The sequence below is a fragment of the Colius striatus genome, chromosome 4 (assembly GCF_028858725.1).
Source record: "Colius striatus isolate bColStr4 chromosome 4, bColStr4.1.hap1, whole genome shotgun sequence".
Lineage (NCBI taxonomy): Eukaryota > Metazoa > Chordata > Aves > Coliiformes > Coliidae > Colius > Colius striatus.
The window spans coordinates 6,578,144-6,650,018 of record NC_084762.1 but is presented as its reverse complement, the minus strand read 5'-3'; the positions used below and the strand labels follow the sequence as shown (position 1 = coordinate 6,650,018).

At 43.9% G+C, this 71,875-nt stretch overlaps 1 protein-coding gene and 1 long non-coding RNA gene across 2 annotated transcripts; one reads left to right on the top strand and one right to left on the bottom strand.

Annotated features, from left to right (window-relative positions):
• Window positions 1–13,216: 13,216 nt before the first annotated feature.
• LOC133625333 (uncharacterized) lies at window positions 13,217–48,445 on the bottom strand. The gene is made up of 4 exons (XR_009818653.1): window positions 48,383–48,445; window positions 42,366–42,469; window positions 15,035–15,141; window positions 13,217–13,291 (listed from the first exon to the last, which is right to left on the bottom strand). It is a non-coding gene; the product is annotated as an uncharacterized LOC133625333 (long non-coding RNA).
• Window positions 23,078–36,653, top strand: CD83 (CD83 molecule). The gene is made up of 5 exons (XM_010210023.2): window positions 23,078–23,167; window positions 23,291–23,421; window positions 32,716–32,932; window positions 33,046–33,149; window positions 34,895–36,653. Exons 1-5 carry the CDS (start codon window positions 23,125–23,127, stop codon window positions 35,051–35,053), a joined length of 654 nt encoding a protein of 217 aa, XP_010208325.2. The 5' UTR covers window positions 23,078–23,124; the 3' UTR covers window positions 35,054–36,653.
• Window positions 48,446–71,875: the final 23,430 nt, after the last annotated feature.

Genomic DNA, 71,875 nt, shown 5'->3' with positions numbered 1-71,875 from the left:
GACACGTGTGTCTTTCTCAGCAGGAAGGGGTTTTTCCAATAACTCTCTGTACTGAAGGACTTCATCGTGGAACATTGAACAAGTGTTAGCACTCACGTGGAGCAGAACAGCTCTTGATGGTGTCCCCTCTCTTTTGCCATTTGTCCTTATTCCAAACACCATTCATCCCACCAAACACTTACTTCAATGGACTACTTGTTCCCTGTAAGCAGAGCAAAGGATCCTTAGCACAGCACTGAAATGCTAAATACAGAATGCTTCAACTTAACACATCATATTCCTAAAAAAGAGTGGGGTAAGCTGTGTTAAGGTTGAAGTATTTAACACTAATATTAATCATCATTACTATTATGATTACTAGGATTTTGGTTTTCCATAGAACAAAAAAGATAAAGTAGGCAATTTCTACCCAGAGGAGTTTACCTTAGAATTAAGTGGTTTTTTTTTCCTGAGGACCTGGCATGTCCTTAGTTATACATTTGGGTAATGGCAAGCCCAGTGGGGCCTAATTTAATTCCAGCTCTTAGATATGTGTAATATAAATTTTAAATAATCTAATAATTTTAATAAGAATTCTGTCAGGAGACAATGCAAACCTTTTTTTTTCCCCCTGCATCTATAAGATAGCAGTCCCTTTGGAAATTAGAGACTTTGGAGCCTGGAAAATGATTTGAAATGATAATTGAAGGAAGCAGTAAAACATGAATATGCTAAAACAGGGGATGAACTCCAAGGTTCTGGCTTTGTAAAAGGAAAATGTGCTTTCCCCACGGCTGTTTCCTCAGACATCAACACTTCTTTGTTTTCTTTTTCTTTTTTCTTTCCCCTTAGGCAAAAAAGTGTATTTTAAACCTTTGCTTGAGATTTCTGGATGTCCTTCAGAGACCAAGCTACAGCAGTACAAAAGAGTTTGGAGTGCCAAGGGGACACAGGCCTTCCCCAGCTCTGCCATCTGCTTCTCACAGGTGACTCTCACTGCCTAGAGCCACTGCAGCAGCAGCAGTGACTTTTTAGGGGTGAGAGACATGAAAAGCTTGTTGGGGGGAAGAAGGCTTGAAGAGAGAGCACTGTAGTTACCAGAACCATGGCATCTGGGAGTGGAAAATGCTTGCCTTCCCAGTCTTTCTATACCTTTTTTTTTAGCCACCTTGGGGATATATTGGCATAAAGAAAATCAATTGTGTATAAATATATTCAGACTTGCAGCTGATCATTTAACAAAACAACTATCAGAGATTTATAAAGGCTCCTATTCAAACTTGTGGTGGGAGAGACAGTACTTTTGAGCACAGAAAACTGTTGGAAAGAAAACATTACTTCTATCTGGTTGACTTTCAACATGGCCAGGCTCATGCCTGCCCTTTATTGTGTAGTGCTGTGCTGAGTTACTGAAAACAAAACACTGAAGCAGCCTGCTGAGAAACAGGCAATAGATGAGTTGGAGTGTGGTGTTATACCAATATGGACAGGCTTGACTGTGTTTGTACCCTCTGTGTGGGGCCACATAAATATATCTCAAGTGTATACACTTATAGGGCTCCTTTGACTACATGGCACCCCAAGGAAACACATGTGTTAAAAGGGTATGCCAAAAATATTATTGATCTGGAAAGGGGTAGAATGATCACAGGATCACACAGAATGTTAAGGGCTGGAAGGGACCTTGAAAGCTCATCCAGTCCAACCCCTCTGGGCAGGAGCACCTAGAGCAGGTCACACAGGAACTCATCCAAGTGGGTTTGGAATGTCTCCAGAGAAGGAGACTCCACAGCCCATCTGGGCAGCCCCTTCCAGTGCTCCCTCACCTCAACAGGGAAGAAGGTTTTCCTTGTGTTTCTTTGGAACCTCTTATGTTCCAGCTTGTACCCATTGCCCCTTGTCCTGTCATTGGCCATCACTGAGAACAGCCTGGCTCCATCCTCCTGATATCCAGCCTTTATGTCTTTGTAAACATTAATGAGGTCACCCCTCAGTCTCCTCTTTTCCAAGCTCAAGAGCTCCAGCTCCCTCAGCCTTTCATCATAGGAGAGATCCTCCACTCCCTGAATCGTCTGGGTAGCCCTGATGCTACAGAATGCATTCCATTATTTAATTTCCCCTTACTGTAGAAGACCTCAGAGATAGTAAAGAGAAGCCTAACCTAAGTAGCTGAATAAACACCACAGCAGTCAGCCAGGAAAGCCTAGCTCTGGATGGCATCTTTTGTGTTATTCACACAACCTACTGGGATCTTAATTGAGTATAACTGCTCAGAAAAAAAGGATCCTGGCATTACTGTGGAGAGCTCAGTGGACAGCACTGCTGAACAAAATGTTAGTGAGAACAACAAAAAATCAGACTGGAAACACTGTAATTCCCACAGATTGGCTATCTGCTCCATCTTGACTACTTTGTTCAACTGCAAAATAGAGATAGCAAATCCAGAGAACATCTGGAGACAGGCAATGCAAATGATTAGAAGCTGAGAGAGAAAATTTTCTCTCTGGAGAAATTGAAAAGATTAGACATGTTTAGGGATGGCATGAGGAAAGGACAAGATAAAGCTTTACAAAAAACTAATGAGTGGCACAAAGAAGATAAATTCTGCACTTGTAGTCACCTCTTTTAATAATTTAAGAGCAAGACTTAATGCAGTGGAATTAAAAAGGTACAAATTTGAAAGTGATGAAAAGAAATATTAGCTATTAAAGTGAGAGTATTCACTGTTACATGAGATAAAATTTAAAGAAAGGATTAGATTGCATAAAACATATGTTAAGAGATAGACACTTTCCCATTTCAGTGCATAAGCCTGTCATTAAGCCAGAGGGATGGGGAAGGGAGCATTAACAAAAACTCCTCTTTGGGCAAATCATTGAGTTTCTTGAAACTTATGAAGCATCTATTGCTGGTGATTAGAGGGAGGAGAGATGACAGCAGATTATATTGGTTCTCATCTGATATGCAGATTCACTTTCTCATCCTGGGGAGGCTTAACATCCCACCACCACAGTCATTCATTTGTGTCTGAGTGAACATTGTCTCTGTTTGCACAGCACTGAGTGATTCTCCTGCCACAGATCACCGAGGACATTGCTGGGAAATTGCAAACTCTACATTTAAAACTCATTTGCAAATCTGACCTTTAGGGATTTGGGTATCTAAAGACACATCCATATGACAGGTGTAGCCCTGCATTTGTATGGTCCATGCTTGAGGCAGTACTGTGCTGCCATTCAGTGAGGTCTTGAGAGTCGGGCAGAGGGGAATCTCATGAGGTTCAACAAGAGTAAATGCAGAGTCCTGCACATGGGGAGGAACAAACCCATGCACCAGTACAGGCTGGGGATTGACCTGCTGGAGAGCAGCTCCAAGAAACACACCTGAGAGTTCTGGTGGGCAGCAATTAACCCTGAGCCAGCAATGTGCCCTCATGGGCAAGAAGGCCAATGGGCATCCTGGGATGCATCAAGAAGAGTGTGGGCAGCAGGTCAAGGGAGGTTCTTCTCCCCCTCTACTCTGCTCTGGTGAGGCCTCATCTGGAGTATGAGTATGGTTCAGGGCTCCCCAGTTCAAGAGGGACAGGGAACTGCTAGAGAGAGTCCAGTGCAGGGCCACCAAGATGATCTGGGGACTAGAGCATCTTCCTTATGAGGAAAGGCTGTGGGAACTGGGAAGAAGGGAAGGCTGAGTAGAGACCTTATCAACACTTGTAGATACTTAAAAGGGTGGATATCAAGAGGATGGAACCAGTCTTATTTCTGTAGTGCCCAGTGACAGGACAAGGGGTAACAGGCACAAGTTGGAACACAAAAAGTTCCACTTAAACACAAGGAGAAACTTGTTTGGTGCTGAGGTGAGGGAGCCCTGGCCCAGGCTGCCCAGGGAGAGTGTGGAGGCTCCTTCTTGGGAGGTTTCCAAAGCCACCTGGACATGTTCCTGTGCCTCCTGATTGAGGGGAACCTGCTTTAGCAGAGGCTTGGGCTGGATGAGCTCTGGAGGTCCCTTCCAACCCCCAACACTCTGGGATTCTGTCACTCTGCCAAGCACCATCTGATTCCAGTCCAAAAAATCTCTCAACTACCACAGCTAGTAACCTGTTGTGTGGTTCATACTTAACCCAGCTCAGGGTAGACTTTCTTCTTTCTTTAAATAGATGCAAAGTCACTAGGTGAAAGCCCACAGAAGCCAGGTACTTTGGAAACAGAACATTGACATTGTTTTAATATGTTACAATCCCCAGTTCATGAGTCACTTTTGAAATTTTCACCTCAAGACTTGCATTCATTAGTCATACAAAACTCCAAAATCATTGTGAGACTTTTTTTCCCCCATAACCCATTAGTTTTACCCATTTTATATAGATTTTTTTTCTAAGGCAGGAGCTCAGTACAACAACATAATAAATGTACCTGGCAAAACAAATTAGGGACTTCGTACATCTTGGGAAAGATACTAATGTGGCAAGACCACACATATCCCAAGATGTTCAGCCAACTGAAAACTACTTATACTTCACACAGCATTACTTATAAAATTGAATCATGCTTAAATGTGATGGCAAATTACGATGCCAGTACTGCAGAGCACTACTACACCTATTACGTTACTCTCTTACGAGCCACATCATCCAAACAAGTCCTCAGGCTCAAGCTATCTGTTCAGTACACAGGAACCACAGTTTACCCATCCTGTTTGTGCTTTAAACCAGCCTGAGATTGCTCAATCAGATCGACCAACTTGTGCTACATTATAACAGATTCAAAACGTGCTCCTCTTTCCTTGCCTCACATTAAAAAACCCAATTACTGTCTCACAGCTGGAGTCTGTGCAGCAATTTGGTACCAGCAATGGCTGTTTCCCTTTGCGTTCCCCATCCACGTCAGGAAACATGATGGCACAGCTCAAGCAACTGCAGGAAAGCATAACAATTGCATTTTAGTAGCCAATTGCCATCAAAACTATCTCATGGGGTTTTTTTCCCTGTTTCTCTTTGGGGTTTTTTTTTGAGCCAGGGTGAATTTCTGTAGAAATGTTGATGGACCATTAGACCTCCCACCCCTGCCCTGATCAGCAATAAGGAAGACAGTACCAATGTAATAGGAGCTCACCTTCTTCTGGGATGTGATTCCATATGTGTCAGTGGCATGAAATTGGTGGAATTCACATGATGTGTTAATGTCTCAGTTTTATTGAGGTGTACTAGTTCCTGGAGGTATCCTGTGTGGTACAAAGAAGTTGGTAGGGTGATAATAACCTGTGAAAGAATGTGAGAAGCCCTAATGCTTATAACCTCTCTAGTCGCAGTTTGCTGCTGCTTCAAGTTTAACAAAATGAAACCAAGAAAACCAAACCCTGCAGCTTTTTAGGTTTAAAAGATTAAACCCAAGCAGCCAAACACAACATAGATTTTTTCAGTCAACTTCCTCTTTACTTCGAATTTGCTATTTCCTTGTTCTTTGGTTAACTGCACATAAAGAAACTAATGATGCATAATAGTAAGAAGGCCACTGCAGGCAAAATAGTGTTGAATAAATGTTCCTGCATCACTAAGATCTGTAAGCCCCAGCAGTAATTTCAATATCTGAATCAATGATTTGTCATTAATTGGTCATATTGTTCTAAAATCAGTTTTGCATATAACAAATTTAACTCTTATGTTAAATGCAGCTTGCCTATGGAAAAAGAAATAGCCTTACATTGTCTTGCTGGAGTCAGCTGGAGAAACAAAGTGGCAAGTGAAGACACATCAAAATGTTTGAAGAGGCAGTAACTCCAGGATTTGAAATGAAACTGAGGATGAGGGAAGAGTTTCAGAAAAGCAGTTTTTACTTAGGAAAAAAATACAGTTTTGAAATATTAATCAATGAAAGATGTCAACTGGCACAGGCTGCATTTAATTTGGAGTCTTCCTTTACTCCACTTTTCACCATTTCCAGATTTACTTGATAAGCACAAAACATAAAGTCTGGTTTTATTTGTATAATCAAAGTCTGCCAAGGATGGTGTAGGTCTCTGCAGCTTGTGGAGAGAGTAGAGATCAGCTACAGAGAGGCTTTACTTTTCAAGCAGTCTATAAGAATTAGGGTTGTATTTAGAAACATAAATCACAGAAGCATAAAATCATTTTAGGTTGGAAAAGGTCTCTGAGATCATCCAGTCCAACTATCAACTCAGCAATGCCACATCCACCACTAAACCATGTCCCTCAGTGCCACATTTACACATGTCACAGTGAAGACTTGTAACATGGAAGGACATCCAGAGCAGGTGTTCCAAGCCATGTTATGATAACTATACATGATGATACTCCATCAAGAGTCTCCTCAACCTCTGCAGGAGACAGGCTGAGAAAGCCCTCAAGGTCCATCCAGAATGTGTCTTCAGTGCTGGTGTATTCAGCTCTCACTACAGCTCTCAGGGTGGTATACATGCCTCTGAGTAAGGGTCCTAAGACCTTGATACTAAGTGTAGGTATCTTGGAATGCAACTGAAAATACCCACCATGATTAGCAGCGTTAGTTTTACAGATATGCCTTTTTAACAAAAGGAAAACAATGTATTTTATAACTGAAAGGAAAAAAACCTTACAAGAACTAGAGTTACACAAAGCACCTTGACACCAAGTACCTTAAGATGTTGATGAAGGTTGTTTTTGTCTCCTTTTTAGGGCACTCCCACCCCCAGTAGGTTCATATATGCCTAGTAGGAATAAATTCTGATTAATTTACACACATTTATTCTCAATATTAGTCTACTAGGTTTATTCCACACTTTGGCAAGAAAGGAAGAAACCTCTTTCAGGTGATACATTTTTAGATTCTGAAGGACAGTTCCTCTCTTTGAAAGCAGCTTAGAGTTTGGAAATACTGGAGAGAGTTCCAGAAGAGATGAATTGACACTGTGCAGTGAATGGGTCAATTACACAAAACAACTGATTCCATCCCAGGGTTTCACAGCTTTGTCACTTTGACAGAGTAGTAAAGAAGTTTATCCTGCAGATGCCATCAGACACTTCTGCCTTGCTACAAACACGATGTCATCACACTTGAAAGACTTTCTGTGATCACTATTAGTATATAAGTACACATACACTGACAGTTCTTTGCTGCAAAAGGTGATCAAAATCAGTATGTCTTTCCTCTGCTTTCTCCCTGTGATCACATCAATAACAGATTTAAATGCTTCAAGGGGCAGAAAGATGTCACAGATCCAAATTTGGGATCCTACAGAGTGTTTTTATCACTTAAAGAAACACCATCACAAAAGTGATTTAGTGATTTGATGGCAAGGTTGACCATTTTTTACTACATAAGGGAAACACAGAAAGGAAGAATGAGTTAGAATTGATTTAGAAGAATGTACACAGAGATTAGAGATGCAAATATGTAAGGGAGACTCTCCTGTTGAGTCACAAGGTGTAGAGTGGACCACCTTGCTCTCTAAACTCCTTCTCAGTGAGGAGTCTAAATGCGACTGGGTCCAGTCTCAGTCCCAGACTTGGCCAACAGTTTGTATCTAAAGGACTGTATGTGCACATCTCATCCTTGATATCATTTAGCTAAGATTTTCAAGTTTCAGCATGCTTATCCCTGATTCCCTTACCAAGGATCTGAAGGGGTAAGGGGTCTCTCTCTCTCCCATGTTAGCTGACTCTGAGGTTCCAACCCTAGTTTTCCCAAAGCAGTGTCTCAGGCACTGAAGTTCATAATAGTACAGCAGCAGGAACAGCTTGTGCTGGGTGCATCCTAGAAGGAATGGAGAAGGAGGAAAAAAGTGAGGGAGAGGAAAGAAAAGGAACATAATCAAATAAATCCCTGCATAATTATATCCTTACAGAACATTCACCCACCTCTCACATGATGGTTTGGTTCAACAGCAATATTTGGTGAGGCTGCACCTCGAGTGCTGTGTTCAGTTCTGGGCTCCTCACTACAGGAAGGACATTGAGGTGCTGGAGTGTGTCCAGAGACAGTCACCACAGTTGCCTGTCTAATGGGGAGTGGCTGAGGGACCTGGGGTTATTTAGCCTAGAGAAGAAGAGGCTGAGAGATGGTCACTCTCTACAGCTCCCTGAAAGGGGGTTCTAGTGAGGTGAGGGTCAATCTCCCGAGTAACGAACAACAGGACGAGAAGAAACGGGCTCAAGTCATACCAGGGGAGGTTTAGATTGGACATTAGGAAGAACTTTGTCACTGAGAGGGTTATTAAGCATTGGAATGGGCTGCCCAAGGAGGAGTCACCATCCCTGAAGATATTGAAAAGACACATAGATGAAGTACTGAGGGACATGGTTTAGTTTAGTGGCGGGCTTGACAGTGTGAGGTTAGTGGTTGGACTTGATGATCTTAAAGGTCTTTTCCAACCTTAATGATTCAGTGATTCTATGATTTGGATCTGGGGTCTTTGTATTCCTTATAGGCTCTTTCTCTGTGTCCAGACAGGCTGTCATCTTGTTCAGTTGCAGCTACTGTTGGTAGCTGTAGCCTCCTTATCCTCTGGTTTGGGTTAGCTCTGTAGGCTGCGTTTTGCTCAAGTAGGTACACTTTCAGTCAATCTCTGTGAAAGTTTACAGCCTGTGGCCTGAGGCTTCAGCAAATCCAGCTACTCATGCTAACTAAGCAAAGCTAAGCACACTAAATTGCACAACACAGAGTTAACAGTAAAACTGGCTTTCCAGGACAACAAAAAACACTGCAGTTTAACACACTTATTTTTTATGTATATTGTGTATTTGCTTATCTGCTTCTGAGCCCAGGAAGCTGCCTATGTAGTAAAGAGGGAATGAAATAATGCATTACAAATCTCTTGGCAGATAAGACAGTGTTTTACACAGAAGATGTGGCAAGCATTTTGTAGGTATGTGTGTGGCTGGTTTTATGACGAGGTGGTGAAGTGGCATTTCGAGAGCAGCGCTGGCGAATGCTACAGAACTGCAATTGTACATCCCCATCTGTGCACTTTTGTGGGCATCATTACAAATGAGGATGATACAGGCACTTCCTGAGATTGCCCAGCCAAGCAGGATAACCAAAAGAGAATACTTTTCTAATCTTCCTCTGCACACCTGCTGTATTATGCCTACAAAATGAAACGTGCAGCATATTATTCAAAGTACGTGTTGAAAACCAGGTCCTCTGTTACAATGAAAACTGTCAGGATCTGAAACGTTTCTAGCAATGTGCAGCTGGTGCAATTGGCTGGAAAATATTCTAGAAGCAGTACTGAAAATGCTGTAATTTTTTTGCATCTAAGCATCATTAAACAGCCTTCCTCTGACTAGCCCCTGGTAAGGGCTACACAGTGTGTTGTTGCCACCTAGAGTCAGTTCACCAAAATGCCTGGTTTTTGTCCTCAACTCAAAGGAATTCTCCAAGATACCTGGCACTGTGGTTTTCCACTACAAAAAAAATATACAAAGGTGCAATTGGGTTGCCCAGTTCAAGAGAGACAAGGTCAGAGGAGGGCTGCCAAGACAATGAGGGAAATGGAGCATCTCTGTGATGAGGAAAGACTGTGGGACCGGGGACTGTTTAGCCCAGAGAAGAGAAGGCTGAGAAGGAACCTTATCAATATCTAGAAATACTTTAAGAATGGATGTCAAGAGGATGGGGCCAGTCTTTTTTTTTGTGGTGCTCAGTGACAAGACAAGGGGTAACAGGCACAAGCTGGAACACAAAAAAATCCACTGGAACATAAGGAGTAATTCCTCTGGTGTTGAGGTGAGGGAGCCCTGGCCCAGGCTGCCCAGGGAGGTGTGGAGGCTCCTTCTTGGGAGGTTTTCAAACCCACCTGGACATGTTGCTGTGCCCCCTGATCAAGGGGAACCTGCTTTAGCAGGGGCTTGGGCTGAATGAGCTCTAGAGCCCCCTTAAAAACCTCCATGATTCTGGGATTACATGATTTTGATTCTGTGCTTTCCAACAAGTTAACTACCTCTACATGAATCCCTGGAGAATGCAAGGCAGCCTGAGGCCTTACTTCCATTAAGGTCTGCAGAGGGACAACTTGCACCCATCACTGACCTTAATCTTTGGTGGTTGAAGCTCTGGCCTCCTTAATTATGGAGCAGCAAGTGCATGTGGCACTGGAACAAGGCCAAGTGTGGGGCTGCTGGGATGCTTTGCTGGTGGATAGTCTGGATCTAGGATCCCCACCCCATCTCTCCTTCTATTTCTTCAAACTACACAGCTCACACATTGCTGCTTTTGGTGACAGAGATACAGCACACAGGGCCAGGAAGGAAATGAATGTGGAAATGAAAACTGTTGGAAACAAAAATCCCAGTGAAGATTCAACAACCAGCACAGATTCAGAACTTTCCTTTTGTATATGTGGAGTATCCACTTCTACACTGGACAATAAAACAGTTGCAAATGAAACAAAATCAATGTATCCACTTCTGTGTTTTTTCACATTTTATACCAACAGTGACTGAAGAGCAGAAGCTGAACAGAATTTAGACTAAGATCCCAATATTGTTTTCACTGTTCTCTCTTGTATATACCCTTCATAAAAGATTTAGAAACTGTTTTTACTCAAGAGGGGAATGCTAGAGCAACTAGAACTAGTGAAATCTTCAAAAAGGAAGGAAGGAAGGAAGGAAGGAAGGAAGGAAGGAAGGAAGGAAGGAAGGAAGGAAGGAAGGAAGGAAGGAAGGAAGGAAGGAAGGAAGGAAGGAAGGAAGGAAGGAAGGAAGGAAGGAAGGAAGGAAGGGAGAAAGAAAGGGAGAAAGAAAGAAACGGAGAAAGAAAGGGAGAAAGAAAGAGAGAAAGAAAGGGAGAAAGGAAGGAAGAGAGAAAGGAAGGGAGAAAGGAAGGGAGAAAGGAAGGAAGGAAGGAAGGAAGGAAGGAAGGGAGGAAGGAAGGGAGGAAGGAAGGGAGGAAGGAAGGGAGGAAGGAAGGAAGGAAGGAAGGAAGGAAGGAAGGAAGGAAGGAAGGAAGGAAGGGAGGAAGGAAGGGAGGAAGGAAGGGAGGAAGGAAGGGAGGAAGGAAGGGAGAAAGGAAGGGAGGAAGGAAGGGAGGAAGGAAGGAAGGGAGGAAGGAAGGGAGGAAGGAAGGGAGGAAGGAAGGGAGGAAGGGAGGGAGGAAGGGAGGGAGGAAGGGAGGGAGGAAGGGAGGGAGGAAGGGAGGGAGGAAGGGAGGAAGGAAGGGAGGAAGGAAGGGAGGAAGGAAGGGAGGAAGGAAGGGAGGAAGGAAGGAAGGAAGGAAGGAAGGAAGGAAGGAAGGAAGGAAGGAAGGAAGGAAGGAAGGAAGGAAGGAAGGAAGGAAGGGAGAAAGAAAGAAAGGAAGGGAGAAAGAAAGAAAGGAAGGGAGAAAGAAAGAAAGGAAGAAAGGAAGAAAGAAAGAAAGAAAGAAAGAAAGAAAGAAAGAAAGAAAGAAAGAAAGATTGATTTCTCAGTAATATTAATTCTAAGGTGCAATGATTCCTAAAGCAGAGAATGAAGCAGAGCAGAGGAAATGAGAGATACTTTGGCTCTTTTCATGGACTGCCTAGTCTGTCTCTACCAAAGAGCCCCAAACTTGAGCTCTTGTAAGCTCTAACTGCATGACCAGACTTTTCACAAGGATAATTCCTTGATTCCAAATTTTAGAAAGTTAAAATATCAGGACAGATAACTAAGGAGGGTGAAATGGTGTTTGAAAAGTTGGGAAGTCGTCTCAGGAGAAATCCCAATCTGTGGGGAAAAATATTACAGATCTATGCTTTAAAACTGCAGATGAAAGGAGAAAACCAAGGGCTTCTGAAAAATGCCAGGTCCATCGATTTCTTCAGGCTGAATATGCTTTCAGAGCAGATTTGGAATCCTGCTAGAATAGATTTCCCTCTAGGATCACTTGGTTTTTGACATTTATCATTCAGAGCCACCAAGAAAAATTTACAATACATCCATCCCACTTCCACTGGCAGGAGGAAACGTCTCAGTCTCCATGGCATATGTGGCTTTGTGCTGAAATGTTTGTGGCATTTTCAAATTCATCTAATTCTGCTTTTCTATCTTTTTGCTGAGGGAAGTTGCCATTTTGGTTGGCCACTTTAGATAGATAGGAAACAAATGCATTGTTCTCTCCTGGAAACATGGCATGGCTTCTTTGTGACTTGTTATTCCCCACCTTCATTTAAGACAACCACTCAAACTGACCAGCTAACAGTTGCTCTGTCTTTGGATGAGTATTACTTCCTCCATTCACCTCCCAAAAACATGTCCAGTCCAAAAATGAACAAACTAGAGTTTTAGCTTAAAATACAGTTTACAGAATAATCTGTAAGGAGACATCATCCTGGACAAAAGACACATCCACTGCTTGTTTTGGGTGGCCTTGACATTTTGAACGCTCGTGCAAAATTGATTGCACTTCTGCTTTTGAAATACACAGACTAAACTGTATCACCCAGACTGATTCAGAGCCTGAGGGAGCACAGTGAGCTTTTCAGTAATTCCTTCTAGCCATACATGGTGACAGACCACAGCTTTTATTTCACCATCCCTGTTTTTACTACTCTGCTTAGGTCCAACGTGGAGATTTTTCCCTGACAGAATTGGCACAACTCTCTGAGGTAACCAAGCTTCCCATGGGAAAAACAGAGTGCAGTCAATGGCAGTGAGATCAGTTAAATGAGATGCTTTACATTAAGAGAATGGTGGCCCAAAGACAGACAAGACTGCAATTGAAAGGGAGCTTAAGTCTTAGGAGAAATAGACTTCTCAGAAAGGCACAACTGTTTAGGTAGGGGAAAGTGCTCAACTTGTAAATCTGCAGTAGAAGTTGCCAGACCAGTTTGTCAGAAGACCTGGACTTTTCCAAACTAAGTAATACTGTAGGTAGAAACTCAGCTGCTATCCACTGCAGGCCACTAAAGCTAACATTTGCAAGACATTTCAACACTTTACAAGAGATTTTAACAATACATTAAAATAACTTCATTACAGTCTACCTTATATGCCCTCTGTACCAAAACTGGGAAACCATGGAATAGTTTGTTGCTGGCTGGCTTGCTGAGAAAGACTGACCTTTGGCTCAGGTGTGCTCTCTAGAGTGTGTTTAACCTGACTTATAGGAAGCATTTAAGCAGAATCTGTTCTTATCCAAAAATATGTGAACAAGTAACCCAAAGCTTAAATCAATATCAAATGCAGATCTCATAGTCCTAAGGAGAAATTACTCACAAGTGTTTATATCTAAAGCTTGAACTTCCCTGAGAAACAAATACTCACATAAAGCAATTAGGGTTTTTACCTTTTGAGAAGCTCAATGTCAGTAAAAGCAGCAACCTCTGCTCCTTCAAGTCTCAAGGCAGGTGAAGAGAAAGGCTAACATGGGAAGTGGACACAGTGAGAGGGGGGGTTAATTTATGAAGTGCTGTAGAGCAGAAAGATGACAACTGTATCTTTGAAAGAACTGGAATTAGATATGCAAAGCAAACTTTTTAGTCTCTGAAGAGTATTTATGCAAGTCCTGGCTGTACAATCACACTTTCCCAGAGAAAACCATCAAGGTGTGAAGTCTGAGCTATGGCTACTTTTTTCTGAGCTCTTTCAGCTTCTCAATCTATTAGTGAGGCAGCCTTCAGTAGAAATTAAACATCACCCTCATACTAGTAGCTGTCTGCTGGATCTTAATGTGATTTAAGCATCTGTGTTGCTGTAAACCTGAATGCTTTCTTAATACAATAATGCTTTGTGTCTATCTCTGTCAACATCCATACAAGCATCTAGCTATTCCTAATAACTTTGGAATCCATTAGGCAATTTCAGATAAGTTTCAGAGGGAGAGTGGTCTCAAAAATATGAAATTCAAACTAGTTTTGTGGAAATAAATGGCTAAGGAGGGGGAAAAAAATGATGCATTAATGGTCTCCGTGGAAGTGAAGAGATAGAAGCTCATCCTTTATTAAATTGTTGATTATTTAACTGATCAGGATCCCATTAATCATGATTCTTGTGGGATTACTTGGCATTTATTAGCAGCTCTTCCTAGGACATGCAGGGATCAGAGCTAAACCAAATCTCCAGGAGCAGGGCAAAGCTGGCACCAGGCATAAGGGTGGCAACTTTTTGGCTCTGCACTGGTAACTTGCCCTGTGGTTATCAGAGCATGTGCCCAAGGTCCCAATAATGAAGTTTGCTTGGATTAAGCTTAGTTTAGCAACTCATTTGGTGGAGCAGGTTTTTTTGCTGTAGTTCCTTAGTATAAGCAGAGATGATCAAAAGTATTGGTCTTGGCCAATGACATCGGTACTTGTCTGGTTAGACCTTGATGGCTCACCAGGTTTCTGACCTCATAAGGTTACATATTCAAATAAACCTGATAGGGATCAAGGAGATCCCTTGGCCACCAACAGTTCACATCCTAGTAAACTGAATTAGCAACAGTCACCTGAGTTTATGTCAATATGTCAGTCTGTTGCCTATGGTGTGGACACATTGGCTATTTCTGACAAGTCGGTGATGGGGCAGTAACCTGTGGCAAAGTGTGGGCAACTTGGACCAGTAGCTTCTTCTAGTCAACTCAGTGTGAACTCTCAGCTTGAGAGTCAAGGCCCTCATGGCATAGGTTAGTTTAGTATCTTCACATATTTGTTACTCCTTCCTCTTTTAAAAGGCCACCAAGTTGTCTCTGCCCCCTCTGACATTAAGTTCCATTACACTTAGAACAACTATATTTGTCACAGCTCTAGCTAAAACTTTCTATTTTTCATTTCTCCATTTCTCACTGCTCGTCCTCCCACCACGTCACCTGTTTCCTCAGCCTCCCCCTCAAGAAACAGTGGTTCCCCTTTCCATCTCCTGTGTGCATCAGCATGGTTACTAAAGGTTTTGCTGATGATAGCTCCTGTGCAGAGCTTTGGGCTGAAGGAATGAGGGAGTCTGTAGCAGCTGAGGTCTGGGAGAGTCTGGTATCTTATTTCAAAGAAAGTGGTTCACAGGGACTTTGTGGGAACCCAGATGACAGAGTTGCCTGGTCTACTTGTCCTGGTCCCTCATCCCCAGGCAGGCTGGGCTCCATCTGAGGCTACCTCTCATGAAGCTGCTGTTCTAGTGGTAATTACATACCTGGTGCTTCACAGTCCTTTTTGGGTGTTGCTGCTTTCCATTTTGCCTCCTGAGTTTCGTCTTCCATGACAATGGAGCTCTCAGGCAGTAGATCTTTGCTTTGAAAGCTAAAAAAGAAAGGACCAACTGTCACTATACAGAAGAACTGTAACCAAAAAGACTGAACATACTTCAACTCCAACAGTGCTTTTAATATAAGGCCTCTTGTTTCCAAGTCATCATTTCTAACTCCTGTAAGATGCCTCCACTCAGGGCAATTGAACTAAAATATTCATAAAATGTCCTTCTAACCTAAAAAGAGGAAGACTCAAATCACACCCAAGGCAATGCAATGTAACAGTACATAATTATCAACAGCTATTTATTTCAGCATCCCTTACAGTGTGCTTTTTGTTCTCACTTTCCCCTGTCAGGACGCAAGTGGCAAGGAGTAAGAGAGAAAACAAAGTCCCACAACAGGTCTAAATGGGTGGATGTGCCTGGAGCTGGGGATAGAGCCCATCAGACCCCTCTCAATCATAAGCAACCTAAACCAGCAGCTGGCTATTTACACAGCAAGTGGACAAAGAGTCTTCAGTTCACTCTACTGAGCACTACAAATCATTATCTACCCAGCTCATAGATAACAATGATGTGTATTCAGTACAATTAGCCCAATCTCCTAGACCTTGAAGCCGTGACACTTGAAGTGAAAGATTTCAGGTTAAGAGACAGATGCACTGAGAGTCTCTTGAGGATCATCACTGAGCAGTCCTGCCTCCAGTCCCCATGCTGCTGAAGCAGGCAAAGGCTGTGGCTAGAAGTCTTATCCTGGAGAGGGGACAGAAACAACCTCACAGCTTGAGGACACACATGCTTTTGTACTGAGATTACTCTTCAGATCCCAGTTTTTAGGAAGATACAGTGGTAGAGTGACACCTATGCTTTATTAGGCTTATATTCCACGTGGTCTTGTGATACTAGAAAGGAGTGTGTGGTGTGGAATGTCTGGGCAGGCTTTTGGTGAAGGCTTGAGAGAGCCTTTGGACACAGTGTATGGAGCAGTGACTGTGGGGCCCAGGTAGTCATCTCCATCTTGTCCCACTCCTTCCACCACTGATTTCCCTTCTAAAGTAGTGATGGCAGAGGCACCAGGTTGGCTTGGACAGGCCAGTGGTGAGTCTGACTCAGAGACAGGGGAAGTTCTGAGAACTGCTTACGGGGCCACCACTGCAGCCCCCCCTCTCACTGCTACCAAGGAAAAACCAGCTCCACACAAACCTAACACAACAGTAGAGAGAGATAGAGAGAAAGAAAAAGCTTCTTCAAATATGGTAAAAGTCTAAGAAACAAGATGGGGAAACAAAACTGATTTCAAACAGGGATGATCTCCTACTATGTGTATGAGAAACTTAATGGGAAGAAAGCAATTGAACGGGTGCTCCAGAAGCAGGGTACAAAGTATATAGAAAGACAGAGGAGGCAGCAGCAGTAGAGAAGTGGTAACATGTTAGAGAAAGCTTCCTGACAAATCAAAGTAACAAGCTAATTATGTTTACAAGCAGCTCAAAATCAATACAGCCTGACATCCCTGGCTTAAATCAGAAATATGTCATCTCAGGGTTAGATCAAATGTCTGTATCTATTACATGTTGAGGGAGGTCAGAGTTGCTGACAGGGCAAGAAATGCAGGTGTAACAGGAGATACCAACTTCCCACCTGCATATTGGGCAGATATTGGGTGAATGATGCTGCAGAGAAACAAAATAGCGTTGCTGCATGCAAGATCCTACCAAAAAAGAACAAACTTTTAGTCCTGAGCAACAGGCAGAACCTGGGTCAAATTGCCCCTGCTCAACATTCTTGCCTAGGGAGCAAAAGCCAAAAAACCACCCCAGCTACAATAGAATTACGCAGGAACAAGGAACCTTGTTAAGTAGCAACTAAAATGGATGCCTGAAGGCTAAAACGTTTGTGTGGTGAGTATTTAAACATAACATGTAGGAGTACATTTGTTCTAAGCCTCTGTGTATGGACAAAGACTTTAGAAAGACCAAAAGGAAAGCTGACATGGCTAACAGCAGGAAAAAAGGAATTTATTAGAAGCAGAAGACTTTCTTGAGAAAATAGAAGTTGTGTCCAAGAATGAAAACCAGAAAGGATCATAAACTCTGGCAAGTTAAATGAAAACCACAACAAGGTCAGCCATATAGAATCCCAGCAACCATTTCCAAAGACATAAAGGTCCATCAGTAACAGCTCTGAAAGAAATTAAGGCACTGTGGGACAAGAGAAAAAGTCTTCATGTGCATAAGCTATTAAAAGAGGATAAATGGCCTGCCTTCACATTTGAGGGAGGTCTCCAGTGGTATTTGAGGGGGTTTTGTTCCTGGGCTCCTGCTGTTTAACCTATTTATAAATGAATTGGAAAAAAGGGCATATGGTGAGAAGACAATCTGATGAAGGCACAAAGTTGTTATACATTGTAGGGGAGAGTTGCCTTAATTCTTTTCAGGCTAGACAAGTATTCTGTGTCACTATATGCCTGCACTGGTCCAATACTCTTTGAAAGAGCTGGGGAATGCCAAATGATCATGAGGGACAAGGAAGGAGAGAAGAGAGGGAGATCAAGGTCAAAGGGTTGGGAACATACAGACAGGGAACCAGAGGGAGATATAAAGCACATCATCCTGAGGAGCCAGTGGCCAGTGCTCACCGGTGTCATGCTGGAAGACCTGAAAGGAAAAGGGAATGGATATAGGCCACACAGTCACCAGGACTCTGTCACCAGGCTTCCTCTTTCTGCTGCTGGGGATAGTGGGGGAAGTTGATCAGGAAGTCCCATGACTCAGTGAGACCTCAGATGGGGAAGGTATTAAAAAAACCCCACTCACAACAAGAGGTCTTGGAGGCACCAGGAGAGGGGCCCCAGCTCGGTACAGTCGGTCTGTGTGCATGGTCAAGTCCCCAGATGGCACCCAATGGTCAGGGCACCCCATGAGTCCTGCTGTTAGCACAGGCTGCTCCCAAGGGGAATTCCAGACTTACATTTCTGGTGGGATCAGTAAGGAGTACAAGGAGTACTGAGATCCTTCATTCTCTTCCAGTCCCACAGAGTGCATGTCTAGGGAGGATGTACAGACAGAGAAAACAGAGAGAAGCACCAGGAGGACTAATTCCACAGCATGATTTGGGGCAGACCAGCTTAACATTAGATCTCTAATAAAACAGTGCCTGGCCAGGAGTGGTAAGGACATGCAAGGTCTAAGAAGGAGCTCTGGAAGGCTGGGACTATGTGGGGACTACTGTTGCAGGATTTGGTAGAGACAGCAGGAATAAACTGCTCCTTACCCTCTGGACAAGGCAATATGGATGACCTTACATAGAAGGCGAGAAATGGAGAGTCCACTAAAATCCACACAGTGTGGCCCAAGACATCCCCAGTCCTGGCAATGCACCATTTATCTTGCTGGTGACAAAAGAGAGACCAGGGACCTGTGAAAAACGAGACCTCAGTGTGCACCTCCAGTGGACAGTACAGTTTGAGTGCAGCACCTTGGTCTGCTTTGCTACCCAATAGCCCACTGCCTGCTGTTCTCTGTGGTCCCTACTCCCCTGTCATGAAATATAGGACAATGGGCTCAAGTTGTGCCAGGAGAGGTTTAGATTGGAGATTTGGAAGAACTGTTTCCCTGAGAGGGTTGTCAGACACTGTCCCAGGCTGCCCAGGGAGGTGGTGGAGTCCCCATCCCTGCAGATATTTAAAAGACTCATAGATGAGGTGCTGAGGGACATGGTTCAGTGGGTTTGGCAGTGTGAGGGGAGAGGTTGGACCTGATCTTAAAGATCTTTTCCAACCAAAATAATTCTATGATTCTATGCTGGAGTAATGGTGCTTCAGTACAGCCTTAATCCACTTCTAACAGTATCATATATAGACCTCAGTTCTCGCTTAAATGCAATTCCTAAAGTCCCAGGACAACAGTTTCTAGAGAGTTCTGAGAGTTCTCCATTTTAGGTCTGTATTTTGGGTCACATTTCAATCTCTACATGAGTATGCTTAATCACTGCTTTGACAAATAGGGCTGGCACATCTTAACCATCTCCCTTGAAAGTCCAGGCGTCCCAGAGGAGTGGCCATTTGTGTTGTTCATTTGGTGTGATTTATGGTGCTGGCAGCAGAAGACAGCCTGTAGCACAAAAGTTCCCCACCACCCAGCAGGTCACAGTTCCAGGGGTTTGGTTTTTCCCTGGATTGCCACTCTTTAAACAACTGCAAATGCAGATCCTGACCCAACACCTGCCATGAAGGAGCAGAGAACTTTGTGCTTCAACTTTTGTAACTCCAGCTTGTGAGTAACCTGTGTGCCTCTCATTAGCTGCAGCCTGGAAAATCTCAGTTGCTTTTAATTGCTGGTATGGTGAGTGTCAAGATCCAAGCATGACAGGAAAGTAAATGCTGTGACTGCAGCTCTGCTGAGCCCCTCAAAATGCCCTACTGCTCTGCATCGGTGGCTGTGGGGTCTTCTGCCACTGTGCCTTCAACTGACAGTGCCACATTACACACAGCATGTTAGTTAAAAAAACGTTTGCCTACTAAAACAGAAAACAAAAGCCTTCCTGGTTTTGTCAGTTGAACTGAAGCAGACAGCTTTTACAACTGCACTGGAGATTAATAATTATAAACATAGGTAAACAACCTCCCCTCCCCAGAGGCTTCACAATAGATGTGAGGCACATGGATGGACCTTATTCCAAGTGGGAACATAAATACTGTGGAACAACATTTGATAAGCATATCCCAATAAAGCAAAGTCTGTGCCTTGGCACAAATACTAAATGCTGTTTTGACATCTCTGTCTTAACCTTTGATTCTTCATTGTGGAGAGTGTACTTCTAGTAGGGACCTAAAGTTTAAGGGTTTTATTTAAACTCTCTGCTTCCTGATGAATGCTGGCACTCAGGGACAAATACATTAAATAAGAAGGAATCTTACATAGCTTTTGCAGCCACACATTGCAATAAAAACCCCCACAGAAGTCCACCAGCTGAGTATCTGAAGGAGCCAATACCTACCTGGCTCAAGGAAAAAAGATACAAATGGCATTCTGAAGGCTCTGTCAACACTGAGAAAACCCACATGGTCTGGAGTTTCTAACCTTATCCCTTGAATCCATCCCACATCCGTGTGCTTTTAGCCTCATTTCCCACAGAGAACGAATTTCTGTGATCATGCCATCTGGCTGTCTATCAGCCAGTATGTTCTGAACCTGCTTTCTATCAAACTGACAGAGGGATTGGGGCTCAAAGAGAATTAAGTGCCTGTGAAATTCATGAAAATCAGCAGCTGGGTCCAAGCCAGAGATCCAAAGGAGAGCCCTTGCTAAGGGAAAGGTAGGCTGAGTGCAGCCACTTTGCACACTGCTTGCTGGTATCAGTCATCACAGATGTGGCTCTGGACTCACCAGAGCAGATGGTGCTTCTTGTTCAGTAAGACTGAGGGTTTATGTTTGGTGTAGTGAGTGGTACAGGCCAGGGAAGGAGAGGAAGAGGCAATAGGACACACCTGTAAGAAAGCAACTCTCACTAGGTCCACAGAACGATGTGTTTGAACAATAAACTTCCACTTATTCACATACCCACGCAGCTCCTGCGGTTCCTTAGTGCCCTGCAAAGATGTGGATCTTTTTCTCACAGAGAAGGCTGACAGGCAATTCTCCTTGCTCCCACAGCCAAACCTGTCTGCCTGAGCTCCCATTGCTTCTACTGCACAGTCCTGGAGTGAAACTCAAAAGAGCTTCCAGGGCTCTGGCGTGAAAAAGCTTTCTCTTTGAAACCATATAAAGGGGACTCAAAGTTAAAACAGAGAGACAGTTTAAAGTTCACCTCAAGAAAAAAAATCCCAACCTGGGAAAGTTTAGAAGGAACATGATTTCTCCTCCCTCACCAAAGGGAGTTTCAGTTTTTGTTTTCTCATATCTTGTTCTCCTGCTTCACAATCCGTGCTGTGGAACAGCAGCTGAACTTGCAAATACCTCTGGAGGGAAAGGGCTGTTTTGCTGGAAGCTATGCCTGTTCTAGAAGGGAAAAAACCCCATGTGTTTTTAAGAGTCTGAACTCCTGTACTTTAACTAACCAAAGAAGAATGTTGTTTAACACCACCTTGGCAAGTGTGTGTGGCAATGTACATTTCCTAGCCCCAGCTGAAGCCTGACTCCTCACTGCTTACCTTTACTGTGGGCAAATTTGGGAGCTGAGCCTTAGGCATGACACAGCCTCTCCACTCTACACCTGATCAGGCAGTTTTGGGGCAGGAGCTTACTGTGATTTGCTCACTAAGGCTTTCACCCACAATGAAAGGGGAGATAGGGAAGGTTTTAGCCTCTGGATTGGTTTATAAAGGGTAAATATGTAGCTCTTCAGGACTCACAGAAAGAGGCACTTGGGTGAAAGCCAAGTGCCCTTTGTGGAGGTGGGCTTGATGTGTGACTGACTCAGGGAGGCAGGAGAGCCATCATTTTACTGAAGAACAGATGTGAAATGTATTAACTGGAGCCCTCTTCTCTCCAAGATTTCCTTTAGCAAGTCCTTCCCTCCCACTTCTGTCTTTGCAAGGGCTTTATTATTTCACTTAGGAGAAAGCAATGAGAGTTTAGGATTGCCTACTCCTCTAGAGAGATCCACTGGGATTTACAGTTTCCTCGTACCTGTCTCCCAAGTAATGGATTGAGCTCCTTGAAACCAGAAAACACAAAGAGAAAAACAAAGCTTAAAGCCCGTTATATTTCCTATGTCAGTCAGGGATAGACAGAAGCTAAAAGCTTTAAAAATGAGTAGACTTTTTCAACAGTGAGGCCTTGCTTTCTGACTTCCCTCACCGAATACACTGGAGTTTCCAAAAGCATTACCCACACACAAGGGTTTACCCTCCAAGCTGGACTTTGCTGAGGACTTCTCAAACTGACTTCTCAAAAACCTTTCTAGAGGTGATTTGGCTTTAGGGTATCCAGCCTCATGTGGTTTCTGGGAACCTGGCTTTCAAAAGGGACTGACCACACACACTTCACCCATCAAAACTCAAAAAATCCCCTCCTCAGTGGTCTCTCCATCATGATCTCAGTAGCTTAGAGACAGCAGCCAGAACCCTTTTCCAAAAATAACAGATCAGCAGCTTTCTCAGTTTCATTATTTGTAAATGCTGCTGTGATCAGCCTCAGACTTCCTCAGAAATTCTCCAGGGGGAAACAGCTCTTAAAGATCACAAGGAAAGGACTGTTTCTTTCCTCTTTTTCAGATATCTAGAGGGGATGTCCAAACGATTCCTCTTCTGGGACCTGCTGTGATTTGTATTTTGTTTAATGAGGAAATGTTTCAGCATATAATTTGGTAGAATTATGTCACTCCAGCTGCCTCTGCTTGTCTTGATAATAATAAAATACACTAAGAAGCTAAGCTGCTTCTACATCATGAGTGCCTACACGGGGATTTACATGGGTAACACTACAGAAATAGAGTTTGTATTGCTCAGCCACGCTGCAAATTCCTCCTTAAGCCCTTAGACTCAAGGCACAGCGTCCTCACGGTGTTACAACCCCAGGGCTTAAATGTGGTTTTCAGAAATGTCACTTTGTATGGTCACCCTTTGCACAGCCACTGTTCTGTTAAAGCTGGAGACAGAAGGTTAAGAAGGGATTTGGGGAGGCTGACAAACCCTGCCATTTTGCTGCTCGAGAGAGAGATTCTTTCCATGCTCATTTTGATGCCCTTCAACACTGACCCGCAGCGCCCCATGATGAACCTTATCTCCATCCAGATCAATACAGAGGGGAAAAATAAACAGAAGGAGGAAAAATAAAAAGGAGGTGGACCATCTACCAGTGCAGACAGTTGCAGAAATGGGAGTGACCTTAGAGATTTAATGGGAGGAGCACTGGCTCCTACACGTAGGGATTTTCCCTGTGACATCAACCTTCAAGATAAGGTCTGGGGGATTCCCCAGTCTGCCTCCAGAAATACCACTTTAGAAGCACTGTCAGTTTCACTCTGCTCTCACAGCCCGTTCTGCAGAGCAGCAAAGTGTTGCTGTTCTGGGATCTGAAGCAGTAAAAGCCATGTCTTTTGTTGCCCACACTCAGCTCGTCATCCTGTGCAGCGGTAAGCGGGGAGCCTTGCCTTTTGCATTCTGTTCCCTACTGTTTATTCTGTGGGGAGATATTTTGGGAGGGAGGGTTACCCAGGCAGTTTCTTTTAAAGGTAACGTGTACCTGTACTTTGCAGTTTGGTGCTCAATCAGTGGGGCTTCTGTGGAGGTCCCAGATATTGCTGTGAGATGTGCTGAAGAGGTGTTGCTGCCCTGTCAAGTTCTTCAGGACTCCTCAGTCACCCACCAGACAGCATCTTGGTATAAAGTAAGGAAAAAGCCTAAGTTCCTTGAGCAGTCTGCTTTGCTTTCCTACCTGATACTGGCTTGTCTTGTACAAAATGGGTTATTTCATGAAGAGGCATCCACCTCTCAGTGCAGCAGAGATAAAGCAGCAATGAAAGCATTTGAGCTGATCCCCGAGAACAGGTATTTTCTATGTCATTGCAGACAATTTGAGCATGATCCCTGAGATGCTCTTGGCTTCCCTTTTCTAACTATTGCTGGCTTCCAGGGATCAGAATTCAGGTGATACCTCATGTACATATCCCACTCTAAAGAGGAGTCTTTTCATGAGTTTTCTTCTGAGCAAAAACTGCTGTTTGAACCTTGCAACATCAGTGATGTTGTGCTGTGTTAAGCTCTCCCCTAGCACGAGCTGCTGTTTTTCTTTGACATAGAAGAGCTAAAGTGGGGGTAGGCATAAGGGCAGAGCATGCAGAACGCTGATGGAGAGCTAGAAATTGAGTTATCTCTTTGCAGTCATGAAATAAAAGTCTAATCTTGGCTGGCCTGGTTCAGAATTCCCATCTCCACAGCAGGAGAGCCCTGCTGACCACCTGGTTGCAGGAGGGCTACAAGGATCAATCAACTAACGAGCAGATAGTCTTTTTCAACACTGTCAAGATGATTTTCTTCTTAGAAAGAGAAGGACAGTGGTTGGAGAAGTGGCTGTTGACTTGCTGTAATGGCAGCATGCATTTGCATCTCTCTGCATAGGTTCAGCTTACGGTGTCAGCCAAATTACCAGGAAAAAAGGGGAAAGTTTTGTTCTCCCATATTCCTCACTCCCAGACACATGTTCTTAACTGGTGGTCATCTGCTTGCCTGTTGAGTCAACTAACTGTCAGTTGTAATAGTGGGAAATTAATCTGCAAATGAAGATTTTGAGGGTTACAGAGTTGAATTTCTTTCCCATGTGATGAGTGGACAGGGGAAAGGAAGGGAAATCCACCTTCTTTTGGTGGGTAAAACCTGTTAATTTATCTCTGCCAAAGCATAAAAGCCACAGCTTTGGCTTCCCCAGTAGTTTGGTTAGATATAGCTATAAAATTATTTATAGTGATTATTAGTTGTTATTCTGGTAGTTATTGAACTATTAGCTAGGGCTTCCGTGGCTGAAACTTGCATCTGAGTTTCAGTGCTGGTACAACAATGAGCATCTGCCTACTGACTAGATCTAGACAACTGCAATCCAAAGGTACCTAACTCTGAAAGAGCTCTTTCAAACATCTGGCTATCAGCCCATCAGCAAGTGCAGCATCTACAACCTCTTTCTTTTTCCAGAATGCTGAACTAAGCGTGGGTGGGAGACACAGAGAGTAATGCATTTGGTCAAAGATTACTATCAGAGCTAGGGGAGGTGTCAACTTATTTGGTTTTTTTTGCTTTCTGCTTCAAAAACTGGACAAGGACATGCATTTTCTATACAGACACTTGCTAATTATTTAAGACTCCACATTTGCCACAGAGTCTATGCAGGGCAGGGATCTCATTGCAAGCAAACCATGACGTCTGGTGGGCCTGAAGGAGTTGAGCAGAAGGGGTAAGAGAAGAATAAACAGAAAGGTTGATTGAATCCCTGAAAATTCTTTCCCAAAGCAGTGTTGAAAGTCAACAAAACCAAAACAAGCAGGGTGAACTGTGGGGACCCTCCAGAATCGTGTCTGTCTGAGTTTGGTGGTAGCAGGGAGGGCCAGGCAGCAAACAGAAGCCAAAAGCCAATGCCACGCTTTTTCTGCTTGTGGAGCTGGCTGAAGAAGTAGCTGCAGGAAGCTTTTTCCTCTCCTCCCTCTGGCCACGTGCTGCAGTCCTCACCCACTACTGCAAAAGGAGAGTGGGGGAATGGCAGAGCACGGGGGCTACCCAACAATCTGTTCTTTAGAAAAACAGCCACTGAAGGATTAATCAATAAACACCACATATACACATAAAAGGGCTAATTAAAAGGCAATTCCAACAAATGGGATGAAATTTCAGACTGTAAAGTTCAAGCAGCTGTTAGACTGAACCTTTGTACGAGGTGGCAGTAAATCCATGCAATTAAACTTTGCTTCAGCCCCGTTCCAAAAGTGCTGGTGCTGCCAAACCCCTCCTTCCCCCAGAACCTTTGCATGCTCTTACCACTTAAGGGGCACTTTTAATGAGTTTATCATCTGCTTGAAAAACAAAAAGAAGGATACTATTAAGTAGTTGTTTGTTCAGTTACATATGGAGAAATAAGCAGAGAAACCCAGAATGGTGGGAGTTGGAAGAGACTCACAGAGCTCATCCAGCCCAAGCCCCTGCTAAAGCAGGTTCCACTCAATCAGAGGGCACAGGAACGTGTCCAGGTGGGTTTGGAAACCTCCCAAGAAGGAGCCTCCACACTCTCCCTGGGCAACCTGACCCAGGGCTCCCTCACCTCAGCACCAAACAAGTTTCTCCTTGTGTTTAAGCAGAACTTCTTGTGTTCCAGCTTATGTCCATTACCCTTTGTCCTGTCACTGGGCACTGCAGAAAAAAAAGTGCCACCCCATCTCTCAACACCCACCCTTTAGCCACTTATAAGTGTTAATGAGGTCCTGTCTCAGTCTTCCCTTTGCCGGGTTAAATAGCCCCAGATCCCGCAGCCTGTCTTCATAAGAGACGTTCCAGTCCCCTCATCATCTTGGTAGCTCTCTCACTGTTTAAAGGAGGTAATATTCCAGTGTCAAAAGCCAACTGGATGTAAAAAAAGGATTGCATTCAACAGTGCCTTCACTTTTGCTAATGTCTCATGCTGCAAAAAGGGGTACATGTGTTTAGCCTGTCGTGCAGCCAGCATTGTCGGATCTTAATGAGATCATTCACACACACATGAAGTCACACGTGTGAGTAGTTCTGTGTAGAGCCAGGACCACAGCCAGTCAGCTCAGACAAAATTCTTTTCTACTTAGAAATACTTGAAGGAGGCAGGCCTGGGACACTGGGGAGAAGGGAGAGCACTGAGTCTGCTTCCAGCCTGCTGCAGCTCTCATCCCATTCACTACGTGGCCCTGAAAAAGTCCACAATTGTGATACACTTTAGGTGTGGTTGGTTGTTGAGGACTGCTGGGAAACCTACATGCCATAAATCTGTCTCTGAGCAGTGTGGAAGTTTGCCAGCTGAGAACTGAAAACTGAGCCGTTTTTGCCTAAGTACCCAAGCACTGAGAATTGTATGTGCAAATACTCCTTTGAATCTCTCCAGCCCATCCAAGAAACAAGAATCTGGTTAATCTGACTTTTCTGCCTCGTAGGACCATTGAAAACTGAACAATTTCTCTTTGTGTAGCACATTGAAAATGAGAACCACCTCATAAAACCTCCATGTAGTTCCAACATGTTGATGATTTAGACAGAAAGGGAGGAGTGGAAAAGATTTCATGACCTAAACAAGTCTTTTGCCTGACATAAGCTATCACTGGATGCCCCTGGCTGGAAAAAAACCCCAAACCAAACAACTCCAAACAATAAAGACACTGTGTGATTGAGTCAGAGGGCTTTTCCAGCTGGCTCATGTGTCACATGCAGCTTCTTTGCTGTTGTTTTGGGGTTAGGTTTTGGTTTTTCTTTTCTTACCCCTTCTCAAAGCACAGTCAGAGTTCACTCACACGTGCCCACAATTTATGTCTGGGGTTTTTGTTCAGATGTAATATTGGTATCCCTACATGACACTGTATAGGAACCATATGGATGTACCTTCAGTGCTAATCAACAGTGGTTTTGTGCTGAAAAATACACTTATTAAGCTGTTCCAGCTCAGTTGTGGTTCATTGTACGTTGGCTATCAGGCATTGACAGAATTTGAGATATTTTTGCTTCAGAAAATAAATTCCTTCTGGCTGTGCATCGTTTTAAGACCTGTTTTAGCAGTCAGAAATGTCAATTTGGCCATTACTCCTGGTATAATTTGAAACAAAACCATTTTTACAATCACCCTGCCCTCGGAAGAAAACAATGTTAACATATTCCATCTTTGAATTGACATCAGGTTTGGACCTGAACCATTTTGATTAGAAATCAAAATTGTCTATAATGGGAAAAGTGGGTTATATTGGCACTTTGATTTACTTGGGGGGGGCAGAGTACCACCTTACTCTGGGGGAAAAAAAAGGATGAGAAAAGGTATTTGATGAGAGCAGAGAACACGAGTTGACAACTGCTTGCTCTCATAAGTACATGACAAAATTAGGGTTTACTTGATTAGTTGTGTGAAGGTACTACAGCATGAATTGCTTTCCTTTAGTTGGCACTGCTATGTAAGGCTGTAGGAGTTTTCAAAACTGAAAGTAAAACCCAGCCAGCTGAGAAAAGTGCTCCTCCTTCTTACACCTTGTTTTGTGTTCTCTGGAAACATTGCCTAAAGAGCACTTCAGCTTTGGAGGCATATTTATTCTACTTATTTCTCATAATTCATCCAGTCAGAGAACAAAAACCATATCAGCTCAGTGGTATTTTCATGCAAAGCTATCCCATTATAGGATCCACTGTATTGCCACCACTATTCTTACCAATAAGCTCTGGGCTAGGGGAAATGTAAAAGGAATCAGTCAATCGACTTGAGAATGCACCTGGGCTGAGGATTGTCTCCTCCAGGCTGAACAGTCACAGCTCTCTCAGCCTCTCCAAATCTCTGAGCATCTTTGTGGCCCTTCACTAGACTCTCTCCAGCGTGTCCATGTGGCTCTGTACCAGGGAGTCCAGGACTCTGTCCAGCACTCCAGGTGTGACCTCACCAGTGCTGAGCAGAGGGGAAGGATCCCCTTCCCTGACCTGCTGGAGATGTTCTCCTGAGTGTATCCCAGGAGGCTGTTGGCCTTTGCTCATGGTCAACTTGGTGTCCACCAGGCCACCACAGCCTCTCCACCAAGGTGTCCCCAGGGGTTATTCATCCCCAGAGACAGGACTTGGCATTTCCACTTGCTGAACCTCACAAGGTTCCTTGCCAGCCCATGTCCCCAGCTTGTCGAGGTCCCTCTGGTTGGCATCACGACCCTCTGGTGTGTCAGCCACTCCTCCCAGCTTTGTCACCTACAAACTTGCTGAGCAAATGCTCTGTCCCAGGCTCCAAGTCTTTAATGAAGGTGTTGGACAGTACCAGCCCCTGGGGGTAGCAATTCCTTTCATTTCTATGGAGCTGATGATGGAAAACAACAGACTTGGCCCTGCAGATGATTCCTGAAAAAGCCTCTCTCAGACATGCTGCCCAATGTCTATGTGACAATAATCATACACTCACATTTCTTTTGTTGTTTAACTTCCTTAATGGGTAGTTTAATGCAGACAGGTGAAATGATGCTGCCAGCCTGCAGGTCCCCATTTCCCAGCAAAATTCTTGCTTCAGTAACCCCCAGGAGCAGCCAGCGTGGAAACGAGATCCTTTTTATGCAAATAGATTCAACAGCATTTCTGCTGCTCCCTGCACCACTCACCATTTGCCTTTTGCATTTTGGTAAAGCCATTTGACAGCAGACATGGGAGAAGGAAAAGACCAGCTCCCTTTCCTCCTGCTGCCAGCGCTGGGGAGCTGGAAGGGAAATGAAATGCAATCAAAGGGCAGGAGAAAAATGTTTTGTCACTGAGTAAAGAAGAGGTTGGTCCCTCCTCAAGTGGGTTTCTCCCACCAGCAGCTTTTCACTTCCATCCTTCTAAGCTTGTGTGGAATTAATAAGGTAAAACCCCCTAGCATTTACCTTGGGCTGTGATATCACCTGGCTGACACTTGGTATGTGCTGGACTGTCATGGGAGCCTGAGCTGCAAAATCATCTGTCTAGTGAGAGCCTGCTAAATAATCCACAGGAGGTGGCAAACAAAGTGGAGTCCTCCTAATTTTAATTAGTTTAGGGGGAAAAGGAGGTGAGCTTGAATAGAGCAAGAGGCAGAATGGTGACCTTACTGAACATCTCACGGACTTCCTTTCACACTGCTGGGATATGGGGAGGCACTCTGCAAATTTGCTGGCATCTTTCCTCACTGCTTAGTGAATTTTAGAAGGGAGTCGGTGGGTGGTTTTAATAACGGGAGAAAAGACTGCAGTGGGAAAACGGCTTGTCTACGGCATGGAGAAAGGGCTGCTGTGACCTCTGAATAGGGATGGATTTGAAGACGGGAGGGGGGGAAAAAGGCCACCAGGTGTCCCTGCAGGCTCAGAAATGCAGGAGGCTGCGGGGCCAGCAGCACCAGCATCGCCTGCCTTGCCAGCCCCGGCTCTTCAGCAAAGGGGAGAGTTAATGGAGAAAGAGAGGCATGCCAACCCCTCCTCCTACCCAAATGCAAAGGTTCACGACCCTCATGATCACGATGGCAAGTGGTTTCTTCACAAAGGAGGGAGCCAGATCAGAGCACAAAGTACCATTTTCTTCCATTGCAGGGAAAGGCATGTTTTCAGCACAGCCTTCGAGAGGCTGCTGTGCCTTAGACAGAGTGGGTCTGTGTGAGGCAAAGTTCTGACTTCTCTCCAGGGTCACAGTCACTGTACTTGTACTTGAGCCCTTTGAAAAGCTTTGAAGGTAACAATCAATCCTATCCCTCAGTGTCCCTGTGAAACAGGGAAGCTAAATCATTTAGCAACATCTCGCTGGCAAGAAGCACGTGGGCAGGGGCAGGATGCAGGGGCTTCGATGACTTACACCAACAGCAGTGATTACCATCACACACAGAAAGACCAAAGTGTTCTCTGACTCCCAGGTCTCAGCCACAAGAATCACAGCACTATTTGCCACTCAAGACAGCACTTATTGATGCTACCAGTGAGTTGGAAAAGGAGAGAAAATCGGACTAATCCTCTGTGTGTAGCTCAGATTTCCTATCTGCATTTCAGGGCAATGCCAAGGGCAGCTGGGCTGGTTCTTTTATTGTCCCATGGGCAGTTTTAAATTTCACTGAGGAAGAGGGTGCTAAGGGAAAGCAGAGTGGCAAAAAATAGATCTGAGGGAGGTCAACTCTATCCACTTAACTGCTATTGACCCACTTGTAACCAGAGCCGAGCCCAGCCTGGGTATTGGAATTCCTCTGGTCACGTCTCTGATAACATGCAGGGCCTGGAAATATCTAAATCCTTGTAGCACAGTGAAGTCCCTGCAAGCCTGAAAACCACCACAGACACTGCTCATCTCACAGCTGCTTGGGACTGAGTGTAACACGAAAGAGAAGCTGGAGTAAATCTACTGGGGGATTAAGAGGAAGATGGTACTTTCTTCCCTCTTGCTGGGTAAGGTGTGGAAAGCCCCAAAGAATTACAGCTGATGCACTAAAAAACCCTGCACCTTTCTGAGAAAGGATCTTTACAATTATGACAATCTTGTGCTTCAGTCTGATTCCTTGGCTTCTGAAAACTTCCCTGACTTGCAGCTTGTTTTACACCATTTTAGGGCTGCAAAAGGAGTGATGTATAATGGAGCACCAGGCCCATATTTCTGTCCAGACCCCCACGTATGCTTTCCTTGTGCAACTACATGAAAAGGAAACCAGATACTCCTAGCCCCAGTATGAGAAATGGCATTAATTTTAATAACTTACAGTGTAACTGTACTACCCTGATGCAGTAGCTATGCTGGTAGAAAGTAAGCACCAACATGCAACCCAAAAACGTGTCCATTACAATAATAATAACAGTAATAAAAAGCTCCATGGTTTACACTAGTTATAGGTTTGGCTGACTAGCTGAGCCTTGGACTGTATGAGCTGTGTCTGGCTTTGCTGGTCCACAGAAAGGCTGAATTCATTACTTGGGAAACCTTCATGGAAGCCATGCTGCCTGGAATCCCAGGGAGCCACATGGATGAATAAGAAGGGATGTGAGCTAATGCAAACCCTTCTCCCACCTTTCAAAACCAGTTAGTGACTTCTCTCTTCTTTGTGGTTCCCGGCCAATTGTCATTTTCAGTGCATCCCATCACCCCACAGCACAAACTGCTTTGGGAATACACTTCATTCCTCCAGCAGCCTCTCAGCAGTGCCAAGGAATGCAGCTCTTCTGGTTATGATTAAGAGATTCCACACACAAATGCTCCCCAAGTGCACCAGAACCTGCTTGTGACCTTCATGCAACCAAACCTGGAGGAGCAATTTTTTTGGGTTCTTTGGTTCCAACAAAGAGCTGACGAGAGGAGAGGGGAGGAAACCCTCATCCCTCCAGAGAGGCACTGTGGTTTCAGGGGTCAGCCACACAGAAACTGGCACGGGGAAGTGCAGTTTCCAGGGCTGCGTGCCCACAATGGGCTCCGAGGTGGCTGGGAGGATGCCAGGCAGTGCTGAGGCATCCCTACTGGGAGGGGGGTGGGTTTAGTCCCACTGCTACAGGGCAGAAAGGGTGCTGGCAGGGTGAGTGCAGCCTGCTGCCATTCTCTCCTAGGGACTTCTGGTTCCCAGAGTCACCGTTAAGCAGCTGTGTAGGGCTGCCTCTGCTATATTCCCTGGGACTTTCTCTGTTTGAAAGGCTTTTGGAGCCTCTGTGTAGAGAGCAAACTCTACCACTACCTTTTTTCATCTTCAGTTTCTAGCAGGGTTACGTCCAGGTGAGGCAGTCAGATGAACTCAGCTCTAAGTTTCCTTTGTGTTCTGTTTTAGACTTATCTCCAAATCACCAAAAAAAACCTGACCAGATCTGAAACACATGCTCACTCTCACCAATGTACATGAAATGACAACTTTCCAGTACTTAGAAAAGGCTGTGGAACCTGTTTCTAGGCTGTTTAGCCTAGAAAAGAGAAGACTGAGGGGGGACCTCGAATGGTGGGTATCAGGAGGATGAAGCAACACTATTTTCTGTAGTGCCCAGTGACAGGACAGAGAGTAATGGACATAAGCTGGAACACAAAAACTTCTGCTTAAACACAAGGAGAAACTCCTTTGGTGTTGAGGTGAGGGAGCCCTGGCACAGGCTGCCCAGGGAGGATGTGGAGGCTCCTTCTTGGGAGGTTTCCAAACCCATCTGGACACATTCCTGTGCCCCCCTGATTGAGGGGAACCTGCTTTAGCAGGGGGTTGGGCTGATTGAACACTAGATGTCCTTTCCAAGCCCCACCATTCTGTGATGCTGTGTGAATAGCTCTGTAGTATCTATTTACAAATAGAATGTCTATTTAAGCAAAAAAATGCAAATAGTCTTTGACTGTGAGCATGAATGTATTGGACACTTTTGAGGTTCCCCTCCACACCACACGCCTCTCTTCAGCCTCTTCCCTTTCACCCCTAAGATGGCTTTAAAACCCTCTTTCCTCTAAAACTCGGGATGACAACACTATTGCCCAAGATGAGAAACCTATTTCTGTCTTCCAGATGGCTGGAGATGGTGAAGGAATAGCATGGAAAGCCTTTGATGTGGAATCTCATTATCCAAAAGACCTCGGGGGGTCCCTGGAGCTCGCCAACGACACCTCCTTTTCACTAAGGATCAAAAACGCCACCAGCCAGAACAGTGGGACATATAAGTGCATTTTGGGGGAACAGAGTGGAGAACACAACCTGAGCAGCACAGTCAAGTTAAGAGTTACAGGTATAGTGGGGACCCTTGCCTCTCCCATACTCCCTGTGGCACTTCATGATGGTAATAGTATAAAAGTACTTCACAAACAGTGGAACAACATGACACCTTGCTTTACATTTTAGGTTGCCCTGGGATAGAAGATGAAAAACTAAAAAAATACAAAGCTGAGCTTTTCATGCTGACTTGCCTTGGGATTTTTTACTTGCTGCTCATCTTTTTTACCTGTGTAAGTAATTCCCTTCCTCATAAACCAACCAAAACCACCTCCAAGCCTCCCCGCCTTTTCTCTTAACGCCACCTCAGCTCAGGTTGTCAGAAGTTGGTGTTTGTACTTCATTTATAACCAAATCTTTTAAATACACAGTATTTTCAAAGCCAGGGGAAACTCAGGTGCATGAGGAACAGAGGATGGAGTCCCAAAGAGATGAAATGTTTCACCTCACCCTGATCTAACTCAAACCAGACAGTCATTTTCCTGCACCCTGCTGCCCACTTCTGCTTCCAGTTACTCTGAGTGCAAGCTACTCTTCAGTTTAAGGGCACATCAACAGCTCTTCTGGCTTGGTACTTGGGAATATCATCTCCCTTGAAACAGAGTCACAAGCCCTCAAGGTCCTCTCTCCACCTGTGGCATTGCTTTGTCTGTCAGCATGATAGACAAGCCCAAGTCCACCTTCTTTTTGCCTCAGTGTCCCTACCTGTGAACTGGTGACAGCTCCACTGGGGACAGGCATTTCTGTGATGCTCCATCTTTCTCATTAAACAACCATTTTAAGATCCTTGGAAAAGAACCTCCTTGGGGTTTTATCCATACCCTTCATGCTGGCTGGTAGTTCTGGGAAAGGTGGGAGAAAGAAGCTCACTTCACAGAGGCAAACCCATGCTTTGCCTGCAGTGGCAGTGAAGTCAGCCCCTCATGCAGAGCTCTGCACCTCCTGGCTCACAGTCAGTGTGAGCCTTTGGTGTCAGGACAGGGCAACACCATCTGCATTTCTAATTAAAGACAAAAAAAACCCCCTCAACTCCAGCATTTGGGGAGGTCAGATTTAACTTTTGCTGCCTGTTTCATATTTGCCTTCTTGTTCCTCAGCAGATGAATCATAACTGTTGATTGGAGAATATCTAATTAGCTGCAGCTAAATGTAGCTTTTCATGTGTCTTCGGGGAGCAATTAAATTTATGCCTGTCTCTTTTTTAGATTGACAATCCTGCCAGTGATTTTTTGCCATTCAGACTAAAGTTTGACAAGATAAATCTTGCAGGAATTTGTTAGGATGAAAGTATGAAAGCAAGGATATCACTCAGAAGAGACAGATGCCGCAGTTCTGCTCCGTGGCCTGAAAGAATTTCACTTTCCCAGGCGTAAAACAAAAGTCCCAGTTTGAGTGGTGCAGTTAAAAAACAAAAGCAGAGCCACATAGTGAAGATAACCACTGCTGGAGTTACCTGTGTCTTGCTCTTGGGTGAACTCTAGTCTTAGGTACCAACCTAACCTTCATCAAAGTTTAATTTTGCCCATATCTCACAAGTGAGCTTCGTTATTTAAAATGCCTGTTAAGTTCAGACAGCTTGTCTTGTGCTCTCCTCTTGTGGAGACTGTGCCTAATCTCCACTAAACTCAAAGGCAACATGAAGTTTAAGACTGGTGTCAGGACTAGGACTTGACTTTGCCAACCTGGCAAAAACGTTTTGGGCACTGACCTGTGTTAAAGGCAAGTGGAAACACACAGGAGATTGATACAAAGCCTGTTTGTGTGAAGACTTGAATTAGATTTCCTTCTGTGACTAAGTCTTTTGCCATGTAAAGCTCCTTGATGGAGGAAGAAGCCACAGCTTTTGTTTGCATGGGGTGCTTCTGGTGATGAACAAATGGCAAAGGTGTGATGTGTGGTTGGCAAGGGGAAAGTGCAAGGCTTGGGAAGCTTCATATGAACTCTCAGGTTTAAGCTTTCCTTTTGTTTTCTGTTCCAGACATGTCTAAGAAAAGAGAGCATGTCTCCAAATCATCAGAAAACCAGCCCAGATATGAAACACATGCTCACCCTCCTCAATGTCCATGAAATGACAACTTTCCAGCACTTAAACAGCGACAGCACTTGCAAAAATGAGCTGACTTCAAGTTCTGTCTAAGTTGTCTCTGACAGTCCTGTGGGCTCACCACAACGCAACCTGGATGGCTGAGTGGCGTGCAGAGGAAACAAATGACATGTGGCGTCTTCAGAACAGCCTGAAAGTCTAAGTAACTTGTCAGGGACCTGCCTGCACTGACAAGCCCTCAGAAAAGCACTGTCATGCACTACAGCAACTTTTGGGACCCAGAGGCAGCTATGAAATGCCATTACAGCTACACAATGGGATTATGAAGCGGTTACAAAGTCCGTGTCAACTTTATTTCACCTTGCCATGCACCCCTCTTGTTCTGAGCAAGAATGCTCTCACGATATGAAGACCAGGTTATAAGGAGGCCGTGGCAGCACAAAGCCAGGTAATTAAGCTTTTCACTGAGCTAACAGTTCTCATCTTTCAAAAGCAAACACAACAGGTGCTGCAGTATGAAAAGCTAAGCGTGAGGGGCCACTGGGGCTCTCAGCCTGATTTGGGATGGAGTTCCTTTCCTGCAAATGGGATGTAACTTCTCATGTGATGTTCAAGTAAGATGAAGAGGTAACTTCATGCACCTGTCCTGGGATTAAACCAACATTCACTTTTAAATCTCAGAACGAGACAAGCTGAAATGTTTTCTCCCTTCTTACATTCTGGAAGTCTTTAGGGACCGACAGGAACTTTCTTCCTCTGCAAGAGAAGTTGGGACACATTTCCCTGGGGCATCTCTAGATCAGTACATAAAAAGCTTCAATAAGACTGCTAACCTTAAAGCAGCAAAAGTGACTGAAGCAGATAGTGATATTAAGGACATTTATTTTGTAGTTTATAAAACATGAAGCAAACGTGGTAACCGTGTCAGTCAAGTTACATGAGTGACAGCCAAAGACATGGCTTGGAAGAAATCAACTGTCTGTACCTTTGAGATGTACTGAGCCAGCCATGAGCTAGAGGAATGGGAAATGAGCACCTGCTTTTGGTGTTGTCAGGGGGTATTCTTTACCAAACAAGGACATGAGAAAAGCTGAACTCAGACACACAATATACGGGAGAGAAGACTCATTCTCTTGGACCAAAGAAAGCAAGAGAGATTCTAGAATACAAAACCAAGGAACTTGCCTTACCAAGCTGCTGGTGCAGAAGGTGAAGCAAGGGGAGTCTAGAGTGAACGGGAGTGTTTATGCCACCATGTGAGAATCTGCAAGCAGCTAAGAACACAATCACAAAACCAAAATAAACCCCCAAAACCTACAAACTTGCAACAATCAAACTGTAACATTTGGGGTTTTAATGTGGTTTGGGGTTCCAGGTTGTGATAAGGAGGCTCTTTCTTTAATCCTCTGACTGATTTTGAAGCACTGATGGAAGGAAAGCACTGTGCATCACTCAGTGGGGCCTCTGTCTCCAGTGGTGGAGTCCAAGGGGCTCCTGACCAGAAGAATGGTTACAAAGGACATGCAATTTACTGAAAGCATGAAAAACTAATGCCACATTTGCTCTTTTTTTAAATAATAAATTCCTAAATGTTTGTAACATACATGAAAATAAAGACTAAAGACCCAGAGACACCATTTGTCTTTGTGTGTTGCATATGGCAAATAAACCCAGAAATGCACCATATCAATTGCATTTTCTTTTACAACCAACATAATTACATCAAATAATGCAGATGCCTGATCCAGCCTCTCCTGTGAGAGAGAGCATGTGTGTGTGTATAATTGATTGAGCGTGGATAATTTTACGCATTTCTAAGGAACTCAGATCATTGAGATTTTCCTCAAAATTTCACTTTGTGCCCAAAGCACATCTTCAGCCACCTGTTCCCCACTGACAGGCAAGTCATTAGGGAAAACACCACGCTGTTTTAGCCTGCCCAGGGTCACTTTGCAACATGGGACACACCATCAAGAGTGGTCTGACTGTTCAGACAGCAGTAATACAAGCAGAACGTGCAGGTGTAATAACTGACCTAGGTTATATCAAGTTTCTCCATTTGGTCAGGGAGGCTTAGTACCTGAAAGTCACAGGGGCTTTTTTGTTGTTATTTTGTCATTATTATCATTATTTTTTTTAGGGCAGAGGGCAAGAGTGAGGAAGGGAAAATTCAGGTGAAAGGGGTTAATAATGAATCAGCAGCAAAGGCTGAAACACTTCTTCAGATGTACAAAAAGGATTATTTAGGACAGAATGAATAAAGGGACTTTCTGGAAGCAACTGTACCCATCATTTTTTCCCTGTCTGCAATACAGAAGATGGAGGCCTGAGGCAACAAGACCCAGAGTCAAATTTCAGCCTCAGAAGTTTCAAGTTGGTTGATTCTGGGGATTTGCTGTCAGCCCAGCTGTGCACTAGGAGTGATGAGGTTCAACATCACTTCAATGCATCGAAGACTTTAGAACGTGTAAGGAGGATGAAAACCTTATGCTGAGATGCCTGAGTGAAGCAGAGCTGGGGAAGAAGCAGGCAATATCCTACAGTGCTGAAGGCATCTGTGCATCTCTGGTATAAAGAAACTTGTGGCATTGTACGACACAAGAAATAACATCAGCTAAAAAGGTGGTGAATGCAAACCAGACAACCTAGGGATAAAAGCTAATATATTACAGCAGCATCAGCACTAACAGGGAAGAAAAAGAGAAATTAAAGTCACCTGTTGGCTGACAGTCCTACAGATTGAGCTACACATGGTTTTCAACATCTCAGAAGAGACAGTCCTTGCAATATGTACTCCTTTGTATTTCAAAAGTCCAGCCTCAGCTAGCCCAGCATCCAGGGCATGGGCATGTGCACACACTCTTTGGACTGCAACACTTCATTATGAAAGGGAAACTGTTGTGGACTGCACAATTGAAAGGCTGTTTTGATGACACAGATTGCTTAGACAGAAAAATGTACTTTCCACCACTATTCTCATTATTGATGCCTTTACTTTTGTAAGATAATATAAAAGCATGTATGTGTGCTGGAACTGTTCCTTGCAGTACTTTCTTACAATACATTTTAGAATCAGGATGCCAGTTAATAAATCCATGAGGTGGGAAATATCACAAATTGTTTTATTTATAGGAGCTAAGACACCTGGAAAGCTCCTGAATAAGTTTGGATGACACTCTCTTCTGGGTGCCCTAATTATAGGAGCCTCCTTGGGGATATTTCTTGGGGGTTAGGTAACTTTTTCATGGATTTTTTTTCCCTCCCCCTGTATTTTTCTGTAGTTTTGTCCAAATGTGAACCATCTGCATTCAAAGATAGTAACAACCATTATACTACAGGATGAGTTTGTGCACCTGTGATTAAGGCATATGCAGTAAAACACTGCACCACCCAGGGAAGGTTCCCCAAACAGAAATTGCAACACTCACACGCCAGAGGATAAATGAAGATCCAAAATGGCAATGAAGGAAAGCTAAAGGGCATAATCCACAAAATGCTGAGTGCATGAATTACAGCCCTTAGCTGAGCCTGATTTGTGTGGCCAGCACTTACACAGCACATAACCCAGGCTGACAGTGACCTTGACAACATTGCAACAGTACTATTTCTTACAAAGGTTTTCAATGTATTTCTCCCAAAAAGAAAAAGCAATCCTCAGTATGTGCCTGTGAATGATCCAAATAGAATATGGCTCTTTGGACATGCCAAATGTCTACCTCCTTTCTTCTGCCCTTGATAAGTTTTGGGGAGTATAAAAAGCATTTCCCTGTTGCATGCATTCCCTTTCCTCCTCCTCTTGGTGCAGGGCTGAGCAGCCAAGCAGCACAGAGGAGATCTTGTTCCAAGTCCATCAATGCAAATGCTGGGGTCCAGACCAAGCACCTTTAACACCAAAGTGTGACAGTTTACACTCGCTCCCTTTTGCTGTTTTCATCCCATCTGAATTCCAGCTCTGCCAATTCGCTCTCTCACATCCGTTCTCAGGCTTGGTATCGACACCAATTTAATCACATTCCTTCCATCTAGTGAGTTGGAAGTGTGAGGTTATGGAGAAACCAGGAGAAATTAATCTCTTCCCCCCATTAGCACCAGTTATCACCATGCTTCTCTTGTGATGTGGCTGCTGGTGTTCAGATGGGTGGCAGAGTTAACAGGCTCCATCAGCTCTATCAAGAGACTGTCCTGAGCACATTATTGCTAAAATAACCCTGCAGATAGGTACTGAGCACAAGAGGCCTGGAAAACCAGTAGCATTTGGGGCTCAAAATAGGAATACAGATCAAACAGATTCCCTACTCAGTTTGGCACTCCTTAGACCACAACTAGACACCTTTTCCAGTTCTGAGCCCTCAAAGCTGCCCCAAAGGTAGTTAGGGCTGGGGTGCTAGCCCTGTGTAGGAGAGGCTGAGGGACTGGAGCTTGTTCACACCAGAGAAGAGATGGGTTTGGGGAGAACTAAAGAGCAGGATAGTAGCAGGAAGCCTATGTTAAGGACTATGAAGCGTCCAGGAGACACAGATGATCTGTGTGGGACTTGATGGAGGCCACCCAGTTTCCATGTAGATTTCCATACTGCAGTAGCACAGAGCAGTATCTACACACAAATCAGGTTTTCAGGCCCTCTGTCCTACTTCATATACCAATACAGCCAAGCAGATTAAGAACAGGCAATTGTGACTGGCTCACTGCTCTCTACTTAAAAGAGGGACTAGCTGAAGTGCTCCTTCCCTTGGAAAAAGCAAAATATCATTCCTCCACCCCCAACCCCTACCCAGCATCAGTAAAACCAGACAAGCAACACTCCTACAGTATTTACTACAGTTCCTAAACAAATGAATTTGGCAAAGTTTGCAAGGACCCTAGAATAAGAGATTCTTCCCTCAGTTCACACTTCTTGTCACCTAAGCAGGTGGCACATCTCCCAGGTTTGTCTTCTCATGGCTTTTTTTCCATTTCCCTCCACCTTAACAGCTGTAAACATCTGGTAAATTGTGCTATTACATTTCCATTAATGTTAGCAAAAGAAAAAAGTCAACTCTGCTGACAACTGTCAGTGGATGAAGATTAAATCTTTATATAGCACGCAGAGTTCTACATCTTCCAGTACAGCCTGTGTGTTGTTTCCACCCCTTCTCAACAGTAGCTTTCATGCAAGAAAGAAAAAAGCTTAAGTAAAAAAGAATGACTATATTTTAGCATTACTGTGTTCACATTGCTGTTCTCTCAGGCTTCATGATTTATGCTATAGTTGGCAAACTATTTCTGTTTCTGCTAGCAGCACAGGAGATAAGTGGAGTTACTCAGCCCAAATTCCTAGGAAAGGCAAAATAAAGTTTTTTTCCACTTTGAAGAAATACTACCAGGTTTAGTTTATTTACAGCTCGTAGTGTAGAAAGGGTTAAAGCCACATTAAATAGCAATGCACAACTGAATGCGTGGGAGGCCTACCCTGACATAAACATGGTGGCACAGCGAGTGTTAAAGCTTTGTGTATAGTAAGTTGGGGCTTGGAAAAACATCTCAGTTGGGAGCAGTTGTGGAAAATCCTGAAACACGAATCACTAACTCTTCTTCTCCTTCCCCCTCCAAAATGGTCACTTTGGAGAAAAAAACCCCCAAACAATGAAGCGTTGACACTTGACATACTCAATCCATCCATAAATGTAAACATGCCTGAACTGCACTTGGATCTTTCTTTGACCAAGAAGCATGTGGAAGCAATTACCTGAATGTAAATGTGATAAAGAATGGATGAAATGCAAACCAAATGATGCCTTATTACTTAATGTAAAGAGACTGTTCTGCGAGATCAAAGTTGTGCAGCACAACACATAATGGGCTCCACCGGAGAGACAGGCTTCCCAGACTGGTTTAAAGCACAGCTGCATTTGGATGAAATGCCAAGGAGACAAAATTGGTGCAATTTTACAGAGTTTCCCAGAACCTGACCTATGATCTTCAATAACATCTTTTCTCTCCTCTCACCTTCTCCCGCTCTCTGTCATTCCCAGATACTGCAAGGGTGGTAACAAGAAACTTCCTTGGCTTTGCTGTGGCAGAGGACAAGAAGTACTCTGTCCCAGGAAGTGAAAGAAGTGTCACTGTCAGCATCTCCTGCAGACACCAGACCAGGAGAGACCTCCTCAGTATATTTGTATGGCACATCTTGTGACTGGGGCTCCATGTGCCCCCTTGCTTCCTGCCCAGTTGGTACTTCACCACTCATTTAAGTCAATAAAATCAGAGATATTCACCCAAGAACTGAAGCAGAAGAGAAACCCCAAGAGTGATTTCCAAACGTTTTCCTACCACAAGCCATTTAATAAAATACAATTCCCATCAAAAGCCTACTTTTTTCTCCACTACCTTCTCTAGGAGTCATTTTCCCTCTCTCTCACTTTACACTGATGTATATTTTTCAAGAAGTTGTATGCAACACATACAGGAAGGTATGTTGGGAAAATGGGGTAGTGACTCCTGCAAAACTCCACAGCAACATCTAAATGTGTCCTCTTGGCCTTTCCTTGCCTCCCACGTCCTCTCCCCAGCCCAGGAGCCACTGCTTATTGCTTTGACTCAACTCTTGTTTCTGATGATGTAGACTGGGCCATCATCTTTGTCAGAATTCTGTAGAGTAGCTAATGCAATGACTGACAGTGCTGGGTCTCACCATAACAGAAATCAATAAGCAATAAAGTTAAATGTCCAAGTCATGCATAGAAAAAGCAACCTGGCATTAGCCTCTGAGCATTAATTTCTATATATTTTTAAAAGGCACATTTAACCAGGGATGTTGGATCTTTGGTTAGTGAAAGGATTAAAAAAATAATGCAAGTCAAAAAGAGCACACACAGAATTAATGCTGCTTAACTCCCACAGCATCAGCTCTTTAAAAGAGATCATGTATGTTAAACTCCCAAAGAGACTATTTTCTTTTGGTTTTCAATTACATGCAATAATGGGGATCATTTTGTGAAGGAGTCTGATGCTTGCACTTCCAATACAGCCCTGGGTACTGTATCCCACTCATGCTTATTTAACAATCTCATAAATAAAAAAAAGCCCCCAAATTATGACTGAATCAGACATCTTCCCTTCTCATCAGTGAAGAACTGTTAAATGTTGTTATCGAAAAACTCATTGTTATGCATTATTTTTGCAGTAGCCACAGTGTTCAAAGCAGCTTAGGGAGCAAATATAAAACTTACCACCTCAGAGAATACAGAGTTTACAGTGGTTTGATCACACAAACACTAAGTCTTTCATTCTAGAGGGGTTATTCAAGAGAATAAATATTAAACCGTTACCAAGCGTTTGTACTGTGAGATCATAACTAGATGTGAACATGACACATTGCAAGACAAAAGAAAGAGGGAAAAAAATGTAACCATTGAATACAGCTCACCTGGGCAAGCTGTGTGCTCATCCAGGTGCTGCTACAGCTTTTCTAGTTTCCCTTCTTCTCCTCTCCAGCTTGCTTGAAGTCAGAAACTGGAGGCCCAGGAAAAGCTAGGATCAAGGAGATGGGGACTGGGGTCAGCAGCAAATTGGCAGCACTGACAGTGCAATTCAGAGTGATGGCAATTAGGCAAAACCAACCATCAGCTCAGAGATTCCCTGTCTTAAAGCAGTAATTCAGCCTGCAAACATGACCTTAAATTCACGTTTAATTATTCCTTTCCACTATTTGTACACACACCCACCCACACCTCGGCCTAAATTCAACTCCAAACTAGACAAATGAAGGATTTGAGGCTGCTCCCATGCTAACAGCTGAGCAACTCATAATTCACTGCAATGGGTATGGGATCAGGCCAACATCTCCCAGGTGAGACCAACACTGGGTTGGCAGCTCCTCGTTAGCTCATTAGCTTCATTACCTTTGGGTAACGGTCAAGTCAGAATAATTTGCTGTTATGTGGGTCGTATGCTTTGGAGCTCGTTTTGTGCCCTGCAGAGCACTGTCAGTCCATCATTTCACTGGCTGCTCAATTTTAAAATGGAAAGCTCCTATTGCTGGCACAAGGGCTCACTCAGAGACATGCCTCACGCAGAACACACTGCGTGGCCACTCCTGTACTAGCGTGGCCTGGTCTCATCCTTGCTTTGGAATCAAGCAAAAGTGGATTGTCCTCAGGGAGAACTTTATTTAAAAAACATAAGTTTTGGCATTTCCTTTAAGCTCTAGGTTCTTTTCTAAGTTAACACTTGGGCTGTGAGGCTTTTGTTACTCTTACAGGATTGTGATGGCAGTGATTTTACCGAAAGGCTAAGATGTTAGTTGTGGGGATGGACTTCAGTTTAGTATGTTGGTTACAATTTAGTGGGTTTGTACTGGTAGACACTGTAGGGCAGGACACATCTGTCCCTAAACAAGCCCAAATACACAGAATCAGCTTTATTGTGCCACTCCTCTTAAATTCTCAATGATGTGTCTCCCTGTGGGATTAATTCACAACTTCAAATCCATAACGCTGGAGCCTGCTTTTCATGTAGGTCGTGGTTTAGGCCCATCTGAGAACAAAGAAACACAGGTAGCTTCTCAGTCACTCCTGAAAAGTAACTGAGGGCAGCTAGAAATCCCCAAGGACAGGGAGGGCTCCCTTGCCAATTACAGTCCTGGGCACAACAGGCAGGACTGCTCGACCTGGGGAAGCAAACCAAAAACCCTACAATGTAATACCCTACCAACCCACTGCATTACAAACAGAAAACAACACAGAACAGGATGATGATGAAGAGCACAGCACACTGAGCCCTGTCAGACCACCTTGTCCTCATCTTGTGCTCACACATCCCATCCTGTATCTCCACCTCCTTCCTCCCCTCAGGGTGCAGGGCGGGGTAAAAGGCGGCTCTGCCCCGTGCTCACCTGTGGCTCAGCAGCTCCACACAAATCCAACACAGCATTCAGCACCTAGTAACTGCCTTGACTTCACAGAGATGTAACTGAGAGCAGGATCTGGCCCCAGCCTCTCAATTTCTTAAGAAAATAAGGGGGTTTATTAGGAAGAAGAGAAACTGAAAAGCTCCCAGTGGCAGGAGCTGAAGGACCCTATGTTTGCAGAACGTACCAGATAATCCTGAGTAGGTCTGTTTTAGCTGCCTGAATTCATCAACCAGAGTGACAGATTCTAGGTATTTTCTCCCAGCAACACCCAGTGCTTTCTGATGTTGGGTACCTGTGTTGCCCGATGGACGATTTCCCTGCTATCTGTTGTGCTGACAGTCCAGGAGCCTGTCCTGACAGCAGACATGTTTTTCCAGCCTTTGTCTTGCATTAATTCTGGTGCCCATCACGTTCCCTGTGGACTGCTGGTGCTCAAAGTACCCTAAGAGTGGTCCAGGTGACCTCCTTGACATCCACTTTCAACTACAGAACCTGGATCCAAGAGGGTGCTGGCAGCAGTGCATGCAGATGGGAAGGGACCAAGGCTGGGCACAGCTCAGGACACAGGATTTGGAGCCTCTGTGCCCAGCCAACTGAAAAACCAGGTTGCTGAGGCAGCCTGTATTGTAGAGAGGCAATCTTCAGTCATTTGGGAATTGGCCATTTCATTTCCTTTTAAAGCCATTTTCAGGATTTGTTATTTTTTTTTTCCCTGGGTGATGAGAACTTTCATGACATAAACACGAAGATCTGAGAAGCAGTTTTGAGAAAACTGATGCTGAAAAGAAGTTTCAGCTAACACCACCGAGTGACAGAAGGCTGTGACGGTGCACACACCATCTCAACCGTGTGCACAGTGCCCAGGGCTCCAGAAAAGCTTTGGTGCTCCTTTCAGGCCACTTCACTGTTCTTAGACACTTTTTATGGCCATGTCACAACTTCAGAAAACAGACTTCACCCTCTTTTAAACCTGACCTGCTCTGCCTAATAGCGTGAGGACACAACCCAGTGCCTGCAACATCACAGCCACTTCCAAGATGAATTGGATTTGTCAGTCTCTGGGCTGTGGTCTTATAATGTGCTATATTATTAAGTTTCTTTGCCTTAAGTTGCCAGCTAATGGAATCACTTCTTTGTCTTTATTAGAAAGAGTCCCTAGCTTTATTAAGTTATATAATTTACAACCAATAGCATAATCAATAAACCATTAACAAACATGTAACCTTAGACAAACCTCTCCTATCGATTTCCTTCCACATTCTCACAAGCCTGCCTTTGGCCAAAAAACCCACATTCAGTCCCAGTGGCAACCCCAAAAAACACTTAATGCATTAAAGTGTGGGTGCCTGAGGACAAATTGTTTTCCTTGGAAATAAAGCTGGCTCTCTGTTAATGGTTGTTTTCTGCATTTTAGAGGGAAACTTCACTTCTGTCTTTTGTGCCTCATCTTTGCAAGGAAAATACAGCAAGTTACAAAATGCAGTAGTTACCACACAGTTTAAAGTGAACAGAAATAATCTCTTAGCATTGTCAAAAAGGGATACTGTAAAACCTGTGTTAACTGATGATGATTAACCCTGGGGTTCCTCAGGTGAGCTCTAACTAGCTGTGCGACTATCAAGCTTGACCTAGCTCTGTTTCTGCGTTAGGTAGGCAATTGTGTTTAACATCAGGCAAGCAACTCATTTTTCTACCACAACACCTTATGTAAATACATTTTCCAACTGCATAAAAAAAACCCAAACAGCTTCTGATGTCTCTTGAGTGAGGTTTTGCAGATGATACCGATACACCTGCAGTTATTCTTTCGATGCAATCAGGAGAGACGGTATTTTATTATCCTTTCCTCTCTGTTTTCAAGACTGTGCAAAAAAAGCCCCTGTCTGCCAGGGAATCTGTGTGCATTATGGCACAACAGAATTGCAGCAATGATAATCTCACAGGTAATTTAGAACTAGACTGGAGGAAGCAACAGAAAAAGCATCGCAGGGAACATTCCTGCACGAGCAAGGAGGTAGAGCAGACGTGCATCTGCTCCATCTTTAGTTTCAGTGATTTGGTGAGGACATACACATAATATCTGGAGCAATGAAGTGCTTGATTTCTTTTGTAACCTGTATCTTCAAGAGATACATTACTGTAAGGAAATTTTATGGACTCTGCTTTTCTTTAAAACCACAATAATTTTTTGCATGATGGTGGTGAGACGGTGGAATAAAACTTCCCAGTGAATGCTGGGGACTAGTGTGCAGAGTTCCCACATCCCCTTTGGAGACTTTATCATTTAACAGCCACAACTCCCCTTTATTAGATCACTATAAAACAAGTGCCTGGAGGGAGTCAGAAATGAATTGAATTTTGTAGATTTAAATGATTGTGTGGGACTTTTTTGGTTTAATATATGCCCTGGAGAGGTTTGCTACTAGAACTTGGGAACTTTATAATAAGAATAATTCCTTAGCTAGAGATCTTTATCTTGTTTTATTAATGATTCACTGGGGGGTTATGCTGGAAAATTAAGGGAAATTCTTTAAAAGGGTATTAGATCAAATGTTCTTATGGAGACACACACAGAGATGGTCAACAAAGATTCAGAGGCTGGTGAGGTAAAGGGTTTACTGTCTCTGTGCTGTATGTACAGGGCAGCTGACTGTTCCTCCACGCTGTTGGTGTTGTCTCCAGGTAAGGCTTTGTAGGATGCCTTCTGCTTGTGCACTATAGTCAGGCAGCAAGGGGAATTCACATCACAGTGGTTCTAATATCCCTTAGCTTCAATGGTATGGGCCAAACTCTGCACCCAGAACTACTTTTTTTTACATCTCTGCCTTTATCCCAGAGCTTTCTCAGCACTATTGCTCAGCTCCAATGCTGCCACATCAGTCCCAGCACGTACTATTTATAGTGCCCACAGTTCCTACTGCATTTGGTGACCGTTCAAGGTCTCTAAACAGCAACTGTGTGGTCTCAAAGGATGTGTCATTTGGAGAATCACAGAACCTGAAGGGTTGGAAGTGGCCTTGAATTCAGATTCAGTTTATAGTTTGCTTGTGCAAAACATTGACTGCGTTTCTGCCACTTCTAGTTGCAACTGTAAAGGGCTTTGAAAGCCTGTTTCCTGTATCATATGGTTTTACCTGTGATCACAGCCCACCAGTTAGAATGACAGTATCAGGGAACTGAAGGAACAACTACAGCCCCCACGGCTGAAGCTAAGCATATAAAAGTAGCAAGGCAATTAGGAGCATGCAGTGTGGCATTTCAGGCCCGAGGAGGGTGAGGTTTTTTTCATGCAGCTAGGATTAATTCCCATTGACAGTCAATAGAAATGAAAACTGAACAACCCTGTAAGCTTTGGACTCGCATTTTACTGTCAGGCCTCCATCAGGATCTAAGAAGAAATTGCTGGTAATGGATATATTTACCATCACAGCCAGTGCTTCCAGCTTAAACATGACAGTAGAGAAAGAGAAAGCACGCTGCCTTTTGCTTAGCAGGGACTGCAGTGAGAGTGGTAGACATCAGAGGTGTCCAAGAAGCCAAATTTGGCCCATTCACTGACAGCATTTGCTCCTACATTCTGTAAAAGTGCCATCCACCAAGCACTCTTTGGTCCCTTCTTGCTGTTGTCACACCATCCCCGTGTCCACAACAGGTGAAAGTGGCCAATTCTCTCAGCCACTTCCTCTCTGCTTTACACAAATGCCCAAGATAGCTGTAAAGTTGGATGTAAGAACTCTCCTGGGAGGCTTGAGAAGAGCCCAAGGCTAAACTCCACTGCAATAGCTGCTCTGTAGCTTAGAGGGAATCTTGATCCTCTTGGGATCAAGTCTCCTGAGAATGATTTTGGGATAATCCAGGACAAAGAGTCCCCTATGCTTAACATTTTTATGAGGGCAGAATGAGAGCATTGTGGAGAGCATCACACGCACTTTACTCAGCATAGATCTGGAAAAAAAAATGTCAAAGGAACTGAATTTAAATTCCTCTAAATGCAATTAGAAGTGACAAGATTTCTCATGGTGAGAGACTGCATTAAAGCAAAAGCTAAAAGTTCCCATCCAGTTCATATAAAGCCTTAGGTAGCTATTGGTAATATGAATTAAATTAATCAAAATGGGTAAAAGCTAATGATCCTCTTGGGAACAAAATTAGCTCCTTAATGAAAGGAATGGAGTTCAGAAATTATAATAGAATATTAGCAGATGTGCCCTTTGGAAATTATAAATTTGCAAAACCCCCTTATGTAGATATTAGTTTGAGTCAAATTATCACTGAATCTGACCCTGGAGATGTGATGTGAATACTCACACTATGATCTGCTTGAGAGGGCCTGGAATCCTCTGTCAGCAGTTCTGCTGGGCTGGGTTGGGTGCCACAGGGCACTTTCCCAAGTTAGCAGCAGGGGCACGGTTAAAACCCAAAACGTCTACTTGGAATCTGCCAAGCTCTTGCTAAGGAGTCCTACTGCCTCTTGTGGCCTCTGGGTTGCAGGGAATAACTATCCTACAGGAGAGATTTATAGGAAGACTCACATTTCAGTAGTCCATAGGTAGTCTGTGGGGCCATCCCAGACAATGGATGTTCTGTTCAGGATCTGGGTCGCTACCTTGAAACCAAAGCACAAAGGACAGTTGATCAGTGTGGATCTGAGAGTGGTGAGAAAGAGGAGACTCATCAGACATCCTAGAGATATCAAAGTTATGGAAAACAAACAAAATCCCTGAAAACAAACAAATACAAATACGATGAGTTGCTCATGTTGAGGCTACAAAGAATTTATGACATGTTTTTATGGCTCTTTCCAGCCAAGAACTTTTCTCAGCCATTTATGGAAAACATAAAATCCACTGGGAGTTAAATAGGATAAAAACTAGATTTAAATCATCCTTACACATGCTGCTCACATCAGCATGCAGCTGTTTTTCAGCGTTTGGAGTCCTTGAAACTTTTAAGCCATTTAGAACAGCGTGTGATTGGTATGAAAAATAGCACAGGCTTTCTTTTTAGAAAAAGAAATCACGCTCCAGGGTGCTGGATGCAGGGCCTCTAGGAGCCAAGAAAGATGTTTGAAGTGCTTATTGGCATTCCAGGACCCAGAAAACTCTTCCTGCCTCACGCTATCTCATAGCAATCCCGTTGCCTCCATCCTGGGAACAAAACGAGGAAGACATTCCCTGCGGCACAGATAGCCAACGTACAGCCCGGTGCATGCTTGAGCCTCCAATTTGAGGACATAGCATGCATGGTTTAGGGAATGAGGTCTTCTTTTTGTATTTATAGCACAAGTGGTGGCTCTGTAAGCTCCCTCACGCTGTCCTGTCAAAGTTGATTCAGCTCTTGTCAGACTGTAAGGAGTTTGCGCGCTCCACTCAATAAGCCACTAACTAAATAAAGATCTTGAACGAGGGAAAATCCAACAACCCTCAGGAAAGTAACTCCTCCCCTCATCCCAGAAGGGAACAACTTGCAGCTTGCACAAATGAAAAGGCAAATCAAAAACACTAGACAGGGATAGGAGAAAGGGGAAAAGAAAGGGCCACAAGAAATACACCATGCATTGTACCCTTGAAATTTGTGAACGAGTGTCATGAGGGAAGAGGGGCGGAGTTGAGAGCGCAAGGATTGGGATGGTGCTTGAGACTGTGCAACGTTAGCACCAGACACAGACAGGTGTGATTACTCTGTGCTCAGTCTGAAAGGCCTTTGCAAAGATGGATCCACGACACTGGCACTACTTTTCAGACAAGCAAACTGAAAGAGAAAGAAAACAGCATGACTTTGCCCAAGTTTCAAAGGGCAGGAGTCCTGTTTCTTAAAGGTCTTTCAGGTTTCAAAAGCTGACTTCATTCTGAATTGCAATGAAACCCCCAAAGTCTGAAATTCTCAGCAAAGGGGAATTTAAAAAAAACCCCTCAATATATTTTGAGTTGATTGACAGGTTTTGTTGTAATGGAAATTGAAACCTTCTGGTTTGACTTTGATTTTTTAAAGTTAATATTATGTTGTAGCCAAAAAAAAAAGCGAATACACAGTGAAACACAAAAATAAATCAAGGCAGAAAGTTGTTTCAAAATAAAAAATAGACTGAGATGTTTCAGCACTATATTGTCAATGCTTTTCCCACTGCTTTTCTTCCAGGAGTCTCCTGAAAGCAATCCTCTTTTGCAAAAAAAAAGTGGTTTGGTTTCTGTTGGCAATATAGTTCTTTTGCAGTCTCTGACCAAGCGTGCCAAGAACAAAACTGACAGCTCACTTCACCATCTAAGGACACATCTTAAACATAATTTTGTACAAGAAGTATCATTTTGTACCATCAGCAGCGTGAGGTTTTTTCCCACAGGGTATTGAAACTGCTATTGAAATTGAGTCTCATCTGAAATTCACTGTGGCCAGCACGTCTCAGTCACTGATAGCTCTATGTTGCCTAGTGTGTTTTTGAACCTGTTTTCAGCTGACACCTGCAATGCTCAGTGGCAATGAGTACCACAGTTTAAAGGTATATATATTACAGCAAAACAACCCCACCCCTATGTTTATTTCAGTCTTGCTGCTTCACAGTTTTTATGGGGTACTTCATGGGTCTTGTACTGACAGAAATGAGGAGTCGTCATTTCTTGTTTGCCTGCTCCATATCACTCCTAAACTTGTAGACTTCTTGGATTTTCTCCCTCAAACATTGTCTCATATTTTACTATCCCAAGTAATTACATCTTTTCTGAAGAACTGGTCACTTCATGACTCACCAGCTTTCCTGGAAAACACAGGAATACATAGATAAGAGCAAAAACTTTGCTGCCTGGTAACTCCCCTCTCCTTGCCAGGCCCCCAGCCCTGTGGACTCCATGAGAGCCTCCCTTCCTTAAAAACATGTGGTGAGAGATGGTGTCAAAAGCACAGTGAAACAGAATGCATATCAGCTGGATCACATTTATTCAGCTGGTTGCTGTCTCTTCTGAACCTCTCTGATATGTTTTAATGGTACTGCACAAAATTTGTGCAGCTCTTCACCAGCAATGTGCATGTATGTATTTTTTGTGTCCAAGAATTCGGTTTATGATTGTTTCTATGAGTCTGACTGGTCTTTCACAGGGATTAACTGACCTGTAGTTCTCAGCAATGCCTACAGTCATTACTAGAGACCAGTGACACATTTGCCACTGTATGTTATTCAGGGGAAAAGAAAATGACAGGTTACATACCAAAATTAGCTGTTGAGTAATTTCGTATCTTAATTCCCCCCCTATAACTCTTCAGTGGCCTCTGTCTGGTGATTTGTCCAACAAACTCTTCTATTGACACTTGTGTTTGAAATAGCTCCTCAGGTTCTTCAGCATCAGATACAGTTGTGGTGTGAGATCCTGTCTCACAGGTGAATAGTGAGACCGAGAACTACTTTCCTCCTCCACAACGACCTTGTCTCTCTCCAATATTTCTGTTGCTTCTTGATCATCTGCTGGTTCCATTGACTCTTTTATCAAAGGTGGTTGCATTTGTTATTGCTGATTCTGCTGCCATCATCACTGCTGGCACTTTTCATGTTCCTGGCAAAGATCTCCTGCAATTCATTTCTTTTCCTGCTTCATTTAGTTTTACATCTAGCATTTAAGCATGCAAGAATTTCTCTTTTCTAGTTTTCTCACTTTAACACTGATTTTATTTCTAATAGTTTCCTTTTACTAACAACCAGAGTGGTTTTCTGAAGGGCTGGGTTTGTATTTAGCATGGTATCTCTAGTCTTCTTGCTGTCTGCAAACAAATCCTTCTCTTTCTGTTTTTCTGTGCCTGGGTAGCTTCAAGTACTAAAGCACATTTGATGACAAATACTGAAACTTACTATTGAAATGTAGCACATATATTACTCAAGGGCTGTTTTGTGACTCGTGCCACCTGAGGAGTACAAAATGTTCATAGCTACTGGATTGGTTTAATTTCTTTGTCAACTGTTGACGTTTTTATTTCACCACTGTAAGCTGAGAAAGGGTAAATGCAATAAATCCCTGATAAAACACACTCTGGTTTCCTAGTCTGGTGATTTATCCTCTAATCCATAACACCTTCTTACCACCTAACTTGCTTTCCTTGTCCAGAGCTCATAAAATCTAGATTATTTTCTAGCTTTCTTACAGGTTTCCCATCTATCCATCATCAAACAACGCCATGTATCCAGTAAGAATGACAGCACTTCCTCACTTCAGAGACATGATTAGTGGGAGGAAATGTATGGTAACACAAGCCACAAAGATACCAGCCCAGTGCATGCTAGATGTGAGAAAGTTTTTCATCTCCTCCATCACATGATACTTATTTTCTTTGGTGATTTCCAAGCTTCAACCCCTTTATCTACTTATTCTGTGAAAATGGAGTCTGCTTGCTGAGATGTAAGACCTGACACCTGTAAAATGGATTGTAGGTACTGTTAAGGGTTGCCTACAATTTACTGTATTTGGGAAGAGAAATAATTTTTGCTGAAATGAACAGACTTGCCCTGGAGCCCAAGGAAACGCTGGAGACAAGTACATTCACAACAGGAGGGGTTGAGCCTCCTGCAGTTCAGGGTTTCATGATTCCTATGAAGTGCCTTGGGGAGGGTTGGAGAGTTTGTCAGCCTGGCCTGAACCTGCAAACCATGTCTTCCCACCTCTGAAACACGGGGAGCCATGCAGGAAGAGTACCCAGCTGACTCCAGAAGAGCCAACTACATGCAGGGCAGAAGTGTTCAGGCAGAGCTTAGAAGCAGCCTGCAGGCAACTGTCATTTATGGCCAACTGCCAGTACTTAAGGGGCTTTCTGCCAACTGGTTCCTCCTTGGGTTTTGTCCTCTGGCAACATGCTGCTGGGGCATCAGAAAGCCCAGTGTGCTCTTGCTCCCAGTTAGTGGCAAAAGTTTCATGGTGTGACGTCTACAGAGCATGAGACTGCTCAGATCTCTGCTGGGGCTTGAGCTGCCTTCTCCTGACAGCAAAATACGAGGAGGTACCAGTGCCCCACAGCTTCAGAGGCCCCAGCTGGGATTCAGACTCTTTGAAGGACCTAGGCCCCAATGCTCATTATGGAGAACTTTTCTTCACAAGCCCAAAACCTTTTACAAGTTTGATTTACTGTTCACTATAACAGCAGTACTTAAAGCATCGCCTCCAAGGAGATCTGGGTTCCTATTACAGGCTTGGAGCTCCCTGGAAATTATCTAGTTCTGACACAGGGCTGAGAGGGACAGCTAGAAAGTGTCACTTGCACAGGGAAATGCTTGTTGTCTTCTCCCATTAGAAACATCACTGTATATACACATATATTTTAGCAGAAAGTGTTTTTTAAAGGGTCAATAACTCACAGATACAGGGAGACTAATGTACCAAAGTATGTGCTGCTTTGTTCATCTGGAGACCCTCTGGGCAAAAAAAACCCATCAAGGATAACAAGCACACTAAATGCTAATAGTCACAATCATAAAAAACGACATGCATGATTAAAATATCTGTTTCAAGGCACTCTTACATTTGCTAATAAAAGTCTCCTTATGAATATCAGAATACAACTTTCCATATGAAAAGGACAAGCAAAAAAAAACCCCAAATGGCAGCTTTATTTGCAGTGACCTTGCAAGATTTCTAGAAACCTGACCTCCTTATCTATTAAATGCATTGAATGTATGTAAATGGTTTAGATAAGGATGTCAGATGCCAGATACCAACCCTGGTTGGTAGTGTCAGAACTGGAGGGGGGAGAAAGTGAATAATGAACAACAATGTAACTGGATTCAGGGTGAGGCAGATCTCTCAGGCAGCTGGGCTGCTAAACAGAAAAAGCAATTTAAATTAGACAAATGTTACATAATAAATCTAGAGGCAGCCAGGACAGTGAGAGTACATTTGAAGCAGAGGAGTAACTCAGGGGGAGCTGACCGGGAAAGGAGTTTTCTCCAGGGGTTACTTTAGCAAAGCCCTCCAAGGCATCCAACTGGAGTTTATCTGCAGCACAAGAGACAAGGAGAGAATGGATGAGTCAGGGAAGAGGCTATAAATCAGGAGAAGTGGTAACATTTCTGCACGAGGCAGGGAACTTTCTCATGTGAAGCGCCGTGCTCAGTCACCTTTTCACACACACACACAAAAGGGCATCGCTGCCCCGAAGCAGCTACAGCCTCAGCCAGGCTGACAGCAGATTTTTGGAAGATGACTTACAAAGGGTGCCTGGAGTTAGGGGATCTAACTGGGGGAGAGGCAAGTCCTTTCCAGCAACCAAATGGAATCACCCGGATGATGAAAGAGTGGGGCCCCAAGGCGAGCAACCTGTGACTGGAGATGAGGACCTTCTGCTCCAGGCACCACGCAGCTTGCTGCAAAGCAGCTCTCTGTGGGAAGGACTGGCAGCCTCCTGGAAATCAGAGGCTGAAAATCCCCTTGGGAGAGCAGCTTTTGTGCTCTTCTGAAATCCACCACAAACTATGCCCTTTGAACCCCTTAGTTTGGGGTTTCACCAGCAGATATCTGAGCAAAAGGGGAGATCAGACACCCAGACCACTCTGTCTTTGCTTTTCTCTCAGGCCTGTCTCACAACATCCCCAAATTGGCGGTCAGACTGTAAATGCAGGCACTACCATCCTCCTCTGGTTACGTGATCAGACATTGCAGCATGTGTCTGACTGCAGCCCAGTCTGACATTGAGACATAAGGGGGGATAAGAGCTCCTAGCTGCTACAAGCTAATTGCTCGTTCCCTTTAGCCCAGACAGCAGAGACCTTGGCTAGGCAGCCAGGGTGCAGCTGAGCATTATACTTTCAGCATATGGACCATTTAAATTCCCAGCAAAAAGAGCAGTTCAAACCGTTTGGTGCTCGGGTAGGATTTCTGCCATCTGGTCCCCCATAAATTCTGCTGGCAGAAGCTGAGGTTGGATGCAGCTCTAGGATGGTAATTGTAGCGTCATTTCCATTCAAATGGCTTGTAACTGGTGAGTTTGGGGCAGGCCCATCAGGAAGCATTTGCTTTGCAAACATTTCTCCTGTCTTTTGCTGTGTAGCAGGAGTCCAAAGAAAATACAAGACCAAAGGAAATACAAGACCAAAGGAAATACAGGATCAAAGGAAATACAGGACCCTCTCAAGAATATTACTAGTGAGCCCACAGCGTGGACCTGGAAGGGATGAGTCAAGGATGTTGATGCTTATTTTGTTCATTCTTGCTGAAGACTGAACAAGGGATGCTGAAAATATCCCTCCTCTCTGGCAGGAGAAACATGCAGTGAGACCTGAGAGGAGGTTACTGATGTGATCACTGGTGGGGTTTAAGGCTCAGAAGCGGACTGGGCCCCCGGATCATTTTGCAATGACTGCCAAGAAACAGGCCTTTAAGGTGACCATGAAATCACAAATGAACCACCATAGCTGACACACCTCTAACAAGCAGATCAAACCCCTGCTTCATGAAAGTAGCTCCTGCCTTCTCTAGAGTAAAGCCTGTAAACATGGGCCAAAGCCACCCTCGGACAGGGATCCCTGCTCAACGTGAACCTGAGCCCCAGCACACAAGACCAGCAGACACATATTCATGCTCTGAGGTCCTTCTTGAACAGAGGTGCTTCACTTCTTTGGGGCTAAAAGAAACAGATAGTCTTGCCCTCTCAATGTCAGTGAGGCTACCTGTGCAACTTGGCTCTCAAACAATTTGCTCACAATTAAGCTCATAATTTTTCCTCCTTTTAAGCTGAAAAGTACAGACATCATTCCCTCCTCCCCTCTCCAGAGAAGACCTCTGTGTAAGGGTGATGGTTCTGTTTCCCAGGCATTATGCTGAGGCTGTCAGGTGAGCATCACACAGCGAGAGGGCAGTGTTAGGCTCTGCTCTGCTTTACAAAGACCTTGTATCCTCCTTCAGACGGGTCCTCAGGTGATGTCTGTCTAAAAGCTTCTTTGAGAATGGCTATGTACACCTCTGAGGGCAGTTCTGATCTCATAGCCCTCATCATCATGCACCTCAACCCAAGGAACCCCAGGCTGCTCCAGGGTCAAAGGATTTTTTCGGGTGTAGGTGGAAACAGAGGACTACTGAGTGAGCTGGGTACAGCACTCTCACAGCAAAAGATGCACCGAGGAGCTTCCCCCCTGTTCTGTTAAATCTTCCACCTATTCTAATATCTGTACAGTTATTAAAAGCTCCAGGGGGTTTTGAAGTATTTTTTTATTAACAGATATGAGAGAAAGGAGTCTTTGTTCAAGAGATAAAACATTCCAGGTAAAACCTGACGGAGCTTTACTGTTGATGCCTGCAAGAAGTTTTCCACCAGAGACAGCCGAACAACAAAACTGATAAGGGATAATATTGCTAATGGTAGAGAGGTGGGATGAAAACAGGGACCTGAAAACAAAACCTCTCATGATCCTTTACACCCAAACCTCAAACGAGTGACAACAAAAAGCACAGAAATTACTTCCACACTCCATCCCCTTTTTATGTCCATGTTAGGTGTCAACCTGGCACCTCAACAACCACAGATATATCTGCATGTCAAATGACTATCACATGTTTCACCTCCAGTGAGACAGCACTAGATCTACAGTAAGAAAGCAGAAAAGGGTTGAAGCTTTTATAAATCTATCCACCAGGCCTTTCTGTTTACTTTTCCAGCTCCTGCTGCCTTTCCACTGAGGTACAGCAGTGTCACTTTTATAATTCTCTGAGGAGACGTAAGATAAACACGCAGCTTATTTAAGCAGCTCTGCTGTACATTTGGAGCAGATGAAAGCTTCCTACCAGCTGGAAGGTGTTTGCTGTAACCTTCTGTCCACCCTCTCTCTCTCTCTGCCCTTCAGAGGCTGCAGGCACAGGGGAGGGAGGCACCCAGAGGGTTTTTCCACAAGGCATCTGGCACTGTCTTTGCGTGACAGGCTGGTTCAAGACCCGTACCTTGGGTGGCGGTTGCAGTAAGAGCAGCTACAGTTCTCTACTCCTCTAACATGTACTTTAAACCAACTCTTTGTCTATTCACTTCCAACAAATTCCTTGATTTGTGGCTTTTGCAGATTCAAAAATCACATTAACAGTCCCTAGGTGCTTTTCTTTTTCTCTGAGAAGCCCAAACAAAATAAATGAAATGATCCTCAAGCCTCCCCACCTCAAGTCCTTTTATTCAACTGACTTTAGTTATCACAGAATCACAGAATGTTAAGGGCTGGAAGGGACCTTGAAAGCTTATCCAGTCCAACCCCCCCTGCCAGAGCAGGAGCACCTAGAGTAGGTCACACAAGAACTCGTCCAGGTGGGTTTGGAATGTCCCCAGAATATTTCCTCATCTTCAAACATCCTGGGATAACATGTTATTCTGACCTGAATCCTCTTATATTTGGTGGTTTTCCTTAGAATTCAAGCTACTGGAGAACCTCAGGTTCCATCACAAATATTTTTTGAAGTAGATAAGTGATTTTGGAGAGCAGCTTGAAAGGACAATGTGAGTGCAAGCTATGAGATCAGCAGCCAGGTCTCAAAGTGAAGTCACACACAGCTTTTAGCTATTAAGATGTGCTTTGCAGCAGTCTCTTCACTTCTGAACACTCATGGTGGAATCAGCTGCTTCAAAAAGCTGCTCTGCTCCCTGCTCCCACCCCAGCATTCACAGGGCACAGGCAGTCTCTCCTCTGTGCTTCCCTCAGCTGCCACAGCTCCAAATTCAAGCCACAGAAGCTGAGAAGACATTTGCAGCCATTTGGGGCCAAAGAAGGACATTTCTGCTCTGTGCTGTGAGGTGTAATCTGGGAACAGCTGTTGTGTTGTTAATAAAGGATTTTTTTGTGGACCAGGTAATGACATGGGTCTGTCAACTCCCACTGCAAAGCAATGAGGTGGAGAGCAAACAATTCTTTTTCCATAATAGTTTGGAGACAGAGCTTCTGATTTATGGGAGCTAACAGCCTTCTCCATAAGTTTGTAAGGGAGGAAGTGGCAAAAGTCCTGGCTTAAGGAGACCAGGATATTTGACCCGAGACCAAGGGCAGTTTGGAGAAATACAGAATATCCCTTGTATAGGAAAGTCTATGGGTATAAACAAAAGTGTTATCAAAGCATTCCTGACTCTGAATTTTTCTTTTCTAGCAATCAATATGCTTCTTCCACCTGGATTTAACAGCCCCAAAAATAAAATCCCAGCCCTAGTCTTGGTTTGCTTGTGGCTAGGCTGTACGAGTTCAGATTCCTTATTAAATGCCATTTCTTCGGAGCCATTACTGTGGAGCTTTGCTGACTTTACTCTCCAAGGCCTTCAGCCCAGCCTTGATTCATCCTGCAGAAGCACACATCTGGCTTTCTATCTTTCCACCTGCATTCATGCCTCAAAAATATTGCTGCTCAACCTGCACCTGACAGCAAGGTTATTACTGAGTTGCAGTGTTGGGATTTGGTGGGGGTTTGGTTTGTTTTTCACCCATCTTTTCTATCATTCCTTCTTCTCTCTGCCTCTGTCAGAGTGACAGTCTCCATCTCAGGGATCTGGTATGAAAGGCTGGAGTAGCATGATGTGATAGAGACAAGAGCCCAGAGCATTTTGTGTAGATTAACTATCCTGCTAGGCAGAGACCATCCCTCAGCTCAGAAATATGCCAGCAGCCAGCCACTCTCCTCTGCTCCTCTTCCCTTCCCCAGCTATTTCACCCACTCACACTTTCATGCTCAGCCCAAGTAGATTAAAACATTGCTGTCATTTTAATTTTTTCAGTTAAAAGGAGTGAGGGTGGTTTTGTGTATGCTGGGGAAATTTCCTTGCAGCTGCTGCTTCTGTCAGCTGGCAAGTTGCTTTTAAACTCGCCCTGATAGAAAGCAGCAGTGCTCTCTGGCTTCCCTTTCCATGTTGATGAAGGGTTGCTGCACTCAGACATTTCCATGCTGAGGCCATCTGAAGGAGCCAGCATCCTTCCCCACTGTCTCGTGCCAGTTGCCTATCTCTCCAGCAGAGCCCAAAGGGGCCACTGTGGTAAATCATGGTGGTGTGAACTGAGACTCTGGGGCCCTACATGGGCCATCTGGCAGGGAAAGATGAGGTGGTGATGCCCTACCTGTTTCTGCTAATCACCATGGCAAAACCACATGTGGAAGGTCCATATCCTGCTCCCACACCATTGTTGATACATTGAGATGGGCACAAGCAAAGCCTGCAGCTGGGAACACCCCTGAGCTCCAAGCAGGGCTTTTTGGGGAATGAGGACTTGAATCCAGATGTGGAGCACACAGCTGCCACGTGTCTTTGGAGCAGGCCAAGCTTGAACCACAGATCTGTAGCCTACCTCACTGTTCCCAGGGCCTGCAGAACTCAAGTCAAGCTCTGCAGCCTGAGGCATAGGCTCAAGTTGTTACAGTGGAAACAAGAAAGCGGTTTGGCTCATCATCTTCATTTGGGAGCAAGTGCCAGTCTTCCATCCAATAGCCTGCATGAGCAACTAGTGACCTTGACAGGATGCAAACGAGGTAAGGGGCTTGCTGGGAGGATACCACTGCTTTGACAAACATGCTTTACAAATAACATTGTCCCACTAACATAAAAAAGCAAGAAAAACACAAGCATGTTAGGCCACCTTCCTAATTCCGCAAACATGTTCACCCTCCTTGTTCCTTTTCTTTTTCTCACAAAACCCTTCTTTCCTTTTGTGCTGTCTCCATGGCCCTGGTTCCCTTCATGCCAAAGACTTGGTGAGATTTGGTGTCATACCTCCACAGTTTAAAAGGCTCAACAAAGATGACAAAAAACAAGCAAACGGGCTGAAAAATCACATGCCCACCTTTAAATCCTCAGGTTTGTTTGTACTTCTACAGCTCAAGGCACAGAAAAACTAGGTAGTTGGGGTTCTTTTTACAAAAATTAAGCTTGGTATCTTATATTTTCAAAAATCATTGAAAGAATGATGGTTCTCCACTTTAGGTATAGCAAATAGAGCCTCATGTCATAGACAAGGCAGCTTATCTTTCTAAAAAGACAATTAAGAGATAAATGGCCATTTAAAAAGCCAACCTGACTGGTTTTCCCATGATTATTCAATGCAGCATTTAAGACCAGAGATTTTATAGGATACAGCAGATAGGAAAAAGAATGAGTCAGTTGTTGGAAGAAGACTAACAAAACTTTTTGCTATGTCTTCATTAATATGCTGATAAAACCTGGGTTCCAACATATCTGTTGCATTACTTGTTGTCTTACAGCTGAGCTCCTCTACTTCTCAAACCATGGAAATTCCTCTTATTCCAATATAAATTTCTGGCCTTCACCAAAATGATTCATTTTGGTGAACTGCAATTTCCATCCATTGGAAATTTCTCCTAAGACAAATTTCCAGGGGGAAAAAGTTCAGATGACAAATTTCTGCTGCTAAAAGTATGTTTCATTTCACATTCAGCTTTGAAAACCGAAATAGAAATACCTTCTGGAGAACAAGAAGATGAAAATGAGGAGTATTTTATTCTCAAATGCTCTGAAATAAAATGTTCAAGGCTATTTGTCTCACATTATTTTTCAAAACAAAGCGTTGTCAACTTGTACAGACAAAAGTCTCATGGCATGTGTTTGGTTTTCTGATACAGCAGCTCTTTCCAGGCAATGAAAGTTACTTTGGGCAACGTCGGGCTGGCTGAAACTGCATGTGCACAGGGGCAAGGATGGGCAGGCTCCTGTTAACTAAGAGGTCACAGGCCTAACTTTGTCCTTGTGGGATCTAAAGGGATAGATCCATATGACTGCCAGAAAAATGGTTAATGCAATTATCAGCTGACCCATTCCAGAGGCGAGTGTGTTGATGCTGGAATTATCCAAATGGCTGCCTGATGAAAGGATGCATTTGTTCAAAGCACATTTGCCTAGCTCACTAATCTCTGCAGATATCCTGTTGGGAAATCCTCTGAATCCAATACCTGATAAATGAGTCTGGCACGTGAATAAACATCCTGCAAGCCTATTACTGAAATATTATGCACCGGTTACAAGGATGCTGCCATGCATTCATTTTCACCCAGTGCTTTTGCTCATTAAAAATGAGTTTTGATGACAGAATGAGAAAAGTTGTTATCAAAACTACTGCGGAGTGTAGAGTTACAGCATACAAACTCGGGTGCACCTCGGATGCATCTGTCTTCTCAGGGCAGCAGAAGTCCACTGGGGCCCAGGACTCTGCCCTAAACCCAGACAGACACACACACTAATTCAGGTGCCCATACTCAAGGTCTGTGTGGATGTCAGACAAAAGGAAATGCTGCAAGGCTAGGGAGCAGGGCTGTTTGCTTGGTAGTGGGTGAGGGCATTACAGGTATGACTTAGGGGGTTTGTGCTGCTTGGGAAGTACTGTGTAATCTTTACTGTAAGCATCACGACTGCTTCTTGGTGAATAAACATCCACCTTACTGACAAGGACTTCATCAAGCAGGCATCAGATTATTGGCTATTAGTTTTATGACTTTGACGTCTGTGCTTCATGGCTGCTTTGATCAGACAATTGATATTCTGGAGAGGTTGCCTCAATGTGGAGATGAGCTTAAGCAAAGGACTCTGCACGGGTTTGGTGAAGGAGAAAGAGTGGAAATTCCCCAGGCACACCAAAGGGGAAGGCTCACAGAGACACACAGGAGGGGAAGTGCTGAACGGACTTTCCAGATCACCGTTCTAGCAAATGGGTTCACTGGCAGAGCTATTTCTATGCCATGGTTAATAACATTCACTGAAGGTCACCTCTACATTTGTAACAAGGAACATCAGTTTTTCAAGGCACACATGAAAAGCCAGTTGTTGTTTAATCAAGGAAGAACACCAACGCCAGTACTTCTGTCCACTGAAAAAGCTAAAAGCCAGAGGTTACATTCCCAATGGCCTCGGAGTCAGCGCCAGGCAGAGAAAGCACTGGCTGTTCAGCAGCTGAATGCAAGAAAATGGTACACTTTTCATCAGCAATTTGCAAAAGAGAGGCTAGATTAACTGAATAAATTATTTTCTATGAATCACTCACTCTGCTCTAATTAACAGGAGCTTGTGTACTCAGGTCCTTCTGCAGTATCTCTGTGGCTGCCCCTAAGGGTCAGAGTCCCTGAGAAATCCATCATTTTACTTTCAAATGTGTTTTCATTAAGTTATAGTTGGAAACAGCAACAAAAGAGATAGTTTGAGCAAGAAAGGAGGAGAAATCATCAAGGGGACTTAGTAGTCCTTGAACTTCAATTAGGAGTGGCATTCCAGTTCTTCACAGAAATATTTGGGTGCTTGTCTGAACTCCTGCTCACATCACCTGGATGAAGAGTTTCTCAAAAGCTCCCCCGTTGCAGATGCCACAATTCCCCTAATTAATCCTCCTTTGGAGCCTATAACCCCATAGCTGGCCTGACGTCTCCCAGGATTGCTGCAAAAGTTATTAGCCTGTACATTAGAGCAGTTGCCAGGAAATTAGAGGGCAGGCACAGATTAGCTGGTGGTGGAGGGATGGGGGAGTAAGGGAATATTAATTCCCTCATGGGTCCCAGCAGAGGAGTGCCTGCTTACGCAGCACTTAACACAGTCATTCCAATGCACCCCCTTCCTTGTCCCCACTTCCAGTTAGGTTAGAGAAGCTTCTGCTTTGATGCCGTAATTGTAAAGGTTTTAGCTACAGGGGTTTCTTGTTTGTTTGCTGGGTTTTTTAAATGGTTGCATCCAATATGAGAATCACTGATATTACAATAAACCAAATGCTTCCTTGACAAAATAAACTGGTGGACCAGAGGATTACAGTGGAGAAGTAGACAGTCCAGTTCCCTTGCTGGAGATAAACAGAACCCTGGAAGCCAGAATCCCATCCCATGCAGAGGATTTATCAGTGGATAAGGAGAGAAAGCAAGAGAAGAGGGAAGCAGAGCAGTTGGCCAAATCTACCATTCCTCAGTCAGGAAAAAGAAGCAACATCGAAGAGTTAAGCCAAAATCTCACATTTCAAAGAAAAGTTTGCTCCAAGCTCAGGCCAGGAAACCTTTGGGAATTTTCAGGGTTTTACTCATTCTCCATCCTTGCTTGAACAATTTTCTTTCTTGACCTATTAACGACTTCCATGGCACTGAGAGCCCCAGGGCCCTAACCCACATCAGAGCCCCACAGCACCAGGCACACAGTGACAGACACTGTCCTGAAGAGCTCACACAGTAATTAGATGAGGAGGAATGAAGGTGGGAAGGGGAACCAAAATGCAGGGGAGGTCCAGGGTTTCAGCAAGGCAACTGCCTCTCTGACCTGCTGCACTAGAAGCAGGGGGTGGGTCTCCTGGCATGGCGAAAACAGGCCTCCTCTGCCTCATCTGCAGTCACACTTAGATGTGGATGCTGCTCTATGTTAAATCATAGAATCCCAGAATGGTAGGGGTTGGAAGCGACCTCTAGAGCTTATTCCAGCCCAAACTCTTGCTAAAGCAGGTTCCCCTTGATCAGGGAACACAGCAACATGTCCAGGTGGGTTTGGAAACCTCCTGAGAAGGAGCCTCCATACCCTCCCTGGGCAGCCTGGGACAGGGCTCCCTCACCCTCATAGGAAAGAAGTTAATGAGGTCCTCCTTTAGTCTTTTCCAGACTAAACAGCCCAAGTTCCCGCAGCCTTTCCTCATAAGGAAGATCCTTGAGTCCCCTGATCATCTTGGTGGCCCTGCGCTGGACTCTCTCTAACAGTTCCTGTCCCTCTTGAGCTGGGGACACAGGACTCCAGATGAGGCCTCACCAGAGCAGAGGGGAAGGAGTGCCCACGTTCTTCTTGATGCCCATTAGGATGCCATTGGCCTTCTTGCCTACAAGGCCACCATGCAAACTCCTTCCCCTGTCTGTCCTGAGGTAAAGCCAGGCCGTTGTGTTGCTGACTACAGCTTGGCAGGGTATTTACAGGTTTTCCCTGTTTTTCAGCATGCCAGAGTTTCTTTTCCATTGATAGAGAGGAAGCCTGAGTAGAGATTTTAAGGGGGAAAAAAAGCAGCTCTCACAGAAAGATCATTTCTTCTTATAAAAGGACCCTGGGAACAGGACAAGTGTTACAGTGCTGAGTGAGAAACAGAATTATTTTACCTGGAAAAATGGGATGGATTATGTTGCTGGAGAAAGCCCCCTGTCCTTTACCCATCAGTCAAACAGAGGGCAAAGTATTTAATATTAAAGTATCCATCTAATAGGATGTGCAGAATCCAGTTATAAATACAGATTGTATTATAAAAGCATCTTCTGACAAGAGAGAAAATTATAGGTACAGGATTCAGAACCACTCTTCCAGAGAGTAGATGCAATTATGTCTAATTTGGGCAAGCTGTTGAAGGAATATATTGGTAGCAGAACAATCATAAATAGGCCAGCTTCTTTCCTCTATTCCTCCACTATTGTTCTGTTTAGTATGGAGACGTCTCATACCTACATAGGCATGAAAGAAGAATTGGGCCATGTGTTTTGCAACAAATACATGAGCAAACAGGTAAAACAGAAGTAACTTTGCCCACTGACTGACTGACTGTCTGTGTTGCTCTGACCTCATTCTGAATCATGACCCCACAACCATGCAAACACACGGGATGACTTGCTTCTTTATTTGCCTTAAAAGTTTGTTGTGTTAGTTTTGTTGGTTTGGTTTTTTTAAACCAAAAATGCACAGAATGACTCAGTAGAGCACCCAAAATTTCCCCTTTTCAAGGAGATCTTAGAGGATGGTATGTGTATGCACACACATTTCTAACACTGAAAAACAATTTAAGGGGAACCAAGAAAGCTCAGGGCAAATCCCACAATTGATGGTTTTATAGCAAAAGTGGTCTGAGCTCTCTGCTTTGTAAGTGAGATCAAATCCATCTACTTGCTTAAACACCTTGTCTCAGGTCTCTCACTTTTCCTCCAGGGTGGTTAGTACTGGTATCAAAGTTCCTGTTCTCTAGAACAACAGTGTAACAGGTATTATCCTCCTTGATTCAATGGATGTAGAATCATGCCCTGCACCTGTCAAAGGCCTTCGTTTTACATTAATGTTTTCCCTTGAAACCTGGAGTGGAAGCTGCAAAGATCAAAATCAAGGACTATATAGAAATGCCTTGATTCTCGTTACCAATAACACTTAATGCGTTGTTACGGAAGATGGAGAACTGCTCAGGAAGGAAGGGATCTGAGTTTCTTAAGTACCAGGCTTAGTGGTCCTTTAATAATTGTAAAGGATGCTGCTACGCTCCAAGTATTCCTTCAAGTTGCACAAAGGTGCATCAAAGATTGGATAGGAGCCTGATGTAAGACATTTTTCAGATAGCTAACTGGATAACCAACTAAAGCTTCCCAAGACAAAGGTTTCTAAAACTCCACATTTTTCTCTTTTGTATTGGTTTTCCGTTTCTTGGTGTAATAAGCACAATCAGATTGTCCCTTTCTACTTATTGCCCATAATCTCCTTTTATGGCCTTAAAAGCTACAGGGGACTGTTTTGATTCTCCTTCCAATCACTCTCTATCATGCAATTAAATCCAAGAGTCATGGAAATCCTTCTCATTCCTATTTGGTTTGGAAAACTCAAGCTGTGTGTATACAAAATGGCTTTTCATGCAATCTACTAATAAGTACTGAGTTTGATTCAGCAAATGCTCTAGAGATCTCAGATGGTTTTAATACCTGCATAAAGTTATATAATGTGCATAAGTGCTTTCCTCATTGCAAATGACTAAAAGTAGTTTCTTCACTACTAATCTAAATGCACAATATAAAAATAACAACAGCCATTACACTAATGTTCTTCCTAACTTAATAAAGGAAGGTTTTGTGTATGCTGCTCCTCTTCTCTGGGACAACCTAGTTCAACTGCAGGGCTGCTTATTACCCTCTTTTCAAGGCCAAAACATCTTTCTGTGCTTGGTAGTTAAAGCCCATGTTAAAAAGCTTTTGTGGTTGTCCACATTTGATGTTTATCCTTAACACCTGCAGAGATGAAATTCAGACTTGCTAGATGCAGATGATTGAAGGGATAACCAAGTCAAAGCTCCCGTGATTGTATTAACACGCTCCTCCTTATTTTTTATCTCATCAGCTTGGTGAAAGTATGGCTTTCATTATCCTGCCTTTGACTTGTGTGATTTTTGTACTCAGGCATATAACATTTCCAATGCTGGCCACGTTTTGAAGAACAAAACAAGCAAACAAAAACCTACCACATTAGTAAGAAAGTCTGGAAAAGATTTTTCAGATTCATATCACAAAATTTTTCATCTCTACTTCATAGACTCAGGCCAGGGGCAAACCTGCCCCTCCCAATTGGAAATGCTGCAGAAAGAGTAGCCAGGATTCAGAACTGTTATATTCTTGCCTTCTTTCCTATCCTGATTCTTGCTATACCTGAAGGTGTGTTCATCCCGTGGTGTATTTGGCATTAGGAGCAGGACAAGACATTATTTCACACACACACACACACACACACATACCATTGCTTAGTTGGAAAGAACGTATCTTCTAAGCAGAATAACCAATCTGCACAAGAAAAATAACACAAAGCTCTGCATATTTGAGTTCTGGCAGCTGTGGCCCGCTTTTCATGTTGTGCAGTTACCAGCTTCAGGCTGTACGGGATGGAGACCATCACGATTCTGGGCCAAGCTCCTTGTTGGCCTCACAGCACCACCGACCATGCAACTTGCACTGCAGTCACTTGGCAGGACTCCCAGCTGCAGCTCTTTCCCTCTTTATCAGTCCCACCTTCCCTTAGTGTTTTATATTTTTCCTATCTTTCTCACATGCTTTTGTCTTCTCTCCCATTCCTGGTGCCTCAGGGCACAAAGTTCTGCTCTTACCGCTCCCTCTTGATTATTTGCATGACCTTCTCCAACTTATCCTGCACAGAAATTAGTTGGAGCTCCTCCCAAGCAAGAAACTCCTCTGGAAATAATGAGAAGTCAGAAGAGCAGTGTATTATATGCTGTTACCTCCCAGGGCAAGAATGGCAAAGGGTTGGTACTCAGAGCCCCCCACGGAGCAAAGCCAGGCCAGGCCTTTGCACTGCCACTTGTACAACATCAGCAAAGCACAAGAACTGGCTTATTTTCCACATTACTAACGACACTTGGATAAAATATGCTATGAGTAAATTCTCCAGTTAGATATTGATGCAAGATTTGGTGGAACAGAAGAGTTGCCAAAAAGATCTCAGACAATACTTGGGAATTGTATGAAGTGTTGCATAGAAACTACAGACTACAAGCAAAAAAATATAGGGGAATCAATCCCTTTTCTTTCCCTTAGGTTGGTTTTTTTTTCACCTCTGTTCAACTAAGCAAGTAAAACAGCTGTAATGTTGCAGCTCTTGGTATCACCTACCTCGAGAAAATACTTGGAATGGAGCACTAAAGCCCAGAAGTGCCTCAAAGCACCCAGAGCCAACAGCAAGATTGTGAAAAGCTAATTCCTAGCACAGTTAGTAAAAGTAAGTAGCTAGCTGAAGAAGTGGCAGTTCCAGCTGTAAGTCTTACTGCTTGAGAAGAAAACACCTGGAGCTTTTCCAAAGATAATAGTCATTTATGTAAGTGTGAAAAGCCAGGGCTGCCCTTCATGGGTCGTGAATTCTAGTTCAGGACAAGAACATCTATATATATTCAGATACACAATTTGATATGAAATAGGGATGTACTGCTGTTTAAAACACAAAGTTTACCTATAAAGTTCATGAGATTAAAGATACATTAAAACAAGAGGGATAGGAGCTGATCTCTTCAGGCACAAAACCCAAACAAAGGGTCTTTTGGTTGAACCTAGAGGGTGGCAGAGCAGTCTCAGCCTTGCTGCAATGAGCCCTTGGGGTTTCTGCCACTAGTAGCTTCAGGAGCACCTTGCTTTCTGCAAGGACATCAGTAGCCCAGAAAGCCCTAACATACATCTCCCCTCCAAAATCAAACCAAACCAAAACAAAGGTCATTCTTTCCTAATGACTGAGGCCTTTTATACTGACAAGGTTTATGCATCCCAGCTGCTCTGAGTTCTTGTAACTGAGTCCTGAGGTTTGGTTTTTTCCCCTCATTTACCTGCCAAGTACAATTCCTGGGTCATTTTTGCAGAATAGCTACATCCAAACTTTAGCAGGCCTAAGGTCACTCTTCTTTAGCTCAGGTTATTTATTTCTCAGCCCTGGTGTGGATGCAAATCTTTAGCGTGGAAACAAATCTGATTGTCTTCTGTCCCTAGTCACCCTTTCCTTGCAAAAAACCAAACCCAAACTGAACCATTTCCATAGAGCTGCCCTTTCTTCTCTCAGCATCTTCTCCCTAATTCCATTAAATGTTTGCCCTCTGTTGGGGTTTAAGCCCAACCAGAAGCAAAAAGTATTAAGCAGCCGCTCATTCACTCACTCCTTCTCCCCTCTGCAGGATGGGGAGGAAAATCAGCAGGAAAAGGTAAAACCTTCTGTGTTGAGATAAAGACAATTTAATAGAACAAACCAAGGAGAGAAGAAACAGCCATAACAACAGTGAAGGAATACAGAAAGTGAATGCTGCCCAGAGAAACTACTCGAGGGCAAAGCCAAGGCAGAGAGTGAACAGCCAGGCCATGGTCCACTCACCTGCTTCTGAACACTAACAACCCCATCCCAGCCAGACCCAGGGCAGCCTGTTAATCTGACATATGAAACCCTGAAAGAGAAACTTTGCTGCAACAGAAATGCTTGACAGAGAGCAAAAAAGCACTACTGATACCCAAACGTGGAGTTGAACAAACCATACTAATGTGCTTGCTAGATTGTGCAGGAAGCATGTCCTTGCCTGGCACACATGACAGGCTCAGAAGATTAAAATAAGAGATGAAAATAAACACCAGGGAGCAGAGAAAACAAAGCAGAGTGGACCTGGATATCTCAGGGAGTGTATAATGGGATACAGAGATTTCTACCTAGAAGGCAGCTGCCTGAGTCCTATGCCAGCCTGCAGCACCGGAGCTCTCACAGATGGCACAAGTGATTGGCACTAACTGGTATGAAATAAGTTGTTAGCCTGGGTTTATTCCCAAAGGAATACTGGTCAGATCCCTTCATCCAGAAACACAGCCTCCCCTGCACCCTCCCTCACCTTCCAGGCAGGAGACAAGCTTGGCTGTGCCGAATACCCAAACCAGTCTAACCCATGTCATCATCACAACGGGTAAGTTTATGAGAGGTGAGTCCAGAGCCAGGCAGTAACCAGGCAGAACAGAGAGGGGATACTTCAAGTGGCAATGGGGGACACATTGCAAGAGATGTCTGAAAACCAGAAATTCTGGGCTTCTTTTGGGAAGATGAAAGAAGTCTGATTGGGAACTTTGTCGCTTCCAAACTAGGAGAGCAGAAATGGTGAGAATTCCTTGTGGTACAGAAAGTCTGAATGCTTTAATTTTTGGATGTATTCAAGAGTTGAGCATTTCACATTGAAAAGCTAAAGTGATGTAATTTTGTTCTGGCCTTTTTGACTCAATGGTCCTCATATTCACTCAGGAAAGCAAGAGGAAGTTCAGGTGTTTCCCACAATAACGATGTGGCATAGATTTCAGAAATACAGAGTCAAACAAAAAAGCCACGATCTCATAGCAAAACACAACAAAATGTCTACTTCCTTCTGAGTTCTTCTTGAAGAAATATCATGACAAACTACCACTAAAATTAACAAGGCCAAGAAGCTTTTTATTTCTGCAAACTATGTTCTTCTTTTTTTTTCTTTTCCCTAAAAAGGCAAAGGTTTTAAACAGGCTCTTTTTCCCCAAACCAGTGTTTAATCCCATAATACACCACAGCCTTTCTGCGTGATACATCACACAAGTCATTTTAGGTGAAATCCTAGCCCTGCCAAGGTCAGGACTGGAATTTCATCTGTGGATTTTAGGGTAGCCCAGATTCCTCTCTAAATCTGTGCCTTGTAAATCCCTGGCTGTGAAGAGAGGGTTATGGTACTTTCTGTAACAGACAGGCAGCTGCTGTAGGGCAATTAAGAAAAACAAACAAATGAGAAACTATGCTTCTAGCTTAGATTGTACAGGCTGGTATTGCTCATAATGGTATAGGGGGGGGAAAAAAAGGCTAATCCTTGCCAGTATAGCTCTCTGCAATCTAGGTGCATTTTGGTGGTAAAATAACACCTCAACTACTGTGGAGAGAAACAGAGAAAGCTTCTTTTTTTCACTGTAAATTTAGGGGGCTGACAGCAAGCAGGAGAAGCCCCACTGATGTAGAAGCTGCTGGATGCTGCCAAATTTTGGTCCAGAAGCAGCTAGCTGTTCATGCTGCCTGGCTGCCTGTTCAGTTGTAACAGGGTGAACCCTGAAAGTTATTAGGTGATGATTAAAGCAGCCAGAAAGGAAAGACGGATAATGAAGCAGGGACCTGAAATGTGCAGTAGGCTTTGCTGGGAACAGCCTGGGCTAGTGAGGCAACTTGTCACAGGTTTCTGTCATCTGCAGGTTACCTTATCCTCTAATGGTTTTAGACATGATCTGTACACACGTGACACAAATCAGAGAATAAGTCACATTGATGTTAAGAAACTGCAGGGATGGTAGTAAAATGTGGCTGAACTGTGTTCATGCATATAGATGCATGCCTGGCATGGACATAGCTTAGTGGTGGGTTTAGACACTGTTAAGCTAATGGTTGGGCTTGATGATCTTAAAGGTCTCTTCCAATGAAAATGATTCCATGATTCTATGTGTATATGTACTCGACTTCACGTGTTTATAGGTGCATGTGAGACCAAGCTGTGATACTGCTTCTCTTAATTCTCATTTGCTCAGGTACTGTAAATCAGTTCAACAAGATTTCAGGAAGCAAATGTGCTGACACTGAACTTGTGATGCCTGAGCCATCAGGAGCTGTGCACAGTACTTGGACACCCTGTTGTCACATTGAGGAAGCTGCTGCTTGTTGGAAAGATAGCAGGACCTTCATAACAAAACGTTTACATTAAACTCTATGACGTACAAATCTGACCAAAACCAGGTGATCTAGCAGATGTTGTCAGCTCTCCACATCTTTCTTATGAGGAAAGGCTGTGGCAACTGGGGCTGTTTAGAGAAAAAGTGAGGGGGGATCTCATTAATATTTACAAATATCTCAATGGTGGGTGTCAGGAGGTTGGGACATCTCTTTTTTCAATGGTATCTGGTGACAGGACAAGGGGTGATGGGATGAAGCTGGAACACAAAAAGCTCCATTTAAACATAAGAAAAAACTATTTCACTGCTGAGGTGAGGGAGCCCTGGCACAGGCTGCCCAGAGGGGTTGTGGAGGCTCCTTCCTTGGAGGTCTTCAGGACCCACCTGGACACGTTCCTGTGTGACCTGATCTAGGTGGACCTGCTTTTGGAAGGCAGTTGTACTAGATGATCTATAAAGGTTCCTTCCAATCCCTACCATTCTATGATTCTATGATTTTTACATCCCTGGTGTTATCCATGATGGAAAACTATGCAAGGCAGAGCACGCTGAGACTTTTCAGTGGGTCCTGACAAAGCCTATCTACACACTGCAGAGGGAGTGTTTGCAAAATGTAGTGGGGTTTGTATGGGAAATTCCTTTGCTCTGTCCAACTTTGTATTCAAAGTGTCACTAAAAAGGACTCAAGTTGCTGGTATAAAACAAACCAACTTTCCACCAGGTAATACAGTTTGATGATACAGATGTGAAAAGGAGCTGAAACCAGGCCCAATTTGTATCATTTAAGGCAAGGCACAGTGTAAAACTAGTTAAGGATTTATCAGCTGGCAAATCCAATGTCATATTTAGTATCCGTGTAAGTCTCACAGTGTCACACACAATTTTAGCAAGATAATAAAAGCAACTTCTTGCTTCACTCAGGGATTTTTCAGGACTTGGCTGTGAGGGATTTTAATCAAGATTCCATGTTTCTGAGCACAGCCAAGTGCCACGTAAGGAAGTATAAGGATGGTATCGATGGCTACGTGCCCCCAACCTGAGCTCACAGATCATAATCTAAAGCTGGCTGGAGACTGACAGCTCCATTTCTCAGTGGCTTTCAAGGCCTTGAAACGGGTTTTCCCTCTTCCCAGGAACAGAAATTAAAAGGTTTCAACTTTTCAAATG

Bases quoted from the DNA above. Each gene is read 5' to 3' on its own strand.
- CD83 (XM_010210023.2), top strand. From the start codon at position 23,125: ATGTCTTTTGTTGCCCACACTCAGCTCGTCATCCTGTGCAGCG. The intron at 23,168-23,290 runs GTAAGCGGGGAG...TGTACTTTGCAG, and splicing joins GCTCGTCATCCTGTGCAGCG to TTTGGTGCTCAATCAGTGGG. The intron at 23,422-32,715 runs GTAAGGAAAAAG...TCTGTCTTCCAG, and splicing joins AGACAGCATCTTGGTATAAA to ATGGCTGGAGATGGTGAAGG.